Source organism: Medicago truncatula, chromosome 7, assembly GCF_003473485.1.
Source record: "Medicago truncatula cultivar Jemalong A17 chromosome 7, MtrunA17r5.0-ANR, whole genome shotgun sequence".
In the NCBI taxonomy this organism is placed as follows: Eukaryota; Viridiplantae; Streptophyta; class Magnoliopsida; order Fabales; family Fabaceae; genus Medicago; species Medicago truncatula.
In genome coordinates this window covers 8,517,326-8,589,414 of record NC_053048.1, presented here as the reverse complement: position 1 = coordinate 8,589,414, position 72,089 = coordinate 8,517,326, and the positions used below count along the sequence as shown (strand labels likewise).

At 32.6% G+C, this 72,089-nt stretch overlaps 5 protein-coding genes and 1 non-coding gene across 6 annotated transcripts; 2 read left to right on the top strand and 4 right to left on the bottom strand.

Annotated features, from left to right (window-relative positions):
* Window positions 1-574: 574 nt before the first annotated feature.
* Window positions 575-2,651, bottom strand: LOC120575734 (CASP-like protein 4D1). Its single transcript, XM_003621850.4, has 3 exons — window positions 2,386-2,651; window positions 1,582-1,717; window positions 575-988 (listed from the first exon to the last, which is right to left on the bottom strand). Exons 1-3 carry the CDS (start codon window positions 2,583-2,585, stop codon window positions 785-787), a joined length of 540 nt encoding a protein of 179 aa, XP_003621898.1. The 5' UTR covers window positions 2,586-2,651; the 3' UTR covers window positions 575-784.
* A 4,754-nt stretch (window positions 2,652-7,405) lies between these two features.
* On the bottom strand, window positions 7,406-10,557 carry LOC11438317 (CASP-like protein 4D1). The gene is made up of 3 exons (XM_003621848.4): window positions 10,267-10,557; window positions 7,920-8,055; window positions 7,406-7,757 (listed from the first exon to the last, which is right to left on the bottom strand). The coding sequence occupies exons 1-3, from the start codon at window positions 10,485-10,487 to the stop codon at window positions 7,551-7,553; spliced, it is 564 nt and encodes a 187-aa protein (XP_003621896.1). The 5' UTR covers window positions 10,488-10,557; the 3' UTR covers window positions 7,406-7,550.
* A 21,402-nt stretch (window positions 10,558-31,959) lies between these two features.
* LOC11445864 (dof zinc finger protein DOF2.4) lies at window positions 31,960-33,796 on the top strand. Its single transcript, XM_003621844.4, has 2 exons — window positions 31,960-32,157; window positions 32,465-33,796. Exons 1-2 carry the CDS (start codon window positions 32,104-32,106, stop codon window positions 33,530-33,532), a joined length of 1,122 nt encoding a protein of 373 aa, XP_003621892.1. The 5' UTR covers window positions 31,960-32,103; the 3' UTR covers window positions 33,533-33,796.
* A 2,685-nt stretch (window positions 33,797-36,481) lies between these two features.
* On the bottom strand, window positions 36,482-36,669 carry LOC112416896 (U2 spliceosomal RNA). The gene has a single exon (XR_003007406.1). It is a non-coding gene; the product is annotated as a U2 spliceosomal RNA (small nuclear RNA).
* A 23,771-nt stretch (window positions 36,670-60,440) lies between these two features.
* Window positions 60,441-63,490, top strand: LOC11443341 (heat shock cognate 70 kDa protein 2). The gene is made up of 2 exons (XM_003621838.4): window positions 60,441-60,777; window positions 61,556-63,490. The coding sequence occupies exons 1-2, from the start codon at window positions 60,564-60,566 to the stop codon at window positions 63,289-63,291; spliced, it is 1,950 nt and encodes a 649-aa protein (XP_003621886.1). The 5' UTR covers window positions 60,441-60,563; the 3' UTR covers window positions 63,292-63,490.
* A 2,011-nt stretch (window positions 63,491-65,501) lies between these two features.
* LOC11439781 (uncharacterized) lies at window positions 65,502-71,477 on the bottom strand. Its single transcript, XM_003621836.4, has 9 exons — window positions 71,248-71,477; window positions 71,079-71,140; window positions 69,891-69,981; window positions 69,027-69,113; window positions 68,669-68,722; window positions 67,685-67,866; window positions 66,799-66,881; window positions 66,614-66,714; window positions 65,502-65,958 (listed from the first exon to the last, which is right to left on the bottom strand). The coding sequence occupies exons 1-9, from the start codon at window positions 71,293-71,295 to the stop codon at window positions 65,743-65,745; spliced, it is 924 nt and encodes a 307-aa protein (XP_003621884.1). The 5' UTR covers window positions 71,296-71,477; the 3' UTR covers window positions 65,502-65,742.
* Window positions 71,478-72,089: the final 612 nt, after the last annotated feature.

Here is a 72,089-nt window from a genome sequence, read left to right as displayed (position 1 = left end):
TTGATTGCAGACGAAATGTGTGTGGAAATCATGTCATGATCCTAAAATTGAGAAATTTTCATCACAGAGCCTCAGCCCATCTTGCTCATATTATAGTCACATAATTATCTTGACATGCTGCGAACCACAAATTGATACCTCCGTACCAGTTCGTGGTACTTATGCGAATTGGATTGCACTTCGCACAAATTTCCATCACAAAATTTAACATTTACATAAGGACGTGTATATAACCTTTAACATTTGCCTAATTATTTATTTCGACATTTTCCTAGGGAGAAATTTTAATATTTGTCTGGTACGTAACATGTATATAACGTTTAAGTCTACTTAAAAATATTTCTAAAATAATTATTAATATCACTTTAATTGATAATAGTTTATCTCTTTTTTTTTTTTTTTTTTTTGAGGGAAATAATAATTTATCTCTTCTCGACTTAATTTTTAAAAAATGAAAATATGGTGACTCGGATACTGTCAATCTTATTTTTTACTACCTCATATGACTTAGCTTCGATTTTATTCCACCATGTATTGCCAATGAGTTTCTTGAATAAAAAAAGAGTATATAACATTGAAGTAAAACAAGAGGAATTCATCCATTTCTATTAAAAAAAATAAAAATCAAAACAAGTACAATTCTTATTTAGGATGATTCAAACAAATCCATCACAAAACATAATTGATTGACAAACAAAGAAACCCAATGAATTAGACCAAACTAGAGAATAGAAGAAAGGAAAAAAATAGTAATCTAGGAACATAGATCATTTTGTGCATTAAACTAAGCTTTCTTTGGCAAAGCAAATGAAGTGAAAACTGATGCTATGGCTGTGGTGAGAAATCCAAATAGAAGAAGACTTGCAGAAGCATTAGCCTTTCCAAAGAATGAGTTTAAAGGAAGATCATTTGCTTTGAAGAACCTATGCAAATCTTCTGAGGCACCAAATCCAGCAGCTGAACCGGAAAGAAGAAAGTATGATATTATCTGCCCAACCAAAGAACCGAATGTTATATAATGAAATGAAATATACATTGAGAACAAAAACTTATAGATGAAATAATCAGAGTCTAAGAGTCTGTTTGAAATAGTTTTTGTTTTCTGTTTTTGAAATATACAAGTTCTCTTCTCACAATAGTTATCTTTTTACATGTTTTAGTTTTAGTCTCCAAAATTAAAAAATTTAAAACAGTTTCAAAAATTGTAATTTTAAAAAATAGTTTAGCAAAATTTTTAAATTTTTAAAAACTAAAAAAGAGTTTTTGGAAAGTTTTCCGTTTCAGTTTTATCTTTTCAGTTATAAATATTACAAATTTTGATCTCTTAAGTTACAAATATTACACACTTTAGTAATTTCTATTGGTGTCTAACGTTTGTAATTTAAGGGATTAAATTGTCTAAAAATTTGTAGCTTCGAGAACCAAAATAACTCAAGGGACTAAAGTGTCTCATGTTGTAACTTAAATGATCAAAGTAGAACAAAAAAGACTTATGTGACCAAGTTAAAACTTAAAAACAAAAAGTGTAATTTAACCCAACATATATTATAGAAAGTTATTTCATGTGCTTGAAGACCGTACCTTATCACCATAAAAATCAAACTTATAGCCTGCGCCACCATTTAATACACGATTTCCTGATACCACACTGAAAATTGAAAGTGCCATTTGTAGGCAATTGTATGCAAACCCAATGACTATTGTCGAGAGCATGTATCTACATTCCCAAAATTGTAGCTAGTTAGTATAGAAAAATGAAAAATAAAAAATAAAAAAAATTAAATGCATCTAAAGGTTCTTTAAGTTTTCGGTTTTATTCAAAGTGGTCTTTTAAGTTTCAAAAGCCCCAAACAAGTCTTTTAAGTTTCAAAAGTTGCAAACAAGTCCTTTTAGTTTTTAAATCTTTTCAAACAAATCCTTTTAGAGGATGATGGTGATGATTCAGATGATAGCAACAAAGAGCATTATCCACAATTTGTCATGCCTAAAAAGATGACTAATTTTAAGTGGGTGTTAGGAGCCAGATTTGATACCAAAGATGAGTTCAGGGAAGCAATTACCAACTATGCTATCTACAATAGGACTTGTTTGAAACAATTCAAAAACTAAAATAACTTGTTTGAGACTTTTGAAACTTAAAGACCACTTTGAAAAAGATGCATTTGACAAAAGAAAATATAGAAGGAAAAACAAAACTATGCATGATTTTTCTAGATTAATTAATTAATTTAAGCCACTATAACCACTACAGAAAATTTCCCATTTACCAACGGTAAAAATCCGTTGGCAAAGGTCTAAACACCGTTGGTATAGGTCATAAAACCTATACCAATGGACGTTTTCTTCCATCGACTTTGATTTGCTATACCAATGGCAAATACTAACCGATAAGCATGGATATCTTTGAACTTAAGTTCAGATTCCCCATCTAAAGTTTCCTTTGTTAAGACAATGACTATGAAAGCAATGAGAAGGAACACAAAAGTTAACACCCTCAAAAGTAAAAGAACAGTTCTTGAAACTGTTGAACTTGAGGGTGCACTGGTGGTGGTAGCAGCAGTAGTTGTATTTGTGTTATTCTCCATCTCAAAACCTTTTAATTCTTATTTCTAAAATAAAAGCTTTGTTTCTTTGTAGAAATGTAATGTAGTTTGTGGTCTTTTATAACATGAAATTTTGAGAAATTAATTAACCAAGATATGATCAATGTCAACTTGCCAAGTAGATAAACAGAATGATTCGGAATAAAATAAAATTGGATGACTTTGAAAATAGTTGCATCACAACTTGGCCATTTTATTGACTCTTAGAATTAATATATGGTTGCTTAAAAATTTCTTAGAAAGCTCACATTTTGATACATTGACTTTACATATTGGTTGACCATTAACTAGTTAACTAGCTGTAGCATTTGTGTCCTCTGACTATAGTTACTACACAACTTCGATTATATATAACATTTTTTTTATAGATTGTCCTGCAGATTCGGGAATCTTTGAATCTATTTTTATTGATTTTTATTGAAGGATTCAACATCTTTTTAAAGCATTTTGCATGAGAGAAAAATAGCTACGTACTATTGATCATTCACAGTTAATGGTCAAATCAACCAATGGTTTGCAATATTGTCTGAGACTTATGTTAAAGGATTGAACAAGATTTACTGCTTCTCACGATCGATTGATTACTAGCTTTCGCAAGAGTCAAATGCATATTGGTGAGCCTTTGTGTCACCATTGTGTCGATAATGTGGAGGATGTTTTGCATGTTTTACATGATTGTCCATTAGCGAAAAACGTTTGGTGTAATTTATTAAAAATTGAAGTTCGTGCGAACCTCTATGCTGAGAATTTGTAAGGATGGATACATATGAACCTTTATCAGAAGCTTGGAAAGGATGGAGCGGATAGTTGGGGTTGTGTGTGGGCAACTAGTTGTCATTTTCTGTGGATGTGGCGCAATAGAGAAGTGCATGGTGAGACTCAAATTCGCCCCAGCATCCCCTAGCGTAGTATTATGGGTTGGGTACAACAATATAAACAAGCGGATAATAGTGTTGTGGGTGAACATATTAAGCATCGAGTGGAATTAAGTTGATGTTATGTGGAAGAAACCAGAGGACGGTTGAATGCAAATGGGGCCGGTAAAAGAGATATTTCAGTTGGTAGTGGAGGGCTTTTTCGAAATGCATAAGGAAAGTGGATTAGTGGCTTTTCCCGTAACTTGGGTAGATGTAATGCGTATTTAGCAGAACTTTGGAGAGTCTTGGATGATCTCCAAATTTCTAGAGAGAGGTTTTGCAAAAGTTGAGTTGCAAGTTGATTCAAGTGTGGTGGTGCATACCCTGCAGACAACTAAGGATAGAAGTGTTGTCTCATTCAAGAAATTCGCTGATTGCTTGCTTTGGAGTGGGAAGTGAAGATTTGTCATTCTTATCGTGAAGCGAATTCGTGTGCAGACGCTCTTGCAAACATGGATTGTGAGCATGCGCATGAGTTACATGCATGTGTCTGAGCAGTGTCCAGCTAAGCTTAGTTCTCTGGTGTTAGCTGATGTTATGGGGATAGTGACCCCTAGAGTCATCTCTATTTAGTTTTCTCTTTTCTCGTGCTTAGGCCCCTTTGTTTCCCAAAAGAAATAAAAAATAATTATTGCTTCTTGCGTCTCACATTATTCCTTTTTCATATTGCTAAAAGTCAAACGAGAAATCTAATGTGAGACGGAAGGAGTATCGTCAAGGAAGCTCTATCTTTCTAAGTGTGAACCTATAAAGCACGGACGCTCCTAGAATTAGGTGTATCTCGGTGTCGGACACGATACGTGTTCGACACCGACACGATACCAACACATATAATTACACTAAATTATGTAATTTTCTTAAATTATTAGCGGTGTCAGTGTCGTGTTCGGTGTCCGTGTCAGTATCCGTGCATCATAGATGCGAACACTTTTTTAGGCAAAATTCGGCTATTGAATCACAATATTGTGTGATACTATTCCTTTTCTGTAGACTCGATTATTATTGATAAGGTAGTTGTGTTTTTTCCTCTTAAATGAGTTTATCCAATTAGTTACGTATATGATCTGTATAATTTGACTTTTTAATACTCACGTTCTTGGACACAAATTTGTAAGAGTTGAATTACTGTTGTAAGCTACCTATTTTTTGTAGGGGCCAAAATTAATGGTCAATTTATTGGAGAAAGGTTAAATTATTAGTAGTACGAATTGTACACACTGAACCTCCTTTTAACATTCGTTTGATGAACATTCTTAAAGGCAAATTTTATAGTACATCTAACTATTTGAGTGTACTGGTATACCAAATCTTTAATTTAATAATTAAATGAGTTATTTTTTTTGAAGAAAAAGAAGTATTGTCTATGGTTGACAATTATAAAAATTAAATCTTATTTACCAAAAGTGTTGATGAAATAAAATTTAATTTTTTTAATTTTTTTTACTCATAACGAACAATATTGATTATATTTTTATAAGAAAATATTAAAATTTAATATGATTCTTATAAACAATGAAATGATATTTTTTCTTATAAAATGATGTTTTCTAAAATGTAAACATTGACCAGTAGTTCTTTACTCTATAAAATGATCAATTTATAAAACAGAAGTACCGGCACACTTCAATTTATGAGGTGTACCGTAGAAGTTCCTAAAAACAAAACCTTCATTTGACCAACATCTCAATTTATATTACTGGGCTACATTTTTTTGATAATGTGGTAAGCCACGTAGTTAAAACCTTAGTTGCATTTTATAAACCTCACATATTAAGGGGATATAAGTTTAGAACTTAATTTTTATTTCTCCTTTTTTTTTTTTTTCTTGGCTAGTAACTTTGTAACACCAAAAAAAAAACCTCCCATATTAATTAGTTGACTCCACATTGACTGACCATTCACCCATTCACTATTTAACTAGCTGTAACACTGATTGGCCATTCACAGTATTGTTGCTTCGTCGGTATGGTCAACTTTTTTAGTCGGTCAACAAAATAATTAAAAAAGAATGGAGCAATGACAACTAAAGAATTGATTTATGAAATGAAACAAGACACATGCGACTCATGTAAAGAGAACATCATCGATGAAGGGAGAACAAAACACCATTAATCATTTGTCTTCAATGAAAGCAAGAGTTCATTTTCTAAATTGAGAGTGAGAACACAAGAGAAAAGAATATTTTAGCTTTTTTTTATAAATATTTTAGCTCCTAAACATTTCCATCAAAGTTCGTTTTCTTCTTTCTTGTACCCAATTATAGTTTCCAGAACTTATGACAGGTTATTTTTAACATATTTTTATATCATTTTTATCTAGTTAAGTTAGAGGAGTTTTATAACAATTGTCTATGGTTTTCGAGATATTTTGTAATGTTTATTTCGAGTCATGTAATTTTAGTTTTCCCGAAACCAAGAAATTTTAGGGTGTTTTTTATGTAATTCAAGACAAAATGATGCAAATAGGCAAAACAAAACATCATGTGAAGATAATGAATGAAGACTCAAGAGGCCTATGAAGACATTTTAAGAATGTCAAACTATGTTTTAAGTCCCAGGACAAGTTATATGAAAGAAAACACCCAAAAGACGAAGAACACAAGCGATCACGCGTTATAAAATTATCTCATGCTCCCCCGGGTGCACAAAAAAGCACTTATGCGCCCCTCGGTTGTGGTTTGTGCGATCCGGGTGTGCTATTTCAAGTAATAACTACTTTTTGGTGGAAAAAACACAGTTTTAAAGCCCAAATCCAGCCGGAAACATAGCCTATAAATACATCTCCTCTCATTCATAATTTTTCATTCATAATGAAGTGGTTCAAGAGGAAGGCAAACACTAGGAGCTTCAAGGGAGAAGTCTTTCTCTACACTTTAAATCTCTAGGGTATGTTTTAATTCTTTTGTAAATCGTCTTTGGTTACCATGAGTAACTAAACCCTATTTGGTAGGGTTTTAAGATGAACCTCTATTCTATTTTGTTGGATTATTTAATTTGAGACTTTTTATTTATTTATTATACGTGTCCTGCTTAATTTTATTATGCAAAGTACAATGATTCTTTAACATGGCTTAGGACGCACCTGATATAATAGTAAATTACTCGATTAAGAAAGTGAGATACCTAATATAACGGTGAATTACTGAAATTAGGAAGTATCTAAGATAACGGTGGATAACCACCCGAATATGGGAAAATGTCTTAATTACGAACATTGTAGTTGAACCTACGCACCTAGAACAGTAGTATTACACTTTTATTTTTGGTAAGGTTGACGAGATAGGGTTGCATGTTTGTAGAACTATCAAGAGGAATAGTATTTTGATGTACTTCTAAGATTCATAGATGAGGAAACCTCTAGGATAAATTTAAGAATTCTAATTTAAGTCTATGTTTCAATTACCTCTGAGAGTAAGACCCCACACCACAAACTAGGAGTGGGTACGGAACCACTTTAGGATTGACGAACCTACAACCGTATAACGCCTTAATCCACATGTTAATTCGGTGTAACTCAACAACTGGAGGGGATAAAATCCCACGAACTCATCACTTAAATGGGTACCATTTAACCAATTCTTGAATAGATTGTGTGTTACTTAATTCTAACAAATAAATAGAGAGGTTTCGAAGAATCATAACCACCGCTAACATTCAAAAACCCGTATATTTTATTTAAATGTTTTTCTGTTTTCAAAAAAGTAACGTGAATTGTCTAATTCGAACGACAATCCATATGGATAGGATACTCTCCTTATCTGCCTCTTATGACTTTATTATTGTTCCTTGTAAATTGCTAATTTGATCACTGATGAAATGCAATACGTTTTCTTGAAATACAAAAAAGTGTATATAACTTTGAAGTAAAGCAAGAGGCATTCATCCATTCTATTAAAAAAGAGCAATTCTTAGGAAATAAAACTTAAAAGAAAAGAAGGAAGATACAAATCCATTACAAACAAAATTAGAGAATAAATCATTTTGTGCATACAACAAAGCTTTCATTTAAGCAAATGAAGTGAAAATTAATGCTATTTAGCTCTTCTTGGCAAAGCAAATGAAGTGAAAATTGAAGCTATTGCTGTAGTTAGAAATCCTAAAAGAAGAAGGCTAGTTGAGGCATTAGCCTTTCCAAAGAATGAGTTTAAAGGCAATTCTCCTGCTTTGAAGATTCTATGTAGATCTTCTGATGCACCAAATCCAGCAGCTGAACCGGAAAGTAGAAAGTATGATATAATCTGCCCAATAAAAGAACCAAATGTCATATAATGAAATATACATTGAGAACAAAAACTTATAAAATAAATAATGATTTTGGTATTATTTTTGGCACCAAATCCATACACATTTTATTTTAACAAACATATATTTTGAAGACTTGCTATGACATGTTTGTGTACCTTGTCACCAAAAAAATCAAACATATAGCCTCCATCACCACTTAATACACGATTTCCTGAGACCACGGTGAAAATTGAAAGTGCCATTTGAAGAAGGTTGTATGCAAACCCAATTACTATTGTGGAGATCATGTATCTACAACATTTAAATAATTGTACCAAGTTAATAAAGAATGAAAGAATATAACTCTTTTTTCTATATTAGTTCATTTGAACCACTGATTTTATCAATAATTTGTTTGTAGCCATATATGATAGGATTCATTAGTATATAGAAGGCCTCTTCCATTAAAAAAGCACAGTAAACACATCCATATATACACACTCCAGGTATACCCTCTACATATTGTAAAATTACAAGGCCAAAAGTCAGGGCTTGTTGACTATAAAATTAATGTTTGATTTTCATGTAAAATTACAAGGCCAAAGTCAGGGTTTATTATAACTATAAAACTATTGTTTGATTTCATATACTTTTATAAAGGTTTATACACATGTTGCAAGCAAATACCAAAAATTGTCACCTATTTTTGCATTTTACAATCATTTTATGTATGTTATCTCAACTCACAAGAAGATTTACCGGTAATTGTTTCTCTCATTCGACACTTCGTTTTCTCTATATCTATTTTTCTTATCACATCATTAACATATTGTATATATCACATCATTTTCTTTTATCTCTTCCTCTCTTAAGGTGTATACACCTTTGGGGTGTCTGGGAAACAATTTCATTATAATGTATCTGAAGTTATTGGCAGTATTTTAGGCCTAGTTATGGATTGGCAGTCTTTCATCACATCATTGTATTTGTCTGATCATCTTGTGCAAATAATCGGGGTGGCGCTTCCAGAACTATTTAATTAGTCTTAGATACATATGATATGATATGATTTGGTAGTTTGTGTTTAGATTCTTTGAAGGGAAATGAATAGTTGTATTTTTCAGTAGGGAGGAATCAATTCTTCACTTATTCAACAAAGTTAAACGTTTAACATTTTGGTGGTTGAAGGCGACAATTTCAAACTTAAATTGTGATCTACAACTTTGGTGGCTTAATTCTATTTTGTACATGAGTTTTCTCACTTAGTTTTTAGCTTGTTGGTTTTTTGTTCAGTGTTTGTTCCTATAATTAATTTTTTTTGTATTATTGATGTCTATCCTTGCACTCCTTGTGCCGGATATAAATCTTTGTTTGATTATTATATTTCATGTTGTTTTAATAAAAAAAATACATGTAAAACGTATATATCCTTCTCAAATTGCTAATTATATTATGAGTATTACTTTTTCCATCCTATAGAATTCTCGCGCGCCCAACGTTTTTTCCAAAAATGTCCTTGAGGTTTCCGGATTTCATAATCCAGAATCATGTTTACTATTTTGGATTTTATAATCCGGACAATACTTATGTATAATCAGCCATCAGAATCTCTCACATTTCAGCAGTTTTGAGTTTTGCTTTTAAAAACAACAAAAAAACTAAGTAAAAAATGCTAAAAACCTATCAAATAAAATCATAAAAATACCACCAAAAAATTCTAAAAATCAAATAAAACTAGTGCAAATTTTTTCAGATTTTTCTGAGAATATGAATAATTAAAAAAAATATAAAATGGGTCTAAACAATGGAATTTTGGATTTTGAGGGGCGGAGTCCCGTAAGAAGTTCCTTGTACGGGAGTCATGATCCTTGAATTTTTTCTGATTTTTTTGGGAAGTTTCAGAACAATTCGATCAAGTAGTCCGAAAACCCGATTTTTGACTAAGAACAGGTAATAATGACCAAAAACAAAAGGATAAGAGCTAGGAAGATTGATATTGTCCCTAAAATGGCTATACATGTTACAAATATGTTTAGGATTTGTGCTGATAGAGTTTAGATTATATAATCCGAACTATTTTACCTTAAAAAAGGGTGTTTAGGGGGTTTTCGGATTATGTAATCCGGAAACATCATGTAACGCGCCCTATTTTTTGAAGTTTCCGGATTACAAAATCCGGAAAAATCCGTAACTTCATTTTTCACAAAAACACAGGGCGCGCGAGAATCCTATAGGATGGGAAAAGTAATACTCTTATATTATATTGATCAAAGCATAGACAAAAGCTTAATTCTTTACATTGTTAATGTTAAGGTTTACACCGAACAAACCACAATCAATTATACAATACTTTAGAAGTAGTTATTGTTAGAGTTAAAGTTTTGTTGATCAGACGATTATGATTGATTGACGGTGTAAAAAAAATTATATTAACAATGTATATAAATTAAATTCTTAAAAGACTATATATATATATATATCTAGACAATCAACTGGATAACTTTAAACTACATTAATACTCACCGAAAAGCATGGATATCGTTGAACTTAATTTCCGATTCACCAAAACTTGTCTCTAAAGTTTCCTTGGTTAAGACAATGACTATGAGAGCAATGAGAAGAAACACAAAAGTTAACACCCTCAAAAGTAAAAGAACAATTCTTGAAACCGTTGAGCTTGAGGGTGCACTAGTAATAGTCGTTGCAGTTGATGTTGCTGTTGCACTGTTTGTGTTATTCTCCATCTCAAAACCTTATAATAGTTCTAAAACAAATTAAAACTTTATTTTCTTGTAAAAATATCATGTAGTTTGTGGTCATTTATACATGATATTGATAAATTTAAATAGCCAAGATAAGTACAAGGTCAACTTGCCAAGTAGCTTAATGGAATGATTTTGAATAAAATAAAAACGGGTGAGTTTAAAAATAGTGGCATCACAACGTGTGCATCATATTGGCTAGAATTTCTTGTTGCTAAAAATTTTCTACGAAAAAACTAACATTTTGGTACATTGACTTCACATTACTCGACCAATATAGTTACAGTTACAAGCTGTAGCATTTGTGTCTTTTGAATACTTCCATTTGAAATAACTTTATTTTTAATAGATTGCCCTGCCGTTTCGAGAATCTTGGAATATTTTTTCTTTGCCGGATTCACTATATTTTTTAAATGTTTTTTTCATTAAAAAGAATTAAATAGAACAAATTTACTATTTTCTATGGAGCTATGTTGTTATTTTTTTCGCATCTCTTGTGGACATTGAGTCTATAATATGATTTTTTTTTTTTTTTTTTAATGGCTTGAGTCTATGGTGGGATTTAGTATGAGAAAGTTGAGTTCTTTCTTATCATAGGAAATGTTGGGAATTCGGACTCAAAATCACACTAATACAAACTATGATGCGTGGAGCAAAGGAAAGTAGTAATCAATATCAAAGTGAGCACAAGCAACAACAATAATAACAACACCTAGATCTGATCTAATAATCAAAGTGAAAAGCTCAAAACCACAAGCAAAAGATAAAGAGAGAAGAGAAATAAACACACCAAAGATTGTTGACCCAGTTCAGTCCAACTTGACCTAATCTGGGGGAGAGATTGATCTCTCCAATCCACTATCAATGAGTTATTACAAAGAGATACAAATGAGTTACAAGAAATTAGCTTTGACAATCTCACAAAGAACAACCCTAATTTCTACTCATTTTCCCAATCTCACCAATGAACAAGACACTCAATGATTTTCACTCACCCAATGTGTTTACAATGTTTCCCAACCCAAGAGAACCCCTCAAGAGGACCCTAATCAAAGACCCCCAACCTTAAAGTTACCTCCTTTGATTTTCCTAGTTTCTCTCTCTTGAAGCTCTTCTCAAAAATGAAGAATGAAACCTTAAATAGTGTTCAGGAATACGCAACATCGTGCCACGTTTCGAGCCCATCGTGCCACGATGGAGTTGGTAGCAGTACAATACTTGATCATCTCCTGCATCGTGCCACAATTTTTCCAGTGTCAACCCAAAAATTGAACCATTCAATCCTGCCATGTTGCCCTGCAAACGTGCCACGAGTTTTCCAAACTTCAACATCACATCAATTTTGAGACACATTTCAACAGGAAAGTTTAACCAATACCATAAATATAATTTTTTTTTCTAATTGGACGGCTCAGATTTTTGACTTATTAAGGCATTCACTTTTTGTTGGGTATTGCTATACCAAAAAACCCGACCTCACCTCAGGATTAGATAACAATTTCTGATTTGTTTGAAATAAAAAAAATGTGAGCCTAGCGGATGAAAGTCATGGGTTGTTGGCAGTTTGCGTTGGGCTTTTTGGTTTAGTCCAAAGTCATATATATAATTGTTTTTAAAAATACATATATTAAAATCAATAATTTTTGTGATTTAAAAATAATTAAAAGTAATAGTTTTTGTGATTTAAAAATAATATTCAACGGCACCTGACATTAAATAGGAAGAAGAAAAAATATAAATGCTTTTGGGTTTATCTTAAAAAAAGAATAATTTGATTTAATATTATGTGAGATATAAATATTAAAATTAATAATTTGAAGTGTTGTTTTCACCTTAATACCATATTGTAATATGAGTCTCATTTAATTTTTATTTTTTGAGGGAGATGATGAGTCTCATTTAGTATGAATTAATCAAATTATAAAATTAGTTTAAAAAATTAAACTAATTTTAAATATGGATCTCAGAATCTTGTTTCATAGTTTTGATCTCATCTTCCATCAATTTGTTCATAGCAGAAATTTTAACATCAAAATCTTTCTTCAATATCATCAATCATAGAATCGTATGTCAAAACCAATCTATCAATTTCATCTCTCATATATATACACGTCTTCCTTGCATCTCAACCACTCACGCCATATGAACTTGTTTCCGTAGCTTCCAACAATTGTAATTTACCATTCTTGTATCAGATAGGTTTGCACCAGCGAAACAGACAACATTCCTTGTTTTCCAATATATTACCTTAATTTTAGAAGGATAGGATGGGTTTGTTTGTTCAACAAAATGACTTCTATGTTCAAGACGATCCTTGCCTTGACTGAGTTGTTGAATATGTGAGAAGATGAAGATGGTTAATTAAATTTCAATTGTTCTTGTGGTAGGATATACACACGTGGCAAATGGACAATATTCCATTACCCTAACAAAAATAATAATAAATAAACACGTTTATCCATACCCTAACCCTAAAAGTAATATTAACAAGGTTTAAAAGTTAATTTATTGGTCCACACATTAATAAGGTTAAAATTGCGGTAATTAGGTGCTTATAAAAAATTATCCATGAAGTGTTACCCTAACGGAAGGACTAAAAATGTGAAAAATATGATCATTGAAACTCCGACTAAAACAATCCATGAAGTGTAACCCTATCGGAAGGACTAAAAATGTGGAAAATATGATCATTGGAACGCTAACTAAAACAATGCAGGAAGTGTAACCTTAACGGAAGGACTAAAAATCTGAAAAATATGATCATTGAAACTCTAAACCTAACTGAATCAGTCTAATAAGATCGTTCAAACCTTAATCCTAACAGTTGAAACTCTAAACCAAACCTGACATATTGGTCTTAGTCTAATAGAATAACACAAACTCTAACCTTAACAACATTAAAATATATGTGAAACTACTTGGACGATTGTTCACTAACTAGTTAAAGTCATAAACTATTACCTTAACAAAAATAACTTAGACCTAAACTAATAGGACAAATATTCAGGACGAAAATAATATCATACCTATGTGATTAATCTAACTCACATATACATTATATGTAAATAATAGTTTAAAATATGTTATTTAAAGTAGTGCATAATTATTTCAAAAATAAAATTATTATTTCAAAAAGTAAACACTAACGGTTATTTTATGTTATGTCACATGTTATTGGTAAATTTAATTTTTTAAACTAATTTTATAATGTGATTAATTCGTATTAAATGAGACTCCTATTACAACATGGTATTAAGGTTATCCGGAGACTGTAGACGCATGTTAGCTTCTGATTTAGTAACCTCTGATGTTAGGTTTATTCGGAGACAAGCAAACGAAGTCGCTCATAGTTTTGCTAGCGTGACTTTGCGTCATACTAGTTTCCAAATTCATATTAGGATTCCATCTTGTATCTCTACTATTATTATGAATGAAATGTAATAAGTTTCTTCTTGTAAAAAAAAACATGGTATTAAGGTGAAAACAACAGTTCAAATTATTATTTTTAATATTTAATATCTCACATAATATTAAATCAAATTATTCTTATTTTAACAAAAACCCTAAAGCATTTATATTTTTCTTCTTGCTATTTAATGTCAGGTGCCGTTGAACATTATTTTTAAATCACAAAAATTATTGCTTTTAATTATTTTTAAATCACAAAAATTATTGCTTTTAATATGTTTTTTTAAAAAACAATTACATATATGACTTTGGGCTAAACCAAAAAGCCCAACGCAAACTTCCAATAGCCCATGACTTCTGGTAGGGTCACGTTTTTTTATTTCAAAAGAAATCAAAAATTGCTGTTTAATCTGGGGTGGGGTCACGTTTTATGGTATAACAATACCTAAGAAAAAATGAATGGCCTTAACAGGTGAAAACTATGAGTCGTCCAATATAATTTTTTTTTTTTATATCTATGGTATTGGTTAAAAAATTTTATGATGGAAAAGAACTCCACTTTTTCATGCTGAACTCCACCCTAAACTACGAATTAAACTCTCTAAAATTAGTAGTTAGTGGATATGTCAATGGGCTGCACCTTTCCGACATTGCGGTAAACTACAAAATTATATATTTATCTATTTTCTTTCAAAAATTTCATCTACCTTTAATTTTATCAAACATTTAATTGATAAAATTTAAGGAAATACTCCTTTTGTCGCATTATAAATGAATCTTGTGTTCATTTCACACATATTAAGAAAAAATGTATAAGTGAAAGAGAGAGAAAAATGGTTTTAAGTGTTTTGTCAAATATTTGTGCATTTTCCATTATCATAAAATCAAAGTAGAATATATCGAACTAGTAGTGATGAAAGTAATATTAATTAGAGTTATAATTGGAAAAAAGTAATTAATATTGTATTGAAAAATGAAATGAATCAATATTTTTAAGACAATTTTTTTTTTTTTTGCAAACGACTTACTTATTATGGAACGGAGGGAGTATAAATTTGTAGGTGAATGCATCAGGAACAAATTGCCATGGAATAAAATTGTCAATTAATCTTAATGCATTTCTTATATAGCTGTGTTTCAAATCTTCATTTATCAATCCTCCCATAATTTCCAGGGGTAAAGATCCCCATTTATACAAATAAATGGATGATGCAATTTGAAGAGAGATAGAGACGTAAAATAAGTAGTGGGTCATATCATTAAGTGGGTCCCACCATCATTAATTATTTTTTACCTTTTTGTGTCTTTATCTCTCCAAATGGTAGAAATAGAGAGGATAATAAATTGAGAGGATCTTAACTCAATTTTCAGGTTTCACTAAAATGACTTTCGCAATGACCCAATGTAACATCATATCAAAAGACTTAAACTAAAAGACGATGTATGCCAAGTATCTAAACATGGTTTAGATATGGTTTTGATAAATTCCAATTTGTCATTCCCAACCATAGTTCATCAGAATTCAAGTTAGATCCCTCACATTCAAGTTTAGCAAGCATACTCCAACGAGCAGCAGTCAGTGAGATAACCTTATTTCTAAAAGGACAAATCAAGGCCACTTCATCCTCTTGTCTTTCTACATTTAAATAAAAAGCCTAAACTTGTTGTTCATCAAAGCTATCCTTAATATTTAGAAAGGTATCCTTTATATGATTAGCAATATCCAAATCACATAAATTTTGAGAGTCAATTGTAGAATTTTGAAATATACAAGGGGTAACCTTGGCACAACTGGTAATGTTGTTGTCATGTGACTGCAAAGTCACGAGTTCAAGTCCTGAAAACTACCTCTTGTGTTAAAAAATAGGGTAAGGTTGCGTACAATACACCAAATGGTGGGACCCCTTCCCAGACTTGCGTATGCGAGAGTTTTAGTGCATCAGATTACCCTTTATTTAAAATTTTGGAATATACCTGTCAAAATCATTATTATTGAGTAAATCTTGCACATGCACCACATTCAATTGGATGAAGAACATGTAGCTTTTCCTTTGCCTTTCTTAGCAACAACCTTGACTCTTAATTTTGAACCCATTTTCGTACACGAATTTTGAAGATGAAGAGTGAGGATATTTGGTGGGATGGGTTGAGAAAATAGTGTGAATGCTCGGGGAAGATGAGAATGAATAAGGGTTGAGGTGGTAAATTTATGAGATTGCACTAGAGAGTTGGTCGGTTTATGTGTGAGTGAAAAAGGATTGAGGAAATGGTTTAGATGGTCAACAACGATGCAAATGAATTTTTTAAAATTGACCCATTTGATTTGAAACAATAAAATCCATAAAATCCTTATTCGATTCATTCGATTTGAATCAAATATTTGACTTGAATCATTTGATTCGAATTAATTTTTCTAAATTTTGAAATTAAACTAGTATTTCGAATAGGAATCTTAGCTTGTAATGAAATGTTTGATTTGCATTCATTTCAATACATGCATAAACACATATAGAGTCAAAGCATGTACTGTCTCAATATGGAAATTGATTACCTATAACCATGAACATACTTCCTTCTTTCTAGGGCTACGAGAAGGATAATCAAGGAGTAGTCTATCGTGATGATCCATTATACGAAGGAAATGGTGATGCTAATTATTTGACATACATTTCTTCTAAGCCTTCAACACATTTTCACTTGATGTCCTCATAATTTCAAACATGTTATTATGGAGGGTCATCCTCAATTTTAACCTTGATCAACTTTCCTATAACACAAGAAAAACAAAACAACCATTCCCAACATTTGGGAGTAAGTAAAAACAAAAGGTAACCAAAATTTTTACGTGACAATCTGAGATGTGTCCCTATTCCTTTCATGTGATATTGGAAAATAATGGATACATCATCAATTGAGTGTCTTGAACAACCCAAAAGGAAACATCTTTTTTTATAGTTGTAAGACAATTTTGCACTAATCAATTTAAAGCCTTTAAGCCCCCAACTATATTTGGGTCCTTGGGATCCTTGATAAAACGAAATTTTTTGGGTACCCACGTAATTACCTCTTTAGGAACTTCAACTTTCCTAATGTGAGAATGAGGTGTGGTATGACTAAATTTTCAACGATAAATAGATATACCCAATATTGTGCCCATAAGATTTGCTATCGTCGTTTTTGTTAACATAAGAGTAATTTTTATAAGGTTTCCTAAAGGGAATCCTTTTATCCTTTGAATTCATATATAGCAAATAACATAGAACCCTTAGAGACTTGTTCTAATTTATGTGGTAGAGACTTAATCTCTTCATGTATAGGAAAAATTTCACAACTAGCAAAATCCGTCCAACTTTAGTCATAATTGGACGGATTAGGTTTAGGTTACTCAATTGAAGAAATTACAATATGAGATGAGATGAGATGCATGGTCATTTTTCAATGCTTCAAAATCATTTTTGAGTTGTGAGAGTTTGGTTTCTGATTTGAAATAAATATCTTTTGGGAACTCAATCTATCAAAAGCATTTATTGCATCATCATACATATCTACTAGATCTTTTTGTATTTTCTCATATGAATGATTAAATTCGGAGTCAGAGTAAGTTACTAATTGTTTCCGTGAGCATAGCTCAATTGGCAGGGACATGCATTGTTATATGCAAGGGTCCGGGTACGAACCTCGGACACCTCACTTATTTATCTTAAAAAGGTGAAATATATCCAATAGACTACTTAACCCAAAAAAAAGTTACCTAATTGCGCTTTTTCTTGTGGTCTATGAGACACAAGTGTACACTTCATGACTTCGATAAGATGAAAATTATAATTATGATTCTAAATCCACTTAATTAAGTTTGCGTTAATTAATTAAGGTAAAGAATGGTGATAGTGTATGTATAAGTTTACCTCTAAATAGCAAAACATTGGTGTGGGGCAAGGACGTAAGGTAAGGAATCTAGAGTCACAATCTTATCTTAAAATCAAGATTTGATGCGCAGTGCATGTTTCCCATCATCCATGTCATTTTCCATGCATGAAATTGAACTAAGCCATTAGCATATTATGCATGCATGTTTCATGGATGTGGGGATACATCATCTAGCAATAGAAACAACTAACAAGAAAGTAGAGGGGACTTGGCTAAGAAAAGCAAGACTGTAGAGTCCCACCCACATCTTAGCCATCTGCATATGCTGACCACAACATGTCCTTTAATTTCTTCTTCCCCACCTTAACTGGCGGTTTTACGCCCACCACCACCATTTGTTCCCTCCTATGTCTCCAATAAAAATTCATTCCTTTTTAAAGATGTTTTTATGTGAATATGCAAATATTTGAACTTCAATAGAAAAAAAAAAAAAAAAAAGTGGAGCTCATGCTTACAATATCGTGTTCTAAATTCTAATTATATTATCATTATTATTCACTAACGTTTAGACACACTTTATGATAGTCTGCTCTTTTTATGGCGTTAACACGTATAAATTACGATATGTGGTTTTTATGAAATCTTGTTTTTCTTCTTAAAAATATTGAAATTATTATTTTGATTTGATTAAAAGTACATGTATAGATATTTTATACTTTCAATTTGGAATAAACTATACTTATTTTTTTCAATGACATCGACAATATAGTGTGTGTTTGTTTTGCCGGTGAAAACAAACCAAACTCACGTTTAACTCCATGCTACAATTTGTAGCTTCATGAAATTCACGGCAGAAAAGTCTCAGGATATGATATTTAGAGTCGAAACGCATATCCAAACAAGTGCATAGTAAATATAATATAATATAATTTCTTATCTTTTTTAATGACACCAACAATATTACATTCATTGGGTCGACCCAAGGGATAGGCACGCCAAGCCAGAGTTTTAGGCCCCAAAAATGTTCTTTTTTTACTAAGGGAAAAGGGCCTCCAATTTAATGATAGGTCCAATAATTCATAGTGAGATGATCTCTGGAAAAATGCATCTGAGAAAGACACAAAGGCCTCCAAGAAAAGAAAATAGGAAATTGCTCTTCTTCCTTTCAATATTGCTCATTCCATTAAAAAAGAACAGCGTGAGTTAATTCATGCTCGGTCTTACAACCCATTGTGTCAAAAGAATAGTGATACTAATTTGTTTTCTTTCAATAATAAAACTTTTGTATACTGTTTTTTTTTTTTAAAAAACCTTTGTTTACTTCAATTTTTTTCTATAAACTTTTGGTTTTTTCAATTTCACATTTGCAATGTCTCAAGATTAAATGAATTGTCTTTAGTGTCGATTGAAAAATAAATATTAAATGAAATTGACTATGATAGTTTAAAAAATGATTTTGAATTAAAAAATTCTGTGAAGTAAAACTTAAATAAAAATAAAATATTAATAGTTTTTTAACTAAAAAAGCCTCAATTTGGAGTTCGCTTTAGGCCTCATCAAGTGTTCGATCGGCCCTGAGCATTCTTACAAGCAAATTTGTTCAAGAGTATAATTGAAATTGAAAAAGCCATACCAAAACCATGTATTTCCTTTATGTGTCTGTCTTTCTGCTTTTATTTATTACACTAACGCCCGTAAACTTTGAATTATGATTTTTATGAAATTTTAATTTTGATTAAAAGTATAGAGATTAGATGTTTGTGAATTTTAAATTGTAAAAAAAAAAAAAAAATTAACAAATCATGTTTATCTTTTTCAATGACACCAACAATATAGCAAATAGTATAATATAAATTCTTATATTTTTTAATGATACCAACAAAAAAATTACTATAGGACAAATTTGTTCAAAGGTATAATTGGAATAATAAAAAGGGTTATGCTAACAAGTCTCGTAAGGGAATTTTTAAGAAGACGAAAATATAAATAATTGATGAATTTAATAAAATAAAAGTCAATTTTTAAAGTTTCAATATATAATTGCACAATTTTCAGGACGCCCTTAAGACACTTATTAACCTCGGCAATCTACATCTATGAACCCAGGATGGCAAGCTCAGAGGTTTGTGGAAAGAAAATTCCTCGTCTAGGGATTAAACACTCTTTCTTTCATCTGGCTAAGAAAAGACTAGCTTGCCTCTGGTGGAAAGAATGAAAGCATGATTTTGTTCATCAAATTTTTATGAATTACAACTGAACTCCACTACATGAATGAAGAAAAAAAAATAAGGACAATGAGAGACATTGTGTCCAAAAGTAATATTATACCTCAAATAAGTTATAAATAAATAGTACTCTTGATAATTTGAAGTAGGCTAAAATATGGTTTTGGTCCCTGCAAATATGCCTCGTTTTGGTTTTAGTCCCTGCAAAAAAAATTTGTTGTTTTTGGTCCCTGCAAATATGTCTCATTTTGGTTTTGATCCCTGGCTCCACTTTTGTGATAATTTGCACACGTGTCACATGATGACTTAACCATTTATTAGAGAAATAGTCCCTGCAAAATCTTTTGATTTTGAAAAAGGTCCCTGCAAAATATTTTGTTTTTGGAAATAGTCCCTGAGGGACTATTTCCAAAAACAAAATATTTTGCAGGGACCAAAAACAACAAAAAAATTTTGCAGGGACTAAAACCAAAACGAGACATATTTGCAGGGACCAAAACCATATTTTAGCCTTTGAAGTATTAACATCAGCAATTATAAATATATGTCACTGTTAAAATTCATTTTGAAAACTACTAGTAAACTTTCTTTGTGAAAGTATCTTTTATCAATCTTTCTAAATATTTTATAGCAACTCATATTGAGTAATCTAAACAGCTTGAAAAGTAGAAACTTCATTCTTGTAAAAGTTTTATCTTTACCAAGTGAAAGCAAAGTTCCTTAATAGGAACAAGGTTGTGTTGTTGTTAATTTGTGAAAGATTGATTGAAAACTAAAAGATGCTCACAAGGTTGCATTCAGTGATCGAATAGTGGAAAACAATTTTGGAATGGAAATAGACAAGATGAAGCCATTGATTGTTTATCATGATGGCATGTATTTTAGTGTTGGCTTAAATGCAGTTTTACGTCCCTAGTTTAGCTTAATTTGGATTTTACCCCCTCTATTTTAAAACTTGAAATTTTACCCCCATATTTTACATTTTTTAGGATTTTTCCCCCTCTACCACATTTGAGTTCATTTTTGGTGATGTGGTAGTGTTGAGGTGAAATATATTATATTATTATGCAAAAGATGAGCGAAAATGAGCAAAAACTCAAAAGTGGTGGAGAAGGGCAAAATTCTGACAATATAAAATAGAGGATAAAATCCAAATTAAGTTAAAGTAGGGGGCAAAATTGCATTTAAGTATTTAGTGTTTTATCGAGTCTTTATCGTCTAAGTTAGGATTTTATAAAGGACATAGTGTGAATTACTCATGGTTTGAGAAAAAATTGTAATGTTTTGAATGAAGTCAATGTGTGTCTTGTAATTTCCGAACAAGAGAACTATATATTGTGTCGTAGACTTTTTGGTATAGGTCATTGGGTTGATCAATCAGAAGACACCTTATAGAAGTTAGAGAAGCATGAAGACTAAACACAAATGAAGATACTGGAGTCCAAACAACTTGTGGAAATTCGGCCTCAAGCCACAAGCACATATCAAAGACAAAAAAAATCTACAAAGAGTGAGGAAAAGCAAGGAAAAAGGCTTTTGTGATATGAGCCCCACGCAAGAGAAGCACGTATGGTGCACACTTTGAAGTGAAAAGTTGTGCCAATGTGGAGAAAAAAAGGAAAAAGAAAAAAGGAAAACAGAGGAAAAGGATTCACAAACATCTCGGGAGTACATATCAGACTCATAAGTTGTATTAGGGGTACAAGACAACCGTGTAGTAAAGATATCAGACATTTTTTTCCAAAAAAATAAAATTAATTGTCTGATACTTCATTGATTTATATTAGCCGCATATCAGTATCAGTATCAGATGCGCGTTGGACATGATACTTTACCATTTTAAAGGTATTGAGGCTTCATAGTACATCATTTAACCCTTCTATTTTACTAGAAAGTTCATTTTCATCATCACCATATCCTAATAACTGAGGTAACCCACTTTGTTAGGAATTAAAACTATATCCAATATTTGATGCCCTTTAACAAAAGTTGATTGATGATTGTACCTATCTGATGATCGACTCAATCTCTTCGCACAAACCTTAGACAACACCCTATATATATATGATGTAGTATTTTTGCATCAAACAATTGTAAGTATTTATATCGTCTCCTCAGGGACTAGTGCGATATCGCGGACCGTTCGACACCAAATATCATTTCAAGTTAAACGATAGTTGATTGTTTGTTTTAGTAACTGAATTACAAATGATACAATTGAGATTAATAGGGCGTAAAACTTGTTAGGATTAGAGTTCCTTGATCGAGCGTCGCACGTAACCTAATGAGCATACATGGATTCTAGCTTGTCTTTGATATTATCACGTATCCCTCGACAACACCATTCGTGTCCAAACAATATTGTGAAATCAATTGTATCATTCAATGGTTGATGTCTCAAACTATTGAATGATTCAAGAGTCGATCTTATCGTTCAATTGATGATTTCTCAATCTATTTAAATGATAAGAAAGCTTTAGGTTTGGATACTCAAGGTGATTATCAAAACGTCGATTCCATGTCTAGAACCTATGTTTTGATAGATGGTTATTCTAAACCTATATTCAAAAGTATTTCTCAATCACAATTAAATCAAAGATAAAGATTAAAGTGCAAGAATAACATCAATATCAAATCAAATGCTAGAACCATATATTTATAGATCAAAGGATTACATGTTTAAGCTATGATCAAGTACCTCTAATCCCAACAAAGGAGATTTAGCTACTCATTGTCATGGAAGCCTTGCAAGAATGAATTGAAGAAGCAAGATTCATTACAACTTGTGATGTCTCAACAAAGGATGAAGAATCCACTCTCTATCACTCTCACTCTATAAAGCACAAGCCCTATCTCTCTCTAGAAATATTACAAGTGAAAAACTATCTAAAAACTATATAAAAACTATATCTCTCTGAAATGGTTGAGTGGGCTATTTATAGAATTCTGAGTCTGCCTTCACTCGCCTCGCGAGCTGCTTCAATCGCCATGGCGAGTTGAAGTTTCTTCCCCATTGGGTTTGTGCCACGTCAGCATTTAGAGGCTAAACCGCCCTTACTCGCCTCGCGAGTCCTTCCATTCGCCATGGCGAGTAAGCTCGCCTTCTACTCGCCATTGCGAGTTGGTGGCGTGTGATCTTTGTTGCATTCTGGAATTGCTCGCCTTTGCTGCTTGCCATGGCGAGTTGGAGGCGAGTGATCTCCTTTTTCTGCCTTTTTGTACTTTTCTCGATTTTCTTCTCTTTGCTTGATGTCTTGAGTTCGAATCCTGCACAAATGGGTGAAGTAAGATAGATACAGCGTAAAAGGGCAATAATCACTTATTTCTCGGCTTTTCCCTTAATAACTTGCAAAACAAGTAACAAAAGTGCCTAAAATATATCACTTAAATTACAACTTTCTAGCACTTATCAATATACCCAACTAGAGAAATATGACAAAAACCTAACAATTCCTGAGGGTTATTGCTTTTTGGAATCAACACAATAAATGTACAACCCAAACCTTCATCCAATCTCCCATTAATATTACAATAAACTTACTCATAAATTTGATAATATTCATATGTATGTTCTTCCAAAATTATTTATAAAATAGAAAAAAACAATATTAATACCATACGAATTACAGATCTTAAATTATCACAATCCCACACCCATTTTAACTTCCTCTGCAACAATTTTTTCATAAATACTTCCTCATTATCAAGCACTTTATTGCATATTGATTCATTATGACCAAACTCCTTAAAACATTAATAGTTTTGAAGTGTGATTCAAAATGATTGTTGTGAATTCGAACGGTAAAATTACACCAATAAAACTAAGATGTGTGGAGCAAAAGAAGTAGTAATCAAATAGAAAAGTAGTCTTAAACAACAACAACACAAGCATAACCAAACCAACACACCAATATTTGTTTTCCCAGTTTAAAAAAAGTAGTAATCTAAGTTTTAAGCAACACCACAAGATAACCAAAGCAACAAAGATTAAAAAAAAAAAAAAAAAAAAGATAGAAACAACACACCGATATTTGTTTTCTCAATTTGGACAAATTTTCCTACTTATGGCATAGAGAGCTTTCCAATGCACTATGAAAATGAGTGATACAAAGAGATTACAAGAAATTGACTTACAATCTCACAGAACAAATCCTAATTTCTAGTCATTTTCAAGCTACTCATGTGAATGATATGGGCTCAAACTGTGATTCAAGCCCAAGATTATGAAGGGAATATGTCCAAATGATAATCCAATCCCAATATTGTGATTGGTAAAGCCACTTTTGTAGCAAGACACATGTCCATGGTGCATGCAAGACAAGTTGCATTACTCATGTAATGCAAGGTGGCAATGTGCATGATTGCACACATTAACATGTTGCAAAATGCAAGAGATGCAAGTGACATGTTGCACACTTGGAGTTTTGCATGGAGGACAAGTTGATTGTTGCATGTAAGGAACTATGACTTACCTCTCCTATAAATAGAAAAGCTTATTTGCATGATTTAATCATCTCACCCCATCCCATCAAGTAGTAACACAACAAGAAGAATTAGAGCTTGTTGAGACTCAGGAAAAATATAGAGAAAATATAGTTTCTTCTGTGATGTGTCTCCTAGTAATAGTATTCTCCTATTTCAAGAGAGAGGGTAATTTGTCTCTCCTTGTATTAAGAGAGAGGTCTTATAATTTCTTCCACTGAGTGAAAGTTTTCTAATCTTACCCCATGGTTTTCTCCCCTTATTTGTTGAGGGGTTTCCACATAAATATTGTGCGTTCAGTTTCTCTTTTCTCATCTCTTATTTTAGCTGTGTGATAATATTTTGTTACTCTGGTACCCAACAGTGGTATTAGAGCCATTGGTTCGTGGGTGTTGATAAGTGTTGTAAAGTAATATATTTCATGTGTTATTTTAGGCACTTTAGTGACTTATTTTGCAGGTTATCTAAGGAAAAGCTACAATTCGAGGTAATTATGCCTTATTTGCTTTACTTTACCCATTTGTGCAGGAAAATACAAGCAAGGACCAAAGAAACCATCAAAAATGCAAAGTTCAACTCGCCACAGCGAGCTGAACTCACCAAAGCGAGATAATTGCATAAAGTTCCAGGACTCCACGCTTTCAACATGCCAGCAGCGAGCCAGAAACGAGCAAGCTCGCCACAACTAACCCAAAGTGAGTACAATTCGCCAAAGCGAGTTAAAGCAGGTTAGGAGAAGTACGTGGTAGTCATCCTGTGGTGCATCAAGGCAAATCGCTGTAGCGAGTTTTCACTTTTCATACTCCTATAAATAGCTTTTTCTCTCATTTTGTAAAGGAGTTTTAGATATTTTTTTATTTTTATTGAGAGAGAGAGAGAGAGAAACACAAAGCAAGGGTGTTAGAAGTGGATTTTCACAAGATTTGTAGAGAAATCAAGAATCTTGTCTTTGAATCTTCACCTTTTACTCCATTTTTGCAAGGTTACTATGAAAATATGTAGCTAAATCTACCCTTGTGGGTTTCGAGGTACTTGATCAAGTTATTATGTATTCCTTTTGATCATTAATATATGCTTCTAGAAATTTTAGTTGATTCTGTTATTATTCTTGTGTTTAATGCTTTATATATGATTTGAAATGATATTGAAAGGTACTTTTGAATCCACGATTAGAATAATAATCTATCAAAGATTATATTTTAGACATAAGGTTTAGGTCTTGGTAATCACTTTAAACATCAAGAACTTAATGTTATTGGATCGTTTAATAGGTCGAGAAATCATGCATTAATCGATACAATTGAAATCCTGACATTATTTAGACATAAATGATGTTGTTGAGTGATTGTGATAATATCGATTAAAAGCTAGAATCCGTTTATGTGATCATGAGAATACATATGTAACGCTTGGTTGATGAACTCTAACCCTAAGCGTTATATGTCCTATCTCATCTCTATTTAATTTAATGTAAATTAGTTAGATTAGTTTTTAAACAAAAAAAATTTAAACCATAAACTTGAGATGATAATTGATATTGAACGGCTTATGATATGCACTAGTACATGTGGAGACGATATTAATATACTTACATGTGAATAGAATTACTATGTAAAAAAGTATTACATCAGGTGTCTCCTAGTGATAGTATTCTCCTACTTCAAGAGAGAGAGTAATTTGTCTCTCCTTGTATTTAGAGGGAGGTCTTGTAATTTCTTCCATTTAGTGAAAGTTCTCTAATCTTGCCTCGTGGTTTTCTCCCCTTGTTTGTTAAGGGGTTTCCACATAATTACTGTGTGTTAAGTTTTTCTTTTCTCGTCTCTTATTTTAGCTGCGTGATAATACTTTGATACTCTGCTACCCAACAGTGGTATTAGAGCCATTGGTTCGTTGTCGTTATTCTGCCGCAACTGGTCGAGTGGTAAGAAAAATCTTAGTATGCTATTTGGTTGTGGTTTAGACTGAACTTCCACATCATAAAAGAATTCTTACTATTTTGATATAGTTTGAGAGAAAAATAAAATAATTGGTGTAAAACCATGGCAGCGAAATTTTAGATAGAGAAGTTCAACGAGAGAAATTTTTCCCTATTGAAATTGAAGATAAGGGCAATTTTAAGAAAAAAATAATTGCATAGACGCAATAGATGGCAGACCTGCAGATATCACTAACAAAAAGTGGAAAAAGATGGAAGATAATGTTGTTGCCAACCTGCACCTAGCAATGGCAGACTGGGTATTGTCAAGTATTGCTGAAAAGAAGACAACAAACGAGATCGGGGATACTCTAATAAAATTGTACGAGGTCAAATCACTCCGCAACAGAATATTCTTAAAGAGGAGGCTCTACACTCTTCGAATGGGTGAATCCACATTCATAACAGATCACATCAACACCCTGAATACGGTATTTTCTAAAATCCCAACTTCTAATTTCAAAATAGCGGAAAATGAGCGTGTGGAACTTCTACTTCAGAGTTTACCATATTTGTATGATCAACTCATCATCAACATTCCAAATAATAACATAGCTGATACTCTTCACTTTGATAATGTCGTCGGTGCAACCCTTGAAGAAGAATTCAGGCGCAAGAATAAGGAAGAAAGGTCAGAGAGTTCAAAGCAAGTAAAGGCTAGACGATGATGAAAGGAAGATCAACGGAATGTTTCCCTAGTGGGAATCAAAATCATGGTCGGTTAAAATCTCGAAGAAAGAAGAATCTCAAATGCTACAATTGTGGCATGAGAGGTCACTTAAAGAATGAGTCTTGGAATAATAAGAAGAATGGAGAGAAGACTTATGAAGCTTCAATATCTCAAGGATGTGTTGCAAGTATCTCAGATGACGGGGAACTCCTGCATAGCGAAGAAGCGACTAGTTCTAAAGTCGAAAGATGACTCAACGATGTCTAGATAAAGGATTCAGGTGCAACATGGCATATGACTCCACATCGAGATTGGTTTTACTCTTATGAGCCTATTTCAGAAGGATCAATGTACATAGGAAATGACCATGCCTTAGAAATTGCTGAAGTCGGTACTATCGGATTAAAGATGCATGATGGTACTGTTCGAAAAATACAAGGAGTACATCATCTAAATGGGTTGAAGAAGAATTTATTGTTTGTTGGACAATTGGATAATCTTGGGTGCAAGATCCACACTGAAAGTGGAATCTTGAAAGTAGTGAAATGCAATCTTGTGGTGATGAAAGAAGAAAATATCACAAGTAATCTATACATGCTTACATTGTTATATTAGGCGGATGCATCAATTGCAGTTGCAAGCCAAAAAGAAACAACGATGATGTGGTATCGCAAACTAGGCCATATATTAGAATGTGGCTGGAAATTTCTTTGCGGAACGCAATCTCCTTTCACAGGCTGAAGACGGTAAACTTACCATTCTGTGAGCACTGTGTGATAAGCAAGCAACATAGATTGAAGTTTGCTAGAGTAACTACTAGAAGCAAACATATACTAGACTTGATCCATTATGATGTGTGGGAGTTGTAACACCCCATTTTCCCAATTTGAAATTTTTTATATAATAATCAGAGTAATCGACTTAAACAAAATGTCACACTACTTTAAGAGATAAATATAGTAGAATTACTATTTATTCGAAAATCTCATGTCAACAATTCAAATTATATTGCAGCGGAAACATTCATTAAACAACGTAATGGCACAACGGCCTCAACATAAACAACTTATTAAAATTACATTCTAGGTGGTTCATCAACATAAGTCATAAAAATACGTAACACATGAAAAACAAAGCAAGATCCCCATCCCGTTACGTATCAGAGCGACCCTAAGACGACGCGTGAGAGAGTCAACTCACTTCAACAGCTAATCCTGGTTATCTGCACGTTACCCACTTAGAGGCAACATTCAAACAGAAGGGGTGAGATTTCACATTCAATAATAATAAGCATATAATTCATCAATAGAATTTAACAACATAAACAACAACAATAAATAATATTAATACTTCACATAGTTTCTCATTAACAACTCTTTAGTAATAACTTGACAACAACGACAATGCGACCACAACGACGTCAACTCGACAATGCAACAACAACGACTTAAACATGCATGTGGTACCAATCAGGGCATCAAGCCCCCAACGTATAGAGCATAATAGGCTCACAGGGCATCAAGCCCCCAACTTATAGAGCATAGGCTCTCAGGGCATCAAGCCCTCAACTTAATATGAATGATTATACATTCAACAGGGCATCAAGCCCTCAACTTTAATGAGTATGCATAGACTCAGCAACCAACAACTTAGACAACTTCAATAACTTAGACAACTTCAACAACTTAGACGACTTGCAACTTCACGACAATAACACAACGACAGCAATGACAGCAACTATAACAACTTGCAACTTAACATCGTTGACAACAACAACTTGAATAATATGAATAACAATAAATATACAACATGCAATCTCCACATAATAGGTGTATTTCAATTTATCCAACAACAATATTCATATTAATTCATACTCACTGTAAGACAATACAATTATATACAACTTTCATTCCTACCCCAAAGTCCAACTCAGAACGACACATGCGACAAAGAACGCAAGAAACCCAAACAGGCTAACTGCCACTGAACAACTCGCGAGGCGAGCTAGCTACTCGCTATGGCTAACAAACACCTCTCTCTTGAACTCAATAAACTCACTGCTCGCGAGGCGAGAAGAACTACTCGCTACGGCGAGCAAAGTCATCATTCTGGAACTCGTCCTAAGGGTTACTCGCGAGGCGAGAAGGATTACTCGCAATGGCGAGCGATGAGGATCTGTTCTACGGGCAGAACACAGATTTCAACAAAAACTACCAAATTTCATATCCCAAACCCTAAAACTGATTATAAACATTACACTATGAATAATCTAGGGTCTGAACACTAATTCTACATCAATTCAACATATTTTCACTATTAAATCAACCAATTACAACTTCTAAACCTAATTCTCAAATTCCTAAAACTACAACCTACAACCTGTTAAATTCAATTTCAGAATCATACACTTAGGATTAGTGAAGGTTAGTCTCACCCTTACCTTAGATTGATTGATCACAAGGTTCTACCGCTTTATCTTCTCTGGCTCTTCTCTTGGTTTCTCCCAAAAACTGCTTTAACGTATTCTCTTTTTTTCTAATTCTGACTCTTCCTTATATATATATCCTTAACCAACTTTATCTTATTTCCTCTTAATCCACTAAACTCTTCTAAATTCCAAAACAGCCCCTCAACTTAATATTATTCTACTTTAAATCTATTCTATTAAATAAGATAAGCCACATAACAACATAACAACTTACCATATAAACAATTAAGTCATATAATTAGACTCTAAATTCAACAAAATAATTAAATAAATAATAGGGCGTTACGGGAGTCACCAGAAATATCTCTGGGAGGGGCAAGATATTTCGTCTCATTCATTGATTACTATTCCAGAAGATTATGGGTGTACCCAATTAAGAAGAAGTCAGATGTGTTTTCAGTATTCAAAGCACAAATAAAGCGTGAAATTGAGAAGAAAATTAAGTGCTTGAGGACAGATAATGGAGGAGAATATGTAGCACTTAAACCTTATCCAAATTTGTGCAACGATTTTCAGAATTGTACCACGATATTTCCAGCAACTTCCTCCAAATTTTGAACAAAAAATTGTGCCACGATTTCTCAAATCATGCAACGATTTTACAGAAACATCAGCATCAACATCAATTTTACGCCAATTTTCAACGATGATCAAAAAGACAAAAACAAATTGATGCACATCCACCACTCCTCAACTCAGTCACGAATAATATCAGTACTTGGGATTGTATTTTGAATCCTCATACTTGATCATACAATCCACATCGGTATACAAATTTTATATTCCACATCATTATTCATACATTATGAGTTTATTCCAATCTTTTCATATGTGCATAAGGGTATATAACTACTCTGTCCTTAGATTACAGCAGAATCCTGATATATCCTTCGCAATATATAATACATTTTTAATTCTGTAGAGTCTAGACTGAAAGTGGTAAATACATATATGACAATTTGCAAAAGGTAATTAAATTTATGGCCAATAACATATAGTAATCAATAATTTTTACATAAAAAGCAAAAAAGCTGTTATAATTATATAAAGTTTAATTAAATAATTAATATAAAACCATGACTTTTTTCTGGAGCAGAATCAAAGGAAATAAAGGTCCATTCGATTGTGACACTTCCACCGAAGACCTCCCCACCATGCCTCCATGACTCATCACCTTTTTACTTTTAAATTCCATGCATTATTTTAATATTATTCTAAATTCTTCTAAGATTTTTTTTTTTTTTAAAGATAAATTCTTCTAAGATTAAAACCTCATGGTTTAAAAACTTGAAATATGTCCCTATGAGCTTAGCTCACTTGATAATGGATAATGCATAATTTATGCAGGGGCCGAAGTTCGAACTCCAGACACCCCATTAATTTGCCTTTAAGGTGAATTTTCTAGCCGCTATATTACTTGACAAAAAAAAAAACTTAAAATATTATAAATGAATTAATGGCGCTATTAGAGGAACGTAGGCACAGTTTACCAAACTTCATTACTAAAAATTATTCGATATGGAAAGTATATATTATTATTTATCAATCTTGAAATAATTATTATTTGACCTAGGTTTGTTTAATGGAAAATTCTACTGTGAAGTCATAAGAATAACTTTTTTGGTGAAGTTAAAAATGATCAATCATTAAGCATTTGTGTATTTAATTCAAGACACGTCAGATTATATGGTGTATTGCACGTTTGCTTATAAGGTCTGTCATTATATCATTACTTATTGCAATTGCGTCCCTAATTAAATCAAAATTAAACGTAGATTCTTATTTGTGCAGTAAGATTGAAATTCCCCTTAATATTTTACATGAAGACTGATTTGTAATAAGGTAAAGTTTAGTTTTAGAGTGGTTCACCAGCAAGACACCAGCTGACATGACATTGACTATTAGCTAAACAAAATAACTTTTTCACAAAAATCAGTTTTTTGAGTGTTCCATAGAACCCCTTTATTTTATTTGAACTAGGATCGTTGTTCTAACAATATATTTGGTTTGTCAAAAAAAACAATATATTTGGTATATCATAGCACAACTTGCATTTAAATCGGTCAATACACAACAACCATTATATATTATTATTTAAAGCTGGGGCTAGGGTTTTCTCTCTTAACATATATGCATGGTGATTTGGAGAGTATAATATAGTCTAATATTTAATGTTAATGCCACAGTAAAAGAAGAAGATAAAGTTGCTTATAGAATAAGAAACACGTTTGGTGGTCTTCAATAATAACATAAATATTATTTTAATAATACAAAAAGAGAAGGAAAAGAATAGGAAACAAAGAACAAAAATAAATATAAACACTACATGTACATGCACCCCCACAAAACTCCTTTATCTTTTTTCCATCTTTGTGATCACTTTTTCTCTGCAACTTCACAATGTTGATGTGATTTTCCACCCACATACACACTCACATATCTAAAGAATTCATCAAAACTTTTGCAAAAGAGAAAGCTTAGCCATGGTCTTCCCCTCCCTTCCAATCTATCTAGATCCACCCAACTGGTCACAACAGGTATTAATTCTTTCATTCTCTAGCATCCATTTTTTCTTTAATCTTAATTTTATTTTGCATAATTTTTTTTTCACTTTTTCTTTCTTTAGCTTCTTTATAAATAAAGTCAAGTACATAGAATTGATCAAAAAACAGATATTCTTACTCACTTTATAATCAATCTTTTTTTCTTGAATATACTGTACATAGATATTACTACACATTTATTCGTTATTCAATTATATAATTTGTTTTCTTTAATAATTTGTTTTTATGAAAGGAAAATAATTTGTTTCCTTACAATTTTGTTACAAAATAATATAATCAGCAAGCAGGAATTGGTATCGGCGATCAAAATCCATCAGCTTTGCAGCCGCTATCAGCTTCAATGATGTCTGTCACCGTTGAAGCTGATGGCAGCTACCAAGGGTCTAGAAGACCGGTATCAATGACCGATCGAGCTAAGATGTCAAAGATACACCAAAATGATGCTGCAGCAGCACAGAAATGTCCAAGATGTGAATCAACAAACACAAAGTTCTGCTACTACAACAACTACAATCTTTCACAACCACGCCATTTTTGCAAAACTTGTCGTCGTTATTGGACTAAAGGTGGTGCACTTCGAAACGTTCCTGTTGGAGGTGGTTGTAGAAGGAACAATAAAAGAAGAAAAGGAAATTCAGTATCAAAATCACCTCTAAAACCTAATCATAATGATCATCTCCAGATCGGTACCGGTGCTGCTGCTGGTGGTTCTAGCTCAGCAAGTGCAAATTCTTCTTCTAATAATGGTTGCACTAATTCTAATGTGAATATTGGAATGCCTAATTTTCCAACACAATTTCCATTCGTAACCTCTTTACATCGTCATAACGACAATAGTTACGCTTCTGAGGGCATTGGTTCTTTGTTGGCCAAAAATATGAGCAATAGTACTACTACTAATGTTGAGTTTCAACTTGGTAGTGGTTCTTCTTCAATTGGTAATGGTAATGGTGGCTCTTTGTTGATATCAAATGGCATTGGTGAACAATGGAGGTTTCCAAATTCGCTACAAATTCATCAGCAGCAACAATATCAACAATTCCCTTTCTTGAGTAATTTGCAACCACAAATTGGACTATTTCAATTTGGTGGAGAGAACAATGGTGAACCACAAAGAAATTTGTTTCGTTCTAAGGAAACATATTCTTCAAGTGTTAGTATTGGAATGATGCCTCAAGTTAATACAGTTAAAGTGGAAGAAAACAATCATCAAGGTTTGAGTTTGCCAAAAAATCTCTTGAGTGGTTCAGGAAATAGTAATGATCTATTTTGGAATGGAAATGGTAATGAAAATGCATGGAATGAAGTTCCTAGTTTCACTCCACCACCTTGTGATCCTCAAATCTAGTGCTTTTGGTTCCTTAATTAATATTTTTATGATCATATATAGAAATGATCAAAGGTATAATTAGAGTAGGTTCATTAATTAGTTCACTTGCTAACTATGGAATATTATGAAATTTCACCATTAGCTATATGTGTGTGTTATGAGGGAAGATAAAGGAGAAGAATGATTGCAAAACTTTGTATTTCTAAATGGTATGCAACTCTTATATTCATCATTATAAGTTGTGCTTATGAATTTATGATCAAATTGTGTTTACACTGCGAACCTTGATAATGCGGTAAAATGCAGGTTAATTCAGTTGGTGCGGGTCGATTCCTGTTGTGATATTGTTTAGATCTCTATAACCTTTAATTTAAATTTTTTTGAAATAACCACAAAAATTTGCAGACAGAATAAGGCAAAATTTGTCCCTAGACATCAAATTTGGTGACCAATTTTATTTTATTCGTCTTTAGTTTTTGTTGTTATTTCAATTTTTGCGGTAATAGAGTGTACCATTGTTTTCAAATTATAGCTATGATTATATATTTCCTAGTTAATAACTTTGTTCAAGATTTCTTATTCAAAAGTATAGCAAATACGATATTGAAGTTTGAGATAAGTGTTGATGTAACTCTTTATAATTTGCCAAGTTCATTGAGTATTTGTAGCATGGTGTGAAAATTAATTTCAATATTGCATGGTTAATGTCAAAAATCTGATCCTTTCTTTGTTTTCATACAAGTCCTTATTATCTTTCCAAAAACAAAAAACAAACAAAAGAAAATATGTGGCTAATTGAGAGATGTAGACAAAAATGTTTGAGACAAAAGTAATCGTCATATTTGAACATCATGTACGTAAGAAATTCTGGCATACACAAGATAGAACCTTTTAAGGATAATTTGACTGTTAATATGCAATTCAAAATTCCCACGTTTTACTACATATTCATTGCATAGGAAGAAGAATCCTCTAGTTTTCAAACGTATAAATTTCATTTATCAAAGTAGAATATTCATACATATACTTGGAGAGAGTGAGAAAAATTGGGAAGAGGAGAATATAAATTGGGACACAAAGCAGGAAAAATAGACGTACAAAGTGCGACAGAGAGGGGTTTGGAAAAGTTTATGTTAAATAAACCAGGGTTAAATAAGTAAATAGTCTTCCTAAATATACAAACATTAGTTTAGTCCCCATAAAATATTAGTTTAGTCCCCATAAAATATTTGTTATGCATTTGGTCTCTCTAAAATTTTTTATTTATGAAATTAGTCATTGCTCTAGTGTAATATTCAATGTAGAGCAGAGACGAATTTCATAAATGAAAGATTTTAGAGGAACCAAAAGTCAAAGAAATATTTTAAAAGGATTAAAATCAAATGTTGGTAGATTTAGGAGATCATTTACTTATTTAACCCAATAAACAATTTAGTGACCGGATTATTTCAGTAGCCATAGCGATTGATTTAGTGATTAAAATTTGAAGTCGAACGTTAAATCAATCTCTAAAACGGTTGCTAGATCAATTTGCAAAATTTTGCTTAACAAATGGTCACTAATGTTAGTGACCGATTTTTTTTTTTTTTTTTTTAATCGGGTTAGTGATTGATTTGTCATTTAGTCCTTTAAATCAATCACTATATGACTGATTTTTGTAATTAACAGGGGCAGAGATTTACATCCGGTATAAGAATTCAAGTGATATTAATTTTAACAGCAATGATAACTGAACACATAAATTTGGATACAATACAGATACTATAGGCAGTTTAGACATTTCAGATATAAAAGCAGGGGCATTTTTGTAAAAACAACACACTCCATCTTCTTCCTCTCTTCTCTGCGTCCTTCCCTTTATATTCTTCCACCATCTTTTGCTTCATCACCACGACCGCCCTCTCTCACCACCGCCGTCATCACCACCGCACCCTCCGTCCTCATTAGTGATCACCACCACCGCGTTGTCCCTTCCATTTGTTCGGATCTAGAACTCGCGGCGTTGACGGCGTTGACGACCTCCTCTTCTCACTCCGCCGCCGGAGATCTGTTCACCACCATCATCCTCATCAATAACGAACCTCGCCGTCCCTTTGATCCGTCCAATTCTGGAGACGTCGTGCCGCCGACGATCTCCTCACTTCTCCCTTATCCGACGACGATCTTCTCTGTCTCGGGTCTGACTCTAATCTTACGGTGTGATTCCGTGAGTGATCGCCGGAGAGAGATTTATGGTGAGATAGAGTTGTAGAGGAGAGAAGAGTAACGGAGAAGAGGGAGGGAAGAGAGAATTGAACACTGAGTTGCAGAAGTGGAGAAAGGAAGAGGGAAAGGAAAAAAAATAAAAAAGAGTGCAAAAATAAGTATAGTTAACGGTGTTGATTTTGTGTTTAATTTTTTGTGTCACTTTATCATTTCTGTAATTTTAAAGTTTCATTTTCCACATTAGCACTTATAAGAACTTTCTCCATTATTGCACGTGCTTTTATCCTATGCAGTGTGTTGCACACTTTCAGGACCGGTCTAAGGGTTAAACAGTTCAAGCTAAAGTTTTAGGCTTTAAAAAAATTTGTCATAAAAAATCTAAAGGAAAATGAATGTAGTTTTTTTTTTTGTGGGATGCGCCAGTGCAATAGTGCAACACAAAGACGACACTTGAGAGACCCAATATAGCAAGCTATTGTGGTGGAATCTGTTGTGTGCAAGTGTGAGTTATATGTCCCATATCGGATAGAAAAATAAAGGTTGAACACCTTATATGTAAGAGGACCCATAAACCCATAACCTTAAGGTTTTGGTTAAGAGTGTGGTGTCACTCTCGCTTATGTGGTTGTTCTAGCATCGATGTGAACAGTCCCCCGCACTCCCCTCACTAACCCAACAGTGGTATCAAAGCCCTGGTTCGACGAAGGGTACGATCGAAGCAGCCGTTCCGTTGCGGAGAAACCAGCAACGACGATACAAACAAGTAAGAGCTTCCGCTTGAAAGGGAAGCATGATGAATAGATGGACCCCGAACACCCTTCGTGACCCAACAAACTCTCCCCCTCAAGAAATAAATTTAATATTGTGTGACCATTGGCCCACATATCATATATTAAACTAAAAAGAACATATACTACACTTAATCTTAACCAAAAGAACGAGAAAGATAGTTATAAATATATAATATGATAAATTAGCTATATATGTTTGAGTGATTCAGTTAATCAAGATGAGTGTCTTATATCCTCATTGAGCGAGATTTGATCCTCTCCAAAACATGATTTTGTTTTATAATTCAAAATATCTAGCTCGAATTTGTACCTCCAATACTGATCAAATGACTACTCCCTCCGGTCACTATTATAAACAAAAATCAACTGTTTAGATTCATTCAATAAATGATGTATTTTGTCATAATTACGTGTTGCAATTTAATTAACCTTTTACTCTTGGGAGCTAATTTAATAAAAGGACGGAGAGCACTCTTTTTGGTGGGAGCAAAGTAAAAATGATTTGTACCTTGATAACTCAATTTCATGAAAGATAAATATGACTTCCCCATGCATGATTTTTGTCACGTTTAATCAAGCTTTAGTTTGATCTGACCAATTGCTGCAATAGAGTATAGTACGTCCAACTTTAACTTTTTAAATCATCTTAATAGAAACTTCAAATTCTTAGACCTCTCTACGTCTCATATTTTCAGAAGCCCTTTTTTTGTATTGGTAGGTTACTTCTTAATTTTTTAACTTTTAACCCTTCGAAGGAAAAAAAAAAACAAAAAGCATTTTGAATACATCCAACTTGGGACCATGAAGGGGGGGCACGTGGTTTTAACAGGATTAGTAGTAATAGAGTACAATTATGGCTAAACTGATTATGTACTTGTTGTTTGTGTTTCATATGTTAGAAGAAAAAAAAATGCCAAAATCCTTCAAAAGATTATGCTACTTCTTTTTAACTATTCAAAAAATGAGTACTTAATATTTATGGAACTTGTTGTAAACTTAGATGTCTTCTTTAACATATCTTGTGTTAGAGAAGCTTCTACTTTGGTGTTAATATATTATATTTTTGCTTGTTAAAGTAAAAAGTCTTGCATCATAAATATTTTTGTCATTAACTTCATTTAAAAATAAATAAATAATTTTCATTTTTCCTTATCTGGTTTTGTTTCAAAATACGAAGTTCATGAATAATGAACTATTTTCAGCTAGGAGATTTGTTATATCACTAACCTAATTGTGATTATGATGTTGGTCAAATGATGATCCAATAAAGATTTACACTAAAGGAATCCAAGATTTTGGGTGTTCTAATTTTCGCAATTACCGAAGCTACTTGTAACAAAGAATAAAGGTACATAGTCAAAGAAAAAAAAAACGAATCTCTCCTTGTTGGAGGGAACAATGAACCAAAGTTGTTTCGTTGGTCGGTTGGTTGTATTGTGTTGATGATGGTATGGTAATCGGTAATCACAAAGATTTAGTGTAGTCACAAAAAAAAAAAAAAAAACAACATGGAATAACTCTTTATATATTTTTTAGGTAAAATAGCATAATTCAATTTAATCATTGTATTGTATTTAGTCAATAAAGAAGATATGAAGTTGATTTAATGGTTGGGTGTGAAAGTTATGCAGTATAGTGATAAAGGTAGTTTGTGATAAAGGTGTTTTGGCTATAAATAATGGATTGATTCAACTGTTAAGGGATTTAGGTTCTTTAAGTATGTGGTTAGGGGTTTAATTTATATCTTATCTGTATAGAAATTTTTTTATTGGAATGAGAGTTTGATTCTTTGATGGAGATTAATCATTATTAAACGGTGGTAAAAACTTCCTAACAATATCAATATCATAGTAACAAAAAAAAGTTGGTTTCGGCTTGATTTTCATCTTCAACAAATACAACAAATTAACTGTAACAATTAAATTACTAACATATGTTTCAAACAAAATTTATTTGTCCTTCAAAAAAAAAAAATTATTTGGTCATTGAGAAAAATTATAATAGTTTAGTATATGTGAAAAATAAATTGGCACATTTTAATTTTATATGCATCAACTCACAAAATTAATTTTTAGGAAAATTACACTCACCTCTTTTAAGGTTTTTTAAATGACACATATACACCCTCTAGTTCTATATGTTTCAACTCACAAAATTAATTTTTGAGAGAATTACACCCAACTTACCAAAAGTTTTCTTAACCGACAGAGAGATCGCCTCCAGTTTGCTTAAAGGACATATAGACCCCCTCTATTTTTGTTTTGTTATTACTCCTTACAAATATATTTATTTTGCTTTTGATCCTTTGGGTTTTGCTTTAGTCTTTGCAAATATAATCATATTTAAATTGGTTCGCGTGATCACGCATATTCATTTTAGTTATTATATCGAATGACTAAAAATAAATATTCTACATATTGCAAAGATCAATTCTAATATGAATAAATGTGGAACACTAATTACAATTATATGAGGTAAGAATTTCAGAACCTTTATGCTGCTCTACTAGGGTATATCCCTAATAGGGCCATCAACGTATAATGTCATCTGCATCCCATCGATGATATTTTTTGTTCCCATGTGTCATTGATTCTTTTCCTGAAAATCACGCTAAGTGTGTTTTTTGTAGCTTTGGTTCCTTAGTCGGCACAATTATTGTCTTTCCATGTCCGTTTCTTTTCTTCTTGTTAAAAAGTCTCATATCAAACAAAAGATGGCATGAACATGTATTTTTAAGTGGAGGCAATACTTACCTCATAGTGTTGTTCGTGATAAGATGTGTTAAAGAGTCCAACATCAGATAAAAGATGGCATGAATATGTGTTTATAAATGGGAAAAATCCTGACATCACAAGCCGATTCAAATAAGGCTTAATGTTGATATCTCGTTCACCGAGAATTCATTCCCATTAAACCTTACATGATTCCTACCCACTTCATTGAGAAAGAAATTTAGAGTAATTGGAACTTTCTAGAATCAAAGTCACCTCAAAGTACAACCCAGTAAAAAGTGTCTAGAAATGTACTAATCAGTCATATGTTGAACTTCATTCAAAGAGTTCATTCCCATTAACATAGCTTGTTGATAGTCATCAATGCTGAGTTGATTTTGTTTAGCAAATCTAAGTTAAGTTGCATTAATTTCTAAATGTAATAATGCATCATGACCATATAGGAGAGTCGATATGAAGTGAAACTTGTTGCAGCCGACTTAGAGTTTCTTATCGAGTAAATAGGCAATTATTTCTTCGAAATTGTAAGTTTCGTCAATTAGCCTTCTGAAATAAACAAAACTTCAATTACCCCTTAAAATTGCACAACGTTAATCAATTTACCGCTTCCGTCAAATTTTTCTGTTAGTCATCATGACGTTTTGCAAATACCCCCTGAAATTTTGCACTTATATACAAAATGTTCCTCAAACTTGAAAATTTATATTTTTTTTCTTATCTTTGACTCACAAGATATTAAAATTGAATCGAACTTAAGACTTAAATGAATACACTTCAAAATCAGAAACCAACACTTTCTGATGAATCAAGCAAATAACAAGAAGCTTTTACTGCAATACTTTCTGATGAATTGATGTCCACATGTCTAGGCGTGAAAATGTTCTCTCTGTTTCCTTGGCAGCTTTTGCTTTTTAATGACGTCCTTTAACATGTTAATTTGTTGCATCTCTCTTTCTTACTTTCCGTGATTCCAATATCTATTCCTTCATGCATGGTTCCATTTCCCTGTTTCCTTGCTCCCACATTAGTTCAATCATTCATATATTTTAAATGAGGACCTATCTTCAACTGTGTACAAAGCGGGCATAGCAACAACCAAATGAGGACCCTCCCTCATCCTATCAAAGTTACCATGAGCTACCGTAATTTTAAATGATAACAAATGTATCAGGAGCACTAATTAAGGAAATATATATAGTAAATATCTTAGAATTTTTGCAATCATGATTTTGAAAGTGTAAAATGTGTTATTTTTTATGTAATTTTCTTTGTTTTGTTTTTTTAAGAAGTTAAAATGAAATATATTACTGAACGCCTGAATATTTTAGCATAAGGAGTGCTAAAAACCCAGCTGAATAGTATCAAATACAATCAAAGAAATCCGGGAACAAAAACAGGAAAAACTAAAAAAGAGAGCTACTCTATTACATAATAATTCCCAAGCAAGGTAAAGGATTTAACTTTATCCTATGCGACGGAAATAATTAGTGCTAAAAACCCAGCTGAATAATATCAAATACAATCAAAGCAATGGTAGGAGAAAACAAAACTAGGACGATTAGCTTTCAACCACCAGTAAGATTGAAGCTTAACTTTATCTAACAATTCATTTGTTTGTTTTGTTTATTTCTAATGTCACAGGGATTCGAGTTAGCATGGACTTTTTATATTTTAAAGAAGTTAAAAGTGTATTTTTTGAAAATTCTGGTGGTTGGTTATGATTATGACAAGGGAAATGATAGATATAGTAACAAAATGTATCCAGAAAATTTTAGGACGGTATATTTGCTAACACCTTTCTTTAATTATACATTATTATCTCCATTAATTTCCAACAAATAACAAATTTAATTGACTGAGACATTTTCTTGATCAATTCATGATAAAATCTCTCTAGATAAATAGCAATGCTCTTATGGCAAAACTACTTTGATATACAAAACATGCTTTAAGGTGTGCGCTAGTTAGGGAAAAATCATAAATGTCTACTAGTGGTGATAAGATTGGTCACTGTGTGGCGAAATCAGTCATCTATATTTAAGTTTACTTTTATTTTATGATTGATGATTGACCATAAATTTCAATAAATTAATCATCAATATTTTTTAATTGAATATCAATTTTTATGTTTATTATAAATGAGTTGATCATTTTTTTGAAGGAAAATAAATGAGTTGATCATATATATTATTAGATTTCAATTTTTATATGAGTAAATTACACTCCCCTCCCCTCAAAAATGCTTGAATTACATTTTTTTCCCCTCCCCTCTTATGTTAAAATATACACTTCCCTCTCTTGAAAATTAAAATTTATACCCCCTCCCCTATAAGATACTTGAATTACATCTCCTCCCTTAATAATTAAATATGATGGACTACATTTTAATCTATTTTAACATAAATAAATATTTTTATAATATATATTAATTTTGAATCACCATTTAAAAATATAAATTCGTTTATTTATAATCTAAATGTCAATGACAATTAAATTTAAATATTTTGTTATTAATTTTATAATTTAGAGTATAAAATTCACTTTTAAATAACCATACGTAAGCGACTTTAGTAATTTTTCACATATTTTAATTTTATTTTGGGTTGTTTCATATTTTATAATAGGATTTAAAACTATATGTTAATAAAATTGTGAATAAAAAATAGAGAAAGATATGTATTAAAATGAACCCGCAATGCTATTTTTCTTTGAAGTGTGTTAGATTATTTTTTGCTAGATTATTAGAAATAAAAATATATATTGAGGGACTAAAGCGTAGATTTTAACTTAAGAGGGGATGGGAATGTAATTCAAGCTTCTCTCAAGGGAGGGGATAAAAATATTTTCTAATATGTTTTGAATAAGAGGGGAGGGAAGTGTATATTTTAACATAAGAGATAAGGGGAGTGTAATTCAAGCATCTTTGAGGGGAGGGGAGTGTAATTTACTCTTTTTATATTTTACAAGGACAAATCATTATCTATTTTCCTATTCTATGCTATAGGTTTTTAACTCAATTCATATTTTGGATAAAAAAAATTAACCAAAGATATATTGTATGATAAATTTCAAAATTATCTTATTATATCTTATTGTGTCATAAACCATTAAACCGTCTCCTGACCAACAAATTAACTATAAATATTTATGTAAAAAAACATAAATATTTTGGAGATTCAAAGTCTCATACAAACATGACTTTGTTGATGAGCCAATAAATACTAAGGGTGTGTTTACTTTTCTTTTATAGACATTATAAAATAATTTTTAGAAAATTGAATTAACAAGATGATAAATTATCATATAATTAATACTTCAAAAACAATTAATTTATTTTAAAACAATATTTTATATGGTTCGTAATTTAAAAAATAAAAGTGAGTCTTCCCCTCCCTTCTCCTCCTAAATTCTCAATTCAAACACACCCTAAATGAGTTCTTGACTTGTATATCTTGGATCATAGTCTCAATCTTTAAAAGCTAACAAAAATCACTAATTTACAAACTTTTACCAATAAAAAAAAATAGCAGAACCGTTTTGGTTTGTTTCAACGACCATTGAACTATAAACTTTTTTTTTTTTCAATTACAAATTTAAAATAGGCATACTATTAATAATCTACAAAGTTGTTTATTTTCCAGGAAACTGAGGTACTAGACTATGTATTTGTTTTTAATTCAAGTTAACACTTAAAAGAAATCTAACACCGTTAATAAAGAGGTGAGGTGATTGTTTTTTACAAATTAAAGGGATGTGAGTGTAGAGGACTTAGGAAAGGTTAAAGTAATTTTTTCTTCATACAATTTCAACGGTCGTAGTTACCACATATAATAAAATTAAACCTAACTACATTGATAATATACAATTGAATATATAAAAAAAATCTATAGTTCTTGCTGATATTTTTTTTTTTAAGGAACTTGCTAATATTTCTTAAAATTTACTAATTTAATGCATCACTTAATTTTTAATAGATGAGAATTAAAATTGTTAAGAATAATGAAATTTGAACAACCATTTATCTGTTTAAAAAAAAAAAAAAATCAAAGCTAGTGGGGGCAAGTACCTTCCGTTCCTACTCCTGCCGATCACATAATGTCTCACTTTTTAGTTGCATCAATTGTTTTAAAATTAGTGTACACAAATGAGTTCCTTTTATTAATGACAAGAGGCATGAATGAACTCTCGACCGTTTTCTTAAGATTCTCAAGTTTCTTACCATTCTTACCAATTCATTGTTCGTTGCAGTATATAATTAAACGTTATAGTAAAATGAAAACATCCACTTTCTTCTAGATAATGCTATGGTAGCAATTGAAGTTCTCCATTTCATGAAAGCCAAGACACGCGGGGAAGATAGGTACGTTGCTCAACTTGATATAAGCAAAGCCTATGACCGTATGGATTGGAATTACTTGATGGCTGTTCTTAATAAAATGGGTTTTCATAATCGCTGGATTCATTGGATGCGTATATGTGTAGAGTCAGTCGATTACACTGTGCTTGTTAACGGTGAGCAGGTTGGTCCTATTATTCCAGGGCGCGGTCTCCGACAAGGGGGTCCTCTTTCCCCCTATCTGTTTATTATCTGTGCAGAGGGCTTATCAGCGCTAATCACCGATGCCGAGCGCCGTAGTGTTCTTACGGGAACCAAGGTTTGTCGTCAAGCACCTTCTGTTTCCCATCTTTTGTTTGCTGACGATTGTTTTCTATTTTTCAAGGCTACTGAGGAGCATGCACATGTTATGAAAAATATTTTATCCACTTATGAGTTAGCTTCGGGCCAGGCGATTAGTTTGCCAAAGTCAGAGATCTACTGCAGTCGCAATGTCCCTATCGATCTTAAAACTACCATCACAGACATTCTTGGCGTTCAAGTTGTTTTAGGTACAAGTAAATATCTTGGCCTACCTTCTATGATATGCAGGGACCGCAAAGCTACTTTTGCGTATATTAAGGATCGTGTTTGGAAAAAAATTCATTCCTGGAGTGGCAAGTGTCTTTCGAAAGCGGGTCGTGAGGTAATGATAAAATCAGTTTTACAGTCTATTCCCACTTATGTAATGAGCATTTTTCAGCTTCCTAGTACTTTGATTGACTCCATCGAGAAGATGATGAACTCCTTTTGGTGGGGTCATGGAAAAACGGCTCAACGCGGGATACATTGGATGAAGTGGGAGAAGCTGTCGGCACCTAAAATTCATGGAGGGATGGGTTTTAAGGACCTATCTGCTTTTAACTTAGCTATGTTGGGGAAACAGGGGTGGAAATTTATTACTAACCCCGACTCTCTTGTTGCTCGTATTTTCAAAGCCCGTTATTTTCCGTCTGGTTCCTATCTCGTGGCTAATGTTGGACACAATCCGAGTTATGTCTGGCGTAGTATCATGCATGCTAGATTTATTGTGCGTGGGGGAGCACGATGGAGTATAGGGTCAGGTGCTTCCATTCCCATTCTCAACGAACCTTGGTTGCCTAACGGGGAATTTATTAGTAGTGATATTCCAGGTGCACATTTTGTTCATAATTTTACTATTAATAGGCTGATGAATTTACATGACAAGAGTTGGAATGAGCAGGTAGTTCGAGATGTTTTTAGTGCGGATATTGCAGATAAAATACTTCATACGCCACTTATTTCTCAAGTTGAGGAAGATAGATTTATTTGGAAAGCAGAAAGGCACGGACACTACTCCGTGCGTAGTGCTTACAGATTGTGCGTAACAGATTTAATCGACTCTTCCTATTTATGGCGGCCGGGGTATTGGTCTGGTATTTGGAACCTTAAAGTTCCACCGAAGGTTAAGAATTTAATTTGGCGTATGTGCCGTGGATGTCTACCAACCCGTGTACGTCTGTTGGATAAAGGCGTCGTTTGTCCTACTAACTGTTCTAGTTGTGACTCTCCTTATGAGGACCTTTTGCATGTTTTTTTCGATTGTCCTTTTGCTTTACAGGTGTGGCACAGGGCAGGCCTTTGGAGCTCTGTTCATCACGCCCTCACGCATACTACTTCAGTTACGGATGCTATTTTCTCTCTTTTGGAGACTTTGTCAGCTGAGTTATCTCAACGTCTGTCAATGGTCATTTGGAGTCTATGGAAACACCGTAACCTTCGAGTTTGGGACGATGTTACAAAAACAAGTGCGGTGGTTGTAGAGCGAGCTCGAAATATGGCTACGGATTGGCATTTGGCGAATTCTTCGGATGTTCTTGCATCCACTTCGTCTCCTCAGCATGCCATGCTTGCGCCTGTGGGGGTTTCCTCCTCACATCCTCCCCATCAAGTATTGTGGCAGCCCCCCACATCAGGTAGATATAAATGCAATATCGACGCAGCGTTCTCATCTCATCATAATCGCACAGGTATTGGTATTTGTATTCGCGACTCGGAGGGTAGTTTTGTTCTGGCTAAGACCAATACTTACCCTTGTATGGTCTCGGTGGATGTTGGAGAAGCTTTAGGGTTGCACTCTGCTTTGTAGTGGTTGGGTGATATGCAGCTTGATAATGTGGATTTTGTGACTGATTCCAAAGTAACAGTTGATGCCTTCCTTTCTACACGGAACGACCTATCTGAATTTGGTTCTATTATTTCTTCTTGTCGTTCTTTGTACCGTAATTTATTTTTCAACTCTAGGGTGGAGTTTGTTAGGCGACAAGCTAACGCGGTGGCTCATGCTCTTGCACGAGAGGCCACGTCTTTAGCTAGTCCCGCTGTCTATTATGATATACCCAATTGTATTGAGACTATTATGATCAATGAAATGCTATAAGCATCTTTCCTTCAAAAAAACATCCACTTTCTTTTTTTTAGGTATCATAATAATTTAACATAAAAAATATGGTCTAATTGAACGTAATATATATATTTTTTTTTTGTATACTATGTGTATAAAAAATGCAAGATATATACAAAATCCACTAAAAATATCTAAAATGAAAACAAATTTTCTGAACCAAAAAGTGGAGCAACAGCTAAGCTGCTGCCATCGAATATTCAATGAAGGGGGATTAGGCCAAGACAACCCTACAGGAGGAGATAAACCTAAAATTGGGTCATTCTATCTTGATCTTTACATAAATAAAAATCTTCAATGAAAATAAAAACCGCTTAATAATTTATTATCCACATTAGATGCATTAGTATTTAGGGGTGGTCGTCGAACGGTTTGGTTCTGTTTTGAGGGTAAAATTTATCCGAACCGCAAGATAAAAAAGCATGTGGTTTGGTTTGGTTCGGTTGATTTTAAAAATAAAATCTGAACCAAACCAATGTTGTTTGGGTTGGATCGGTTAGTGCGGTTTGTTCGAGACGATATAATTTTTTGTTTTCAACATTAAAATCAAGTTAAAAAGCTGAAACACAACATATTTTCAGCAATGTTTTAAATTTCATCAAGCATTACAATTTAATTTTCATTTTATAATGTTTCCAACAACATAGACCAAGTTAAAAACATGAACAAAAAAGTAATCATATTTTGTAAGAAATACAAAAGATTAAGATTTTATATTATCTAAAAGATCAAGTAGCACATAAATACGTTTTTGAAATAAAAAGCAAAGAATGAACTAAACAAAAGAAAAAATATTCATTTTATAAGAGTTTCCATTGAGTTTATATGAGTATTGGTTTAGGTGATACATTTTTAATTAACGTTTTTCTTATGTTGCGGTTTGATTTGGTTTGGTTTGGTTGGTAAAATGAAAACTGCAAACCAAACCAAACCAAACCATACGGTTGAGTAAAAAAAAAATGATCCGAATACATCCAAACTAAATGCGATTTTTTGCGATTTTGGTTTGGGTTGGTTCGGTTTTGAACACCCTATTAGAATTGTCAAAAAAAAAAAAATCATAAGATTTCATCAATCCTATCATTTAACTAAAACCTCTTATTAAGTAGATCAATTCCATAATTTTTATAAAAATTTCTTAATCTCTATTGTAAAATTTTCTTTGCGAACTTATAAAATATCTTAGGAGAATGTTAATCAGTGACCCCGGGGCATTGGTTAAACGCTAAATGAAGTAAGTTTTTATTAAAAAGTAATGTAATTATTATTTAATAAAAAATAACAATTTATATTTTCAAGACATAAATTCTATTTATAGATTCCATAACAAGACCCAATATCTTATTATGATTCTTTCCTTCAGCCCAAATAATCACGCACCTCATGGGGAATATTTCAAATAAATATTATTAAAATTATTTATCAAAAATATTATAAAAAAGTAAATGACAGATTAAATTTCTCTTTGAATATCATTTAAAATAATATAGGTTTAATTATAGTTTTGATCCACTTATTTTTCCTCACTCATGGAATTGGTCCACCTCATTTTGAGAAATGTGAGGGGTCTATAAAGCAAATACCAATTCTAATTCTTTATGGATACATCTTCAAAGTCTTTCATCCTTGCCGCATTTATTTCGGGCAGCCTAGAAGAGAATTTTGTTCTTCTCCCAACACATTTTGCTCATTCTCAATCAAACTTCAAAAAATACTTATGTGTGAGTTAACTCACACATGTGTGAGTTAAGTCACGTATGTGTTAATTCTTACGTGAGTTAACTCACGCAACGTGTGTTAACTCACACATAATAAACACATGCGTGAATTAACTCACACAGGAGCATTTTTGGAAATTTGGTTGGGAATGAGCAAAACGTGTTGGGAGAAGAGCAGAATTCCTTGGAAGAATGTCATTGTTGGCAACCCATTCCACAACTAATTGAGTATAAGGGGTGTAATGGATGGATATTTTTAGGGATTTTAAAATATTTGTTTATTATAAAAGAATCTTGTGATATTCAATTAAAACTTTTATTAAATATAAATAAATCTTGTAATATTTTTTTTAAGAAACCAAATTAGCCCACAAAATCTTGTGGTATTAATCAAGACAATTAAGAAATTTTATTGAATTAATGGATATTCTTTTATGTAGTTAGTTTCACAACTAGAAAAGAAAAATTAGAGCGGAAAATTAGTGACAAAAAAAATAAAATTCCTCACAAACTTTCTCGTCACAAAATTTAGTGATGGAAAAATTAGAGATTTCACATTTTTCCTCTCTAAATCTGCCTAACTAATTTTTTATAGTAGTGTTTTGTAATACTTTTAAGTTGAAAATATGAATACTACTCTCAATCAACAATTCAATCATGTAACCAAAAAAAAAAATCAACAATTCAATCAAATTCTTGAGACTTTCCACTAATTATTAAATGCATGTTTTTTCTTTGTATGTCCTCATGCTAACGTTCTTATTCAGGGTTACAATTGTTTTTTTTAACAAACTATTGCTCTTATTATATTGTTCTTTTCATTTATCTTCTTTGCACATCACGGTTGATTGGCTGAATGTTGTTAAGAATCAAGAAGAAGGTTGTTATTGCAAGTCTAAGGCCTAAAAATCTGAACATGTACCATAATATGATTTTCCTACCAGTATTACACTTATCAAATCCTTCCTTGATGAAATATGTTTCTATCAATCTTTAATTTCTCATTGTATTTTGTCTTGAACATTCACTTCACACCAATTACTCTTGCACCAAGAGGGGGTGTGACCAAGTCACAAGTTTTGTTTCTTTAAATTTCTTATAACTCTAGATCCATAACTTTCTTCCACTTGACATGCTTTGTGGCCTCCTCAAATGTTAAAAGGATCATCTGTTTTTGTGAACCGAACAAAATTTTGAACTTCATCGTCATTTTCATCTATGCAGGAAGATCTTTGTGGTAATCATTTAGATAACTTGGTGGCCTCCTATTCCTCTATAGATTCTGATTTGTATTTCTTTCAAAATCAGACTCAACATACCTTGTTCATCAAAGGCAACATCCTCACTTACTACAATTTTCTTAATGATACGATCAAAAAACCTGTAGGCCTTTGACTTCTCACTAACTCCTAGGAGGACACACTTATTGCTATTGTCATCAAGTGTTTTTTTCCTTTGGCTAAATGGAATGTGAGCATATGCTATGAACCCAAAAATACGAAAAGGCATGACATAAGGCTTCTTAACACTCCATGCTTCGTATGGAGTCGAACTCTTTACTATAAGAGAGGAGACCCATAAACCTATTACCATAATGGTTCTATTCTTGTAGGGGTGTCACCACACTCTTTTTCAACGTTAGCCTTAATTTTCTTAAAAAATTCAAAGGCAGTAGGTTTTTCAGACAAAAAAACACTATGTTCTTCTAGTTATATTTAGTGGTATTTGCGGTGGGGTTTAGATAATTTTTAGGCAAAAACTCATCTGATCCAAAGATAAAATAACACATTGTTCAATTCGGTTTTGGATGATTAATAAAAAGAAATCTGATTCAATTTAATGCGGTTTAATTTGGATATCCAAACCACATTTTGTAATTTTATTTAATTAATATTAACATTGTAAAAACACAATAAAATAATAGCTTTGATGCAAAATATAGCATATTATATAGTAAAAATTAATATTACTAAATAAATGTGATCAATTATGTTTGAAACATATGAAGTAGTAAAAAAAATATAGGCAAAATTACACAATTTGTCCCTTAACTTAATTTCAAGTAACATTTTTGTCATTTATCTTATTTTTTTCTCGATTTCATTCCTTATATTATAATCACGTAAAACATCTTTTTCTTTTCCCAATTTAATCATTTATGTTATAAAATGTCAACATTGTTATCCTTTTTAATTGGATTTTTTCAATGAAATTCGGGTTTTTATTTTTGTAAGATGAAGATTTGGGTTTGTTTATGAGTTTGATGAATTTTTTATTTATTTTATGAATTTATTGATTTTGTTTTGAAAAAAAAGGACAACAATGTTGACATTTGATAACATAAAAGACTAAATGAAAATAAGAAAATGATAAAGGACGAAAATGTTACCTAATTATAACATAACGAAAAAAAATAAGATAACAACGAAAGAGTTACCTAAAATTAAGTTAAGGGATAATTTGTGTAATTTTGCCAAAAATTATATTAAATTAAAAGAATAAGCATGATTATTTTTTAAAAACTAACAAATAATATATTAATACAATATAACATAGTAATAAAAAGTAAAAAAAAATTCCTTCAAAAAAATGTAAAAAATATATTAGATTATATATACGCGGTTCGGTTATGAGAAATCAATAAAAAATTTGATCTGATACGAGTGATTTTCACCAAAGGTCATCGAAATCAGGGTCGGCCCTAGGCCATAGGCCAGGGGGGCCTAGGGCCCTTGCTGGTAGGGGCCCAAAAAAAATTATGGAGGAGGGTGTATATAAAAATATTTTGTTAATGGGGGTATATATAGCAAAGTTCACATAAAGGCCTCAAACATTGACATGATGAAGGGCTTGGCTGAAGTCTGTTAATGTTTTTGGCCCTTTTAGCACAATTTGCTATATGTACCCCCTATAACACAAAGATTTCTATATACACATTTCCTATAAAAAAATTGGTTGTTCTTAATAATGTGCCAAAAAAATTATTATCGAATAAATTGGTGATATTTTTTTGGTCCATTATTCTTATCAATGTGTTTCATTAATATTAAAAATATTGGTGATATTTATTATCCAATAAGTTGGGGTAATTTTCATAACAACAAATTATATTTTAGTTGAAAATAAACCTACTACAGATATTAATCTTAATATTTTCTTTCAAAGGTTCTAAAAAAATAAATTACATTAATATAGTAATGTCAATTTTCTCGAATTGATTGAAAGGATTGCATAGTTGAATTTGATAATGGAAGATCATGCGAGACACATTCATGTATCATCATAATGAACTTGTTAGAGATATCTATAACATATAAAAGTAAGAATGATGTACTTCTACTATACAAAGGAACTCTTGTATCGATGATTCCTCTAAAAAAGTCTAACACTAATTTTGTATCATGTATTATTGTTTTTTTATACGTTATGTATTATTGTTGTTATGAGTTTAACATTGGAGAATTTTGCATCCAAAAGTTTAAAATTTAGTTAATTATATGTTGATATACTTTTACTTTTTTTGTGTTATTATTCTTAGGTGCTAAAATTTCAGTGTACTTCGCATGTGTTATTGTTCTATACTTCTACAATATTTTATTTTGTTTTGGTGTCTATAGAGTATTTAATTTATTTTCAGATGTTGCCAAAAAAAAAACATTTATTTGGTAGTGAAAAACGGAAAAAAATGAATTGAAGAGTTAATAAAATCACAACAATGAGCTAACAAATTTTATGACGTATTATGTAATGGGTCATTTTCTCATATTATGTCTAAGACCCCTAAAACTCTAGGAACGGCCCTGATCCAAATACATGAAATAATTTTTTGGTTTTGTAAGATTTTCGATTTTTTGGATTGGCTTGCAATCTTATTTTGGATCGGTTTGATTTTAAACACCCCTAATCATATCATCAATAAACTTAATGAGATACCTCTTATTAGTGCTTGAGACTAGCTTGATAGGTCCACAAATATCAACATGGGCAAGCTGCAACTTCTTTGATACTATCCACTTTGGTATTATAAAACTTTGTAGATAGTGGAATTCACCAAAGTCATGTAATCCCAATGAGGGCAGCCATCTAATGAATAAAAAGTCATAAAATAATAAGATTATTATATCAAAGGCAGTGTAATCTTGTTATGTCACTTACTTCTCTTTTGGACCCTAGGATCAAAATGATGGGCGTAAACATGTGAATTCCTTTAATTTACCCTGGAGATGAATCTAGAAAAAAAATATAGAAAATGTGCATAAGGCTCATAATGATATGTACGTAAAGTATGATGATATGCTTCAGGAGCATGGAGAAGGCTCTAGTAGAACTACTGCTGATTAAAACGGGTTGACATTGAAGCCAACAAGAGACTCAGGGTGGTCACAACAAGTGAATTATGTCAAAGAACAACAAGCAATTCATGCTGTAAAATCTGAAGTTGAAGAGTATCTGAAGGAGCCAACTTACAAGTCTAATGATAATGGTCATATGTCCTTTTGTGCATTGGAATGGCGGAAGTTGAATAGCGGAAAATATAGAGTATTGTCTCATATGGCAACATATGTTCTTGCCATTCCAATATCTGTCGTGGCATCAGAATCAACTTTTAGCGTCGGGGGGAGAGTTATTGACTCATTCCGAGCTTCTTTATATTCATCTACGGTTGAAACTTTAATTTGTGGTGGTGATTGGCTTCGGGTATTGCACGGAAACAGGAACAAGTCAAAAGTAATATATCATCTCTTGATCATTATATATATAAAGTTTAATTTTTCAAAAATAGTGTTGTTGATTCATTAATATGTTTTATTAACAGGTGGAAGAGGTTCTAACAAAAATCACATTAATCGCTTGATGTTAAATAGTATGTTCTTTATTTTTCTATTAAATTGACAAGAAAATATTGTGGAATATCACTATGATTTTTTGATTTGATGCTCGTTGTTCTTGACTTGTATATAAAACTTCTCTAAGTTGAGTGTGCTGTTTGGAAATAAAGCATTTTGTAAATATAGAACGTACCTGACATATTTTTGAAATTATAGCCGTTTTGGAAATAGAGGCATAATATGTTAAGTGAGCTATTTAGCAATTCATGAAGTCTCTTTAAAAATATAGCATTTTCCTTCAAATTTACCTCTTTCTATATAGGTTTGTTCCTTATATACTCAATGAAACATGAACTTCTGTGTCTAACACAACCATTATATGGCATTTAGGAGCTTGTATTAGGCTTATTCCTTATATACTGAATGAAACATGAACTTCTATGTCTAACACAACCATTATATGAAATTTAGGTTCTTGTATCATGATTTCTAGCAAAAGTTCGGGACCTTTTATCATTTGATCAATTTCATTGAATAATGTTTCTCGTTCAGTTTATGTTGTGTTGTGCTTGTTATTAAAGATGGCTAATGGTGATGATATTCAATCAATTGTTGTTGACAATAGTGGCAGGGTTAAAATTAGTGTATGATGTATCTGTTATTAAGGAAATATTGGAGTTATCTAAATAATCTTATGGTAGTTCAAGTCAATTGTTGTAGCTATGATTCAATTGCCTAATTGAAAAATATGATTGAATAATATTGTGCTAGTGTTAGCATATTATAAGTGTTTCTCTATTGAGTTGTTTATTGATATGTAGGTATTTTTAAGATATTGATCAACTTTCTTTCTCATTTGTTCTTTAGAATTGTTGCTGTTTTGGAGTCCATATCATGTATGAAGTTTGTTGCTGTGGATACGAGTAAAAGATTAAGTTTAAGGTTGTTACAACAGTGGCTATCATAACTGATAAAATTTTATCTTGAAGGGGCGTTCTATTAGAGTATGGAATTAGAGGAATATGTTGAGAATGATCTCAATTCTAATTATTGATTTTTTTGTCGGGTTTCTTTTTGCCCTTATTATGTGTATCAGATATTTTTAATTCGCAATTTTTAATTTTTAATTTCCTTTGAACTTTGTATAATTTGTGTTTATCCTTTGAACGTCTGCGGTAAATTTTATTTTAATTTGCAATTACTATTTATTTTTTAAATAATAATATAAAAAGTCAAAGATCGATAAATTTTGAATTTTTTACAAAACAATTGGACTTTATGTGAGTTTAGAAAACGAACTAAACCTAATGAGTCGAATCGAACTGTTTGTGAACTTTAAACGAGCTGAACTCGAGCTGAAAAAAGAGTTCGTGTCGAACTCGAGCCGAGTTTCAAGCTGGAACAATTCTTATCAAGTCGAGCCAAGCTCAGACGAGTTCGACTCAACTCATTTCCAGCCCTACATGAAGGTAGCCTCCACAATCAGGAACCAACCACCATATTTTTTCAATACCCGCGTTGTTTCCACATAGTTTTGCCATCTCTTCCAGTTGATGCTTGCTAAGGTAGTCAGTGTCATACTCCTCCCAAACATAGAATTGACCATTTATATATTCCATGTTACCATTACCATATCTTTGAAACACCATGATGCAAAATCAGATTTGATTCCATTCTAAACACAAAATAACAAATACATATGTTAACCAAAAAGAAAAAACCCTTATAACCCTTATATTCTTAAAAATGATTAACCCTAAAACCTAAAATAAACATAATAACAGCAAATAGACCAAAAATATCAAACATTAAGCATAAGAAACATGAAAAGTTATGATTTTGCATGATCAAACCAAGTAAATCATAGAATTTGTTGTTCACTAAGCTTATGATGTTCACACGCGACTTTAGCAACAACAGAAGGGTACGGCGACGCGACAAAGATAAGCCACAACGATGATGTTGGAGGCGGAGGTCTGACGGTGGTGGATGAGTTCAATGGTGTTTTTGTGTTTGGAGGGAGAAAAGAAATACCTAATGGTTACTAATAAGATGACTATTGGGTTTCTTTCACTTAAGTCCATAACACATCATATGTCATGTCATTGTAAAACATGTGCCACATCATAACTTAATGCATTCTATTCTAGTACCGGAACATTTCATGTTATATAATCTAAAGTAATATGACCTTGTTCAGAAAATAAAATCCGAAAGCACCCATGCACCTTATATCCATTCAGAACAAGTACTTCGACATGGGGAAGGAAAACTCCAATTTCGAATATATAATCTAAAATGCTTATATACATTTTAATTATATAATCCAAAGTGTCACAATACTAGAACATAATGCATTATAGGGATTAAACAAAGCAAAGTTCAAAATATCAAACCAGAAGCAAATCTCATTATGGTGGAAGAGATATGTTTGCCTGGAATTCCTTAGGCACAATATCAGCCTTCAAACACAACATCTTTTAATGAGTTTGAATTTCATCCAAATGAAGGGGGTGTTGACTTGATCTTCTTGGCAATTATACATGAATACACCAACCCGTATATGATGAAAATTAAATAACCACATTTAGATTTATTTGTATCACACCCAATTGCTCGATCAGCCACGTCTGCGACATAATCCAAAGAGTTCCTTGATATGTTTCTAACCAACTTAGACCACACCATCTTTCCTTTAAACTTATGTTCCATCATGATCATGCTCGTCTAAAACGACAGTGACTCTAACATGTTGTGAACGGATGCCTGGTTCGTACATAAATCACTCATACTACTATACAAATACTTTTTCCAACTGATTATGAACAATCAGCTCTATTTCTCATTGTATTTCCATGATGCATGACTCAATTGGTCCAATACCTCACAATTTTCTCCTTCATTGGTCCCAAAATTATAGTTTCAACATATTCCAAAAGCCTTCATTGGTCCCAAAATTATAGTTTCAACATATTCCAAAAGATTAGGGATTTTGTCGCATACAATTTTTTTTTTCAATTGTAATTATCAACGTATATTTGCTTTGTATCATAATTCGCCATAGCTTCCTAAGCTTCCCTGAACGTCTTCACCAAATCTTTGGATTTGATCTCTTTCCCATCTTTGCCTTCGAGATCGTTAACTTTGTAATTCATTTTATTTTTTGCTCTAACATATTTTCCATACTCACACAACTACGGATGTAAATGAATATCCATGGGAACAAATAGTATGATATCTGTGTCCGCCCCGTTATATAAAAATGATACTCATGTCCTTTCCGTATCCACGTGGATATCCATTAAGCGGGTTATCCATTGATTTTTCAATATCCACATGTATATACTGATATCCATAGATAACATTTTTTAAAAATAATTCTTGTAATTTTTTATATAATTGCCTAAAATTTAACAAAAACACTTTTTTTTTTATCCATGGATGCGGATTGTTTTTGTTGTTTTTGTCCTGTTTATTTTAAACATGGATATCCATTAAGGTATATGTCCCGTGTTTGTGAAGGATTCTTTTAAAAAGCTAAATTAACTCATCCAAATTGACCAGACAGAATCGAACCTGAGACCTCAAGGAGGAGCGCACTCCCATATCCCAAGTCAATACCACCAAGCCCTCAAGTTGGTTGTTGATAAGTGCTCAAAATGATCTAATTCATGTGTTAGTTTAGGCATATTTGATGAGTTGTTTTACAAATTATTGATGGAAAAGCTTCAATTATGTGCCTAAATGCCATTTATGCTTTGCATGCCTTACTTTACCCTTTTTGTGCAGGAAAATACAAGCAAGGACCAAAAATATTAGTTGACCAGAGACAACACGCCATAAGCATGTACCAAGCCATAAGTCTAGAAGCCAGAATTCAAGAAACTCGCCATAAGCGAGTATTTGGCCATTGGCGAGTTTTCTCCAGAGGCTTCACGCCATAAGCGTGTTCATGGCGAGTTCAAGAGATTCAACAGGATAAGGGGCACGTGGAGCATAACCATTGGGGCAGAAGCTGATTTCGTGCATCTCGCTTATGGCGAGTTATTTTGGCCATAAGCGAGTTGTCAAAACACAGCCCATATAAATAGTTTTTCCTTCTTTCTCTTAAGATTCTATTACATTTTTATTCATATTTTTCTGGTTTTAGAGAGAGACTAGGGCTTTTCTAGAGAGAGAAACACAAAGCAAGGTAGTTAGGAGTAGATTCAAGCCAAGATTTGTTGAGACATCATGGATCTTGTCATGGAATCTTCACCCTTTCTTCATCCTTTGCAAAGCTATCATAGACATATGTAGCTACATCTACTCTTGTAATTTTGAGGTATTCAAACAAGCTATTATGTAATCTTTTGATCTTTTAATATATGGTTCTAGCTTATTTATTCAATATTGTTGTTATTCTTGTTTTCATTGTTTTATTGAGATTCAAAATGATATGGACACATACTTTTGAATCTAGAAATAGAATAACAATCTATCTTAAGTTATCACTCTAGACATGAATGTTAATATTTGATAATCACTTTTAATCTAGAACTTAATGCTTTTGGGTAATTTAATCGGTTGGGAAATCGTCGATTAAACTACCCAAACGACTTTGTGATCGTTTAAATGTTTGGGAAATCGATGTTTAAACGATCCCTTAGAAATAACGATATCATTTGGACACGAATGATATTGTCGAGTGATTGTGATAATATAGTTTAAAAAGCTAGAATCCGTTAATCGATCGAGAGATTGCAGCTGTTACGCTTGGTTGATGTCTCTGACCGCAAGCGGAATAGCCCTATCTCTTCTCGTTTTACTTTTATGTCGATTAGGAAATTAGTTTTACACAAACAAACAATTTATACCCAAACACTTAATGTGACAAATATTGTGAAAATGCTTATGAAATACGCAACTCCCTGTGGACACGATCCTATTATACTTACGTGTAAATAGTTTTATGAGAGGTAAAAATCCTTCATCAGTTGTCTGTGAAGGATTTTATCCACGGATGCAGATTATTTTTGTCATCCATACACACAACGAAGTAGTAGCGTTCGGGAAAACAATATCAACATTCATCGTAACATTGTTGAGGCCAATGATAACGACTTTGGGTGAAATATCTATAGATTTTAACATACCACGACACCTCTCTAGAGGTTAAGTGATGTTATCTTCTTTCTTAAACATCATATAAGCAAATACAATAGAAAACCTCAACCCGATAGAAGTGGCACCAACAAACTCAAGCAACAAAAGATGGTACTTGTTGATCTTATAAGTGGAATCCAACACAAACACATTACGAAACATGTTAAACAACTTGATAGATTTCACATGCACCTAGAAATATCTCTGACATCATCGGAATCATCATACATCCTATTGTGATACACATACTTATTGTTAACCAAGGATTTCATGATATGCTGAATTTATGATCTAGGACCCCAAATAGACTATCTATACTTGTGATGTACATTATAAATATGCTTGGTAGTTGAATTTCGATCATTCTTATTCCTTAAAGTGGTCAAAATATGTCTTGGAGGAACCATTGAGTTTGTCACCTCACAAAGGAGTTTATTGTCATTTGGGTTTAGACGTCTAACAATTTTATGACCTTTAATCACTTTGGTCATCTCATATTTGTGTTCCTCTACCAACTCTAAGGCTCCAATCCTCGACAATCAACAAATAACCTCTCACACGAAACAAACATTCACATTTCACTGAAGCAAATATCTCACGCTTGGACAACTTTTAGTACTCGTTATTGGAACCTCATATATTCTTATATCATTGTAACATACATTTATATCATTTCCATCATTAGTTGATTTTCCAAAAACAACGGTTAATCATAACTTCCATTCTTCTTCTCGAACCCACACTAACAACTCATCTCGTGATTGAGACTTTCTTTTAGTAGTAAATTGTTCATGATGATAAATAGAAAGGTTAATAAGTGGTAATGACACCTTGGCTTTGGTATTGACATAAAGAATCTCAACTTCATGTACAAACTCCATTTTAACATCACAAGAATGAATATCAACTTAAGGTGGAGGAACCTCAAATTTAAAATTGTCGGAAGGATTTGTTGGAACAAAATTGGTTTGTACAATTCCTCTAGGGTTTTGATGATAACAAAGTATTAAAGAATAATTAGATATGCTAATATATCTTATAGTGTGCAGGACCATATATTAATATTTAACAAGGTATGAACATGTATAAGAGAATTAGAAGAACAAGAAAAGCTCAAAAACTATGGTAGAATATCTGAAGAAAGGTCAACCAGAAGTCAACGTCTTGGATCATGCTACTCAGAAGTTGAAGATCTACATTAAACTCTTAAGACTATCAGACTCATAAGACCTCCAGACTCTGAAGTACAGAAGATCTTGAGGGACCCAGACACCACATCAGATTAGTCTTCTTTTGTAGTTGTCTCTATCAAAGTCTGATAGTACAGTTTGTCCTTTTTTAACCACGTGTAGAAACAAACAAAGAACTTAAAGAAAAATGATGTGATCATAAGTTCATTAAGCATGTGGAAGGAAACATATAAAAAAAAATACATTACAATAAATTTGTCCCGATATTTTATTTCATGATTTTAACTTTTTGGGCAGCATTTGGTGTCAATTACATTGTACTCAATTAAATCACAACATCTTCAGTGGATGGAGTATACATGTGTTGAAGTTATTGGGCATGGATGCAATTCACGGTTATGGAGATGATGTTATTAATTATTAATTATATATCACAATTACTAAAAAAAAATTATATATCGCAAATGTAGGAAAAATTTGGTGAGCTTGTCAAAAATATTTTCTAAACAACAAATGATTTGACTCAAATGGTTAATGAGTTATACCAAATGACAAATTGTTTGAAAAGTTTGATTATTGAGGTGAACAATTTTTTATCCGATCGAAGATTATTACGACTCTTTTTTTTTTTTCTCGGAATAAATAAGTAATAGTTCCCAAAATATACCAACATTTTATTTTATTACCTCTAAAAATTTTCATCTATGAAATTAGTCTTTGCTCTTCAATCCGATGCGAACAATCAGTCGAAGGAGCTTAGAGCCTTTACACGCAAGGCTGGCTAATCGTACGCAGCTGGCTCGAATACCCCTAGCTCTGGAAGGCACATGAGTCCGAACGCTATGTTGAATGTGCAACCAACACTACACTACGTAGGTACCGCGCCAAAGAGAATCCACTCGTTTATCTGGGATTCAATTGGTCAATCGTCTTGTTATTCTTCCGGGCCTCTCTAGGGGATTGGAAGAAGGAGTTTTCACCCGACATGCTGTTGACTTGGAGATGAATTCTTCGGCCGTACCTTCTGCGGTCGTTACGCTTGGCTTGATTGTTGGGCTATTTCAAGCTTCAGGTTCAAAATCTCTCGTCTTTTAATCATAAATAGGTCTTTCATAAGATAGTGGGAGTAATATACTAGAGTAGGGACTAATTTTATAAATGTAAAATTTTAGAGATACTAAAAGCCTAAAAAATATTGTAAAGGGACTGAAATCAAATGTTGATATATTTAGAGGAACTATAGTAATCAAAGGGTGTGTAAAACAATTCTTAATTAATATATTCAATTGGAGCGAAATTGGGCCTTAAGTAACCCAAATTGTTGTCCCCACTTGTTTGAAAACAAAGTGTGAATCTGAATCTGATACTTTTCCTTGCAACTAGTCATCCAACAATTACGCGGAACCAACAACACAAAGACACGATTATAGTACCGTTATGTTAAAACTGGACCCCACTCTCTCATAGAACATTCTAGACACTCTTCTCATTAACCTATATAACCATCTCTTTACCACCATCACTCATCACAAAAACGAAACCCTAGTTTTCGTTCCTCTCTTTTCTCAAACCTAATTTTCTTTCTCTCTCTGAAACCCTTTCAGAAACCCTAATTTCTGAAACTCTAATCTTCGTAGCTATGGCTGGCAAGGGTGAGGGTCCTGCAATCGGAATAGATCTGGGAACAACGTACTCGTGTGTTGGAGTATGGCAACACGATCGTGTTGAGATCATTGCTAATGATCAAGGGAACAGAACGACACCGTCTTATGTTGCTTTCACTGATAGTGAAAGGTTGATCGGTGATGCTGCTAAGAATCAGGTTGCGATGAATCCAACCAACACCGTTTTTGGTAATTTTTACAAACACTAATTCTTTTCATTGATTAATTTTTGTTCTTTGTGATTATAGATCTGGTTTTTGTTATTACTGTTGTTATTTTTTTTTTTTGTTAAATCATGATTATCCGTTTTATATTGTTACTGTGACTATAATTTTGAATATGCGTTTTATATAATTACTGTGTGTATGAGTGTCCAGTACTTTTAATTTTGTAATCAATTTTTGTTGAAATATAATTGATTTCGTTCGTTTTTGTTATTAAGGTTGTAGTTTGATGTAAACCCTTGATTATGAATTTTGTAGATTTAAAGGTGATTTTTTTGTTGGTAATTTTTATAGTTTATCTTGGCTAAGATCTATTTTAATCTTATGTTAATTAGTAATAGTTAACCTATGTTGAACATAATTGTATGTATGTGTAAGTTAACCTAATTTTAATATGATTATAGCATGTGAGAATTCTGTTTAAACTAGTTTATGAAAACTAAATCTATACTTTTGAATTCTTTGTTATATTATTTTATACATTTATAATTTAATATTCAAATTGGTTAGTTATTGTTTATTGTTTGATTTGAGAAAAGAACAAATACCCTGTTAATAATCTTTAGATGAAAGACATAAAAAAAAATCATAGGTTTGATGTTGTAGTGATGTGGGATGATTTTTGTTTGTCATGTTTAGAAGGGTTTATCTTATTTTTTATGTATGTTAATTGTTGTTTGTCTGAATTGTTTTAATAAAATTATTGTTGCAATTGTTGTTAACTGGGGTTTGAAATTTTGCAGATGCCAAGAGGTTGATTGGTAGGAGAATTTCTGATGCTTCTGTTCAGAGTGACATGAAGTTGTGGCCTTTTAAGGTTATTGCGGGTCCTGGTGAAAAGCCAATGATTGGTGTTAACTACAAGGGTGAGGAAAAACTGTTTGCGTCTGAGGAAATCTCATCCATGGTTTTGATTAAGATGCGTGAGATTGCCGAAGCTTATCTTGGTGTCACCATTAAGAATGCCGTCGTCACTGTCCCTGCTTACTTCAATGATTCTCAGCGTCAAGCAACTAAAGATGCTGGTGTTATCGCTGGTTTAAATGTTTTGAGAATTATTAATGAGCCAACTGCTGCTGCTATTGCCTACGGTCTTGACAAAAAGGCGACAAGTGTTGGTGAGAAGAACGTGTTGATCTTTGATTTGGGTGGTGGTACTTTTGATGTGTCACTTCTTACTATTGAAGAGGGTATATTTGAAGTTAAGGCTACTGCAGGTGATACCCATCTTGGTGGTGAAGATTTTGATAACAGAATGGTTACCCATTTTGTTCAAGAGTTTAAGAGGAAGAACAAGAAGGATATTAGCGGAAACCCTAGGGCACTTAGGAGATTGAGAACCGCATGTGAGAGAGCGAAGAGAACTCTCTCATCAACCGCACAAACTACCATTGAGATTGATTCTTTGTTTGAGGGTGTTGATTTTTACACCACAATCACCCGTGCCAGATTTGAGGAACTTAACATGGATCTGTTCAGGAAGTGTATGGAGCCTGTTGAGAAGTGTTTGAGAGATGCTAAGATGGACAAGAGCACAGTTCATGATGTTGTTCTTGTTGGTGGTTCAACTAGGATTCCCAAAGTTCAGCAACTGTTGCAAGACTTCTTCAATGGTAAGGAGCTATGCAAAAGCATCAACCCCGACGAGGCTGTTGCTTATGGTGCCGCTGTTCAAGCTGCTATCTTGAGTGGTGAAGGAAATGAGAAGGTTCAAGATTTGTTGCTTTTGGATGTCACCCCATTGTCTCAAGGTTTGGAGACTGCAGGAGGTGTCATGACTGTATTGATTCCAAGGAACACTACCATTCCAACCAAGAAGGAGCAAGTTTTCTCTACGTATTCAGACAACCAACCTGGTGTTTTGATCCAAGTTTATGAAGGTGAGAGAACCAGAACCAAGGATAACAACTTGTTGGGTAAGTTTGAGCTTTCCGGAATTCCTCCAGCACCCCGCGGTGTTCCTCAGATCACTGTTTGTTTTGATATTGATGCCAATGGTATCTTGAATGTCTCTGCTGAGGACAAAACAACCGGGCAGAAGAACAAGATTACCATCACCAACGATAAGGGAAGGTTGTCAAAGGAAGAAATCGAGAAGATGGTCCAAGAAGCAGAGAAATACAAGAGTGAAGATGAGGAGCACAAGAAGAAGGTTGAGGCAAAGAACTCCTTGGAGAACTATGCATACAACATGAGAAACACCATTAAAGACGAGAAGATCAGTTCAAAGCTTTCAGGAGGAGACAAGAAGCAGATTGAGGATGCAATTGAGGGAGCCATTCAATGGCTTGATGCAAACCAGCTTGCTGAAGCCGATGAGTTTGAAGACAAGATGAAGGAGCTTGAGACAATCTGTAACCCAATCATTGCAAAGATGTACCAAGGTGGAGCTGGTGAAGGTCCAGAAGTTGATGATGATGCTGCTCCACCTCCAAGTGGCAGTGGCGGTGCTGGTCCCAAGATTGAGGAGGTCGACTAAGTGTAATAGTTAGGCATGTTTGTAGACAATTATGCTTGCGTCTGTTTTTGGTTTGGTTATGTCTTTTTTAGTATTTTGCTTACTGAACAACATTGTCTTGTTATTTTAATGTCATTGGAACGGTGATTGAAAACCACCGTGTTTTGCTCATTATTACTCTTTTTCGCTGATGTATACAATTCAGTATCATATTTTTGCATTTTTTGGTTTCATGCTGCTTTCGTTTCTGGATGGTTTATATACTAGATTCAAGTGATTTTCTGCACGCTTTTTCCTACTTTTCTGAATACAAATCCGATAATTGCCCTCAGAAAATATCTGGTAATTATAGTATTTATAATAAAAGATGTCAAGAATTTTTCCATCGATGCTAATTAGACTGCAAAATAGTTCATAGTAGATTGGAAAGATCACATTAGCCTTGTTAAACTATAGTAATAGTACTGGTTGGAATTGGGAAAGAATACCTCAGGATCTGATGCATTGTGTCAGCTAATGCCACCAGACCATGATATTCCACAATCGAAGTTGTAAAATCAACAATTGTTGTAAAATGAGAAACGTGGTAGAATCCGAACAACTCTAGAAATATTAATTGTTCATGGAAAACTTCTTATTAATGAGAAACGTGTAAGAAGACAAATGAGAATGTTTGCTCTAGATGCAATTCAGCTCCGGAGTATTACGAACATAGGGATTGTCATGAGACTTAAGATCTTCGGAATCAAGTCATTAACAAGGAACATTGGAGTAAAATTATTTGGCTTGGTTCTTTATGCTTGGCTTGATTGGAATTTGACTTGTAAGGCTCATGGAGAGACCCCCAAGTGGGTGGCTCATGGCTCCTATATCCTTAGTAGTAGAGGAAGTTCAGTTTGTAGAGGTTTTGTTAGAGATAGAAAAGGCTTCTTTATTAAAGGGAAGATAATATCACCCTTTAATGCTCTTGTTGCTGGGCTCTTGGCCATTCTCTCCAGCTTTCAATTTTGCTAGTACATTGAATCTGAATATCCTCCGCCACTCAGTGAGAAATCTCACTCAAATTTCAGTTAATATGATCAATCATGGTTATACTCTATCTATATATCGGTCACGGACACATATGAGACACTGATACAGGAATACTGATACTGATAATTTGAAAAAATGACAGTTAAATGTAATTACTTGTGTCAGACGCTGATATGTGTTGAACCGACACGTCTTCGATCAGAAGTGTCGGTGCTACATAATTCTTTATAAAAGTATTTTTGGTTAAAATTTGTGTGAGATGATAGTCTCTAAGAACTCGTTTGGTGATCAGAATGGATATGTATGATAGGGTAAATTATCTTATCATGTTACTATAAAAACATCTTAAAGTTTGTTTTTGTTGGTAATTGCACCAACCTTTTATTTTTATTCATTAATATGTGCAATGAGGGCATTTGTTAGCAAAAACTCTTTAAACAATTTCGTCATATTTCCCTTTAGCCGTAGAAATAGCTTATACATGAACTTATACACTATATGTATCCTATAAATGCATAATTGAACTATATATCCAAACAGACTCTTAAGAAAATAAATATCAGTGTTGCATTTGCTTATGTGGGGAACGGTTGTCAGTAATGGACATTTGATAATTGAGTTGATTTGGGTGGTGATAATTGATCACGGATCCGTTAAAAGCAACGATGTCATTCTCTCTTTTTTCTCTCTCTTTTTCTCTCTTTATGAATACTTTTGAATTAAAAGGATAAAAATGATATAAATCTCGAGTATATTGTGAGATTACTTAGACCAATCGTAGAGTTTTGGATGAGTTGTATAAATATTTAAAAAATGTAGTTGAATTATTTAAAATATTCAAAAGTGTGAAGTAATATAATATATTAAGTGGAGTCCATATAAAACAACCGAATACGGGTGGTCTAAGTAGCTTTTGAAATGGTGAAAAATTCTTCTTATAAATTCATCCAAACATCGTTACAAATGCTTATACCAACAGACTCAAATAAGTTGAATATATGTCTATCCAACCAGCCCTTAGTTGCACTTCAATTAGTTTTATAGAAACTCTAAATTAAAACTAGTTTTCTTCGACTACAAACTGTGTTTGTCAGTTAATTGTCATTAAAAAATTCTGAGATAAACAAAACTCAAAACAAGAAGAAATATTTGATCATAATTCACAACACACCTATAATTCAGAAACTAAATACTGGTAGTTTTTAAAATCTTGTCTTCTCCATCTTAACAAACAATTCATCAAACTTTCAAGTAGTAGTTGTAGTAAATACGCCAAATATTAGCAATGATTCTTTTGCACTTAATTCTCATTGACAAAAAAAGAGTAAAATGTGACAGCTCTTTACATCATGAAAAATACAATGTCATATGACTAATATCTTTTAACTGAAAACAAATTTATTATAACAAAAGAAAAGGATCCAACCAAGGTGGCATGTTTCAGTTTAGTCCACTAGAGGCTGAAACCTTTTTGATGACCTCCTCTTCCATTTGAACTAGATGTTGACAGAATGTTTCAACATCGTTTGCCTCTTGCTCGAACATGAACCTAAGCTCTTTCCATTGGTATTGACCAACGCCGTCCTTTGAAACAGGACCGGTAACTTTTGCTAGCACATCAAATCCCTTGCGATCAACGGATGTTACATAAGCATCCTTAATACAAACACCAAAGGCTTCGTTAGTTATTAAGATTATATATTATGAGAGAGAAAAACAATAAATGAACTGATATATGGTTAGTCATAAGACAAGAGGATACTATTTCTTGGTTTCAATTTAATCATGTTGACATATGTTTGATTCACATAGAACATATTTTTGTTTTTATTTTATCTGTATAAACAAGGTATCAGCATGCCACTGCGGAGACACAAATCTTGACCCTGCCATATATCAGTATCATCTATAAGAAACATGGTAAAAACTAGCAATACTATAGAAATTAGCATAATCTATAGAAGGATGAACATACATCATGTTGAAAGAGAAAAATCGAAGCGGAGTCGATTTTATATAGGCTCAAAGACAATAAATACAAATCCTATACGATAAATACAGAGATTCTAATAATATATTCAACTCATCACAATCTCTTGACCCTGCCATACGAAGATAAACAATCTATGCTTTTTTTTCCTTCTACAGTTGATATAATCCGTAACACATATTTCCGCATCTAAAATGCTATACAAATTTCCATTATCTAAGAATGATCAGTGTATCTTGCAACCACACCAGTAATCAAGAAGACATCAAGTAACCAATTGCAGGATCAGGGTGTAAAGAATAATCAAGATCATTAGGTTACCTTTGCATTGGTGTTCATGTAAACAAAACATAAAAGCACAAGAGCTCTACGTCTAGCTTCGCTTTGGTTAATCCCATCAATCAACTTTGCTGAAAATGGAGCTAAACAAGAAAAATACGAGAAATCAATATTTTGTTACATAAATAAAAGATACTGGACTAATGCATTTCAAACCAGGTCTTCACCTAATAGATCAGCTTTGGATGTTCCTAAATCTTCAATATTCACATCAAAAGTACCTCCGTGGCCATCAATAAATGTGCAAGATCTGAGCATTAAACTCATACATTAGATGGAACCAACACTTCAGATTTTCTAATTTTACTAATAATCGGTGGTTATCCCAATCATACTTCATTGGATGCAGGACAAAAAGAAAATTACGAGTTCATTATTTCACAAAGAACTTCCAAAAAACTACAGTAAAAAACAAACTAGCAGATGGATACAGAACACGGTCCTGGGTTACCATTACTTGAGTATCATAATTAAGTATTGGCACACAGACTTAACAAATATATAAAACCACAAGGACGTATTTACTTTCTAAAAACATTTTCCGTTTCCATTTAATAAAATTTGTGTTTATTTGAAATTGCTAACAATGAGATGGAAAATTCGTGCAGGGAACACTTGTTATTTAGAGAAGATGAAAGTCAAGCTAGGAAAAAAGAATGCATTTTCAAAAACAATGAAAACAATATTTTGACATTACCAGTATTTCTGAAAAATGTGCATCTGTTTTTAAAAATTGTAGAAGAAATGGTGAGGAAAATATTGATCAATGTTGCCTTATGTTTATTAGTTGAAGTGAAAATGAGAACCAGAAACATAGGAAGTATGGAAGTATACAGACCTAAACCACATGAAGGAAACAAAACAGCGAGTAAAAGAGAGAAAGCGTTTCTATAACAATATGAAACTTTGCATGTTAAACATGTGCCAGGACTGTAATCAAGTGTTCGGGATACGGGGAAGAGCCAACATAGATACTAGAACCAGATATGATCTTTGCATTCATCTATGAAACAGAACAATTCAAAACAAAGATTTAAACCTACAAGTTCCTACCTCGTTTTAAATCTATATACTGAATATTTTTCAGTGACTTCCAGTAGTTTCTGAAGATTATCACTTCGCGATGTACTGCTCCCACCAGAACTTAGTACTCCAGACACAGTGTAACTAAACTTTCTGGTTGCTTTTTCCTCAGATCGTATGACTTCATGAACTTTCTCCGTGAGCGCCTTGGCCTACACCAAGATAAACAAATAATCAATTTCGAAAACAAGTCTATATATACTACATTCCATTTGTCACTTGCAATTATTATGACGAACAACCCTTCTTAATATTATATCAAACATAGCTGGAGTATAAGTGAAAGTAATGCTCACATTAGAAAAAGAAGATGGAGCATAAAAGTGAAAGTAATACTATGCATTTTAGTATAAGATCTATTAATTTATGTTTTAAGAAACAAAATAAAATATGCAAAATAATATACACTATTTTCCGGTATCCTCCATACACATAAAGATATTTAATTTATGTCGATAGTTTTCAAATCTACAGCGAAACTTTCAGAAAATAAAAGTTCAAATATCGAAATACAGTTGGAAAAAGAGTAATTAATAGTTAGGGCTATAATAAGAAAAACAAAACTAATACTTCATTGATATTGTCAAGCGACATAAAATGGAACTTTTCTTTTTGCTACAATGACTTACATTGTGAGACAGAGGGAGTAATTGACCCTAGTGAAATTGGAATGTGATAGATCTGATGGTTAGTAGATTTTGTTAGTTAGGCTGAGAAAGTTAGAAGAAACAAACAAGCTATATAAATAAGTATAGGGTTTGATGGGAGTTAATCTTTTTGGTGAGGATTAGAATCAAGACTACGAAGAGTCTGAGATCTCCAGAATATCCAGGAAATTTACATACTTTTTTTGCATATTCTTTTGCAATGGAGAGTCTAAACACATTATCTAAGTAGTGTTAGTGAAAGCAAAATGTTAAAAAGCAAGCATATGAAAAGATGTTGTAGCAATACCTTATCTTCATTGAGAGGAAGAACATCCCCAGATAAAGCAACCCGAGCTGGTAACTGCAGCATGTGAATAAACCAATTAGCTTATACCTTAATTTCTTCTAATTATAAGAAAATCTGATACAGCATCGCCAATCGCTGATCACAAAAAATAGTGTTTGTTCATATTAGGAAGCACAACAGTGCTAAAGTACTGCTATTCGACAACATTTTGTACTAAATAGTGTATCGCAACACAATAGTGAACGCAGGAACGATGTTGCTAGTGATTTCGTGCAGAACCGAGCAAAGGTATTATAAATTGCATGATTTTATTTTAGTTTCGAAAAGAAAACATTTATATCCTACAGGCACACACAACCTTTTCCAATGATTTTAATATGGCTCCTAGTCGGCCTGGAAATGGACAGGTCACAGCAAATGAACCACGCTCATCAATGATTGTGTTCTGCATAAAACACAAATCAAACTAGTCATCCTGCAACTGGAAAAAGTATTCAGATGCTTTATCAACACATTTAGTCTTATTCTTAAGGTTAAGAGAGAAAATAAAAATTAGCATAGGCAAAACCCTCCAAAAAAAGTATTATCTTCAATAAGGTAGTGTTCTTTCTTCTGGCTTCTGTGAATAAGTTATACAATGTGACGAACTTGATAGGTCTAGCTGATTGCATGAACTTTTAGTTTTTACCACAATCAGTGATAAAAAGATTAAGCAGAGGAAGACAGACTAATCAGTAATCACAGTCAAAGTGACTTAGTATCACTAAAAACTAAAAATAATTAACAAAAAGGAGGAAAAAAGTCAACCAAATTATTAAATTTCTCCTAGACTTTTAACCTCAATTTCAAGGAGATTCTAAACTAACCCTTAGATAAAAGCTATCTCTCTGATACTTAAGTGATGAACTACAACTTTTTGACCCTTGGAGCATGTATATAATATAAGGTGCTGTTTCATTACACCAAAAAGTCTCACATTGATTGAGAGTTGAGGTTAAGGGTAGTTTATAAACACTGGTTTATCCTCAACCCACTTATACGTCTTTTATCTGAGGACAAATCCCTTAGAAAAGTGGTACAGCAGACTTGAGACCCTAACTGATTGATTCATGTTGAACTTAGCGTCTAAGAGTTATCTTTAGACTTATAATCTTCACATTGGACATGGAAAAGAAGCAACTGTAAAAAAAAAAAAAAGGAAATGGAGGGACAACAAACATACCATATTATGCAAATCATTTTCTGGCACCCAAAGATATGGCTGCCCCCTTCTAAGTATGTATTTAACCTTAGATGTATGAATATCTCCTTTGCTGTTGAAATCATACAAAAGTAACAAAGACCCATTAGCAAAATACATTGTGCATGTGTCAGTTGACAGTGAGTTTGGTGAAATAACAGTGTGCTACCACGATTTTAGCAAAAGCAACATTTTAGAACTTCAACAAAATCATATTGCCAGTTGCCATCGTGATTTCTTCAAACTCACTCCCAATACAAACATGTTGTAAGGAGTAACAGAATCATCACACTTTGTGTACTAAATTATTATAAGTATCAAGGAATTGAACTATCTTAGAAAATGAGAGGAAAAAGGAATTATAGAAAGTGTATGAAACAGTTTGGAGATCGTATTCAACTCAACAACAAATTGAAGTGTGGTACAAATTTTAACTGAAAACCAACTAGGGGCATGTTTCCTTATTTGAGCTTATCTACTAGCATAAGCACTTGTGAGACTATTTGAGAGATTTTATGAAAACAGCTTATGACATGTTTATAAGCCTAAACCCTAAAGCAGCTTATGACATGTTCATTAGCTGTTTTTATCTTACTTCCATAAGCTCTCCAATATAGCTCAAGAAAATAACTTATAGCTTATACCAAACCAATTTAACTTTATTTTAACTTTCATTATTGAAATATTTTACATAAGCACTTATTTTAACTTTCATTATTGAAATATCTTACATAAGCGCTTATCATAACATTAACAAGCACTTATGCTTAAGCCGCAACTTAAGTTGTTTATCCAAACATGGCCCAAGTGTAGTTAACTTTAACTAACTGTCATAAGCAATTCAACAACAAGATATAACCAATACTTCAACAATAAGTAACAACAAAAAGAAAAGAAAGAAAGAAAAAAAAAACTTAATGCAAACTTCAAGTTGTGAAAGGGAGTAAGGATGTCAGTGTATCTATGTTACCGGCACCTCTGATCAAATGAGTATCTGGTGTGTCTAATGTCAGACACCGACTTGACACTGACACATGTGATTATATTCAAATCATTCATTTTCTTAAATAAGTACAGTGTAGACGTGTCGGTGTCTGTATCGGTGCTTAATAAGTGAGTCTAAGGTTTGTGACATGTGAATAAAAAAGAAATAAAGGGTGCAAGGGGTACCTTCCTTTAGCATCTGCTTTGATAGTATTAAGAGAACCTTGCCAGTTTGATGTTAATATATTCTGCATATATATAACAGTGAAGAAAAACCATGAATGAAATGAATGAAACATTGAAGAAAATGAATAATCTCATTGAAAAAGAATGGAAGAGAAGAGAAGGGAAGAACCTTGCATTTCTCGGCGAATGTTAAGACCGTTGTTTTGCTGCGTTTCATGGTTTTGAACTGTGCACACCACCTGTTCGAGAAAAGTACCGTTTGTGTCTGGAAGCAAATGTTATGGCGACTTTGGCTTTACTAACGAAAAATCTATTCGATGTTGCTCCTCTTTTGTGTTTAGAAGGCGCAGCAATCACTTACGTAGGATTTTTATTTTGATTTAGGTTTAATATTTTTTTTATCTAGGTGTAATATTTTTTCTCATGGTTTTTGTTGATATTAGGGTTTTTTTTATACATTGTCATAGATAATATTGTTTTTATTGTAGGGAGGTTGTTCTTATTTTAATGAGATTTAACTACTTTTTAATTAAAAGTTTAGGTAATATTAGAAAATAAATAGTAAATAAATGACTTTAAATAAAGGTAAAATTGAAAGGGGAAAAATGTTATCTAAATGCATGTACTTTCTTCATGCATCGTATAAAATAGTATAGATAATAATAAATTTAGTACATTAGATTAAATTATTATAAACTACACTTAAAATATATATCGTATTTAGTCGAATTCTTTAAAATATATTGTTAAATATTGAAACGAAGATTAATTTCATTGATCTAGTAGGTTGTCCGTATATTTAAACATCAAATTACTTATTTAGATATGTTTGTATGAAATAAACTTTTAAATATATTAATAATTCATATTAGACTTTTGAAAGGTTCCATACTAAAGTCTAAAAAAATAAACTTACGACAAATTGTCAGACTAAGACCTTAAAATTTTTGACATGGTAAACTCTTATCTTGCAAAGTCTAATTGGGTCCAGGTTATTCCCACTTTATCTCT

Bases quoted from the DNA above. Each gene is read 5' to 3' on its own strand.
- LOC11443341 (XM_003621838.4), top strand. From the start codon at position 60,564: ATGGCTGGCAAGGGTGAGGGTCCTGCAATCGGAATAGATCTGGGAACA. The intron at 60,778-61,555 runs GTAATTTTTACA...GAAATTTTGCAG, and splicing joins TCCAACCAACACCGTTTTTG to ATGCCAAGAGGTTGATTGGT.
- LOC11439781 (XM_003621836.4), bottom strand. From the start codon at position 71,295: ATGAAACGCAGCAAAACAACGGTCTTAACATTCGCCGAGAAATGCAAG. The intron at 69,982-71,078 runs GTACCCCTTGCA...TGATTTCAACAG, and splicing joins AAAGCAGATGCTAAAGGAAG to CAAAGGAGATATTCATACAT. The intron at 67,867-68,668 runs GTATTGCTACAA...ATCTTGGTGTAG, and splicing joins TTCCTCTCAATGAAGATAAG to GCCAAGGCGCTCACGGAGAA.
- LOC11445864 (XM_003621844.4), top strand. From the start codon at position 32,104: ATGGTCTTCCCCTCCCTTCCAATCTATCTAGATCCACCCAACTGGTCA. The intron at 32,158-32,464 runs GTATTAATTCTT...TAATATAATCAG, and splicing joins CACCCAACTGGTCACAACAG to CAAGCAGGAATTGGTATCGG.
- LOC11438317 (XM_003621848.4), bottom strand. From the start codon at position 10,487: ATGGAGAATAACACAAACAGTGCAACAGCAACATCAACTGCAACGACT. The intron at 8,056-10,266 runs GTGAGTATTAAT...TAAATGTTGTAG, and splicing joins AACGATATCCATGCTTTTCG to ATACATGATCTCCACAATAG. The intron at 7,758-7,919 runs GTACACAAACAT...TTTATTGGGCAG, and splicing joins TTGATTTTTTTGGTGACAAG to ATTATATCATACTTTCTACT.
- LOC120575734 (XM_003621850.4), bottom strand. From the start codon at position 2,585: ATGGAGAATAACACAAATACAACTACTGCTGCTACCACCACCAGTGCA. The intron at 1,718-2,385 runs GTTAGTATTTGC...TTGGGAATGTAG, and splicing joins AAAGATATCCATGCTTATCG to ATACATGCTCTCGACAATAG. The intron at 989-1,581 runs GTACGGTCTTCA...TTGGTTGGGCAG, and splicing joins TTGATTTTTATGGTGATAAG to ATAATATCATACTTTCTTCT.